This window comes from Gorilla gorilla, chromosome 13 (genome assembly GCF_029281585.2).
Source record: "Gorilla gorilla gorilla isolate KB3781 chromosome 13, NHGRI_mGorGor1-v2.1_pri, whole genome shotgun sequence".
Taxonomy (NCBI): domain Eukaryota; kingdom Metazoa; phylum Chordata; class Mammalia; order Primates; family Hominidae; genus Gorilla; species Gorilla gorilla.
In genome coordinates, this window is record NC_073237.2 from 100,209,985 (window position 1) to 100,282,073 (window position 72,089).

General features: G+C 36.9%; 2 long non-coding RNA genes across 3 annotated transcripts; one reads left to right on the top strand and one right to left on the bottom strand.

The window, feature by feature from the left end:
- Positions 1-19,268: 19,268 nt before the first annotated feature.
- Positions 19,269-58,039, bottom strand: LOC129524540 (uncharacterized). 2 transcript variants are annotated; one of them, XR_008668328.2, is made up of 8 exons: positions 57,919-58,039; positions 56,008-56,188; positions 41,391-41,483; positions 38,076-38,283; positions 37,721-37,818; positions 36,986-37,147; positions 31,746-31,815; positions 19,269-19,422 (listed from the first exon to the last, which is right to left on the bottom strand). It is a non-coding gene; the product is annotated as an uncharacterized lncRNA (long non-coding RNA). The 2 variants fall into 2 exon arrangements; XR_008668327.2 differs by lacking the exon at positions 19,269-19,422 and having other exon boundaries at positions 30,090-31,815.
- On the top strand, positions 58,006-58,988 carry LOC129524541 (uncharacterized). The gene is made up of 2 exons (XR_008668330.2): positions 58,006-58,329; positions 58,657-58,988. It is a non-coding gene; the product is annotated as an uncharacterized lncRNA (long non-coding RNA).
- Positions 58,989-72,089: the final 13,101 nt, after the last annotated feature.

Genomic DNA, 72,089 nt, shown 5'->3' on the forward strand with positions numbered 1-72,089 from the left:
AGATTCTCTTTATCTTCCTTCACAATTTTGAGTGCTATAATACAGGGGTTCCCAACCCCTGGGCCTTGAACCAGTACTGGTCCGTGGCCTGTTAGGCTGTTAGGAACAGGGCCGCACAGCAGGAGGTGAGCAGCTGGCAAGGAAGCATTACTTCCTGAGCTCCGCCTCCTATCAGATCAGCAGCGACTTTCGATTCTCATAGGAGTGCGAACCCTATTGTGAACTGTGCATGCAAGAGATCTAGGTTGCACGCTCTTTATGAGAATCTAATGCCTGATGACGTGAGATGGAACAGTTTCATCCTGAAACCATTTCCTCCATCCATGAAAAAACTGTCTTCCATGAAACCAGACCCTGGTGCGAAAAAGGTTGGGGACTGCTGCTATAATAGATAGATCTTTGAAGCTAGACTTGTGTAAAAAACCAGAGACTCCATATTAACTATTGTATTAATATTATGAAAAGAAGCTTGATTATAAAGCTGGTCTGTTAAATTCAGAGACTATGTGAACTGGTTATTTGACTTCCTTTATGTTTTCTTGACAAAAGTAAGTGAATTATTTATTTACTTGGAACTGAAGGAAACCTTAGGAATGATCTAATCCAAACTAATACTGATTAGGGCAATCCAGCCATCATGCAATTAAGTGTAGTTTATCTGACTAGGTAGCATTTTTTTTCTCTTTCATTGTATAATGCATTTCCTTCATGAATCTGCCTGAAAGAATTAAGGAGGACAATCTTCTCAGATATAACATGACCATTCTTGCATTCTTTGGTGGGTAGGAACTGAATAGCTACAGATCTCTGCCTCTTCCAAACAGCATGAATACTTACCTTTCTCATCTTACAGATGTGAAAACTGAAATCCTGGGTAGCTAGGTGGTTGCTTCAGACAAAAATCATTAATTAGAGATAAAGTTAGGTCAAAGACCATGTTTTTGACATCCAAGTCTATGATATTCTCAGTGAATTAAACCAACTCTTTTTAAAACACTATCAAATTAGCTATTTTAATCAATTATAATAAATATGCATACAAGGCTTTTTTTATTTTTTTCTGAGACAGCCAGGTGTAAATATATAAGCAAACAGACTGGCTTAATGAGAAATCTATCCATCTATGAGGTGAGTCAGTGTGGTTTGTGACCAGGGATGGGAGATATTGCAGCTTCAATAGCTCAAGTGTACTGGAATTTCATTCACAGCTCGCTGTATTCAGAATCTGCAAGAAGCATCAATTCCAGACCTGAGTAAATGGTGAAAAAGAGGCGGTGCCTTGGCTAACTCGACCTCAGATTCTACTAGAGTTTAGAGATGCAGGGATGCCTAAACTGCAAGACTGGGAAAGGCAGATTATAACTACGCACCATTAAGAAGAAAAAGAAGAAAAAAAATAATTTGTTGACCAAAAATGTATTTGCATTCAAGGATTTTTTTCATAGATTCTGTTAATGAGTGAGGAATACTTAAATATTTAAATATAATTTTTTGGTAGTTCTTCGATAATACTGATCACTAGGACTTCTTCAGAATATTTTGATAGGCTACTCACATAGCCTGAATAGTAAAATGTATAAAATGGCATTGCCTATGGGCTTGCTTTATACAGAGGAAAATTAAAAACATAGCCAGCTGCCAGATGGAAGATGTGTTTGCAGAGCTGAGAAAACTGCTGCAGAGCAAACACTGCTTAACAATAGCAACTGGGGCCTGCCTTGGCACTTGTTATCTATTTGCAGTCATTCATAAAACTTTAATGTTTGGGCATTAAACAAAGCACAGAAGTGATATTGCTATGGTCTGCTAAGTGTTAGTGCAGGATGAAGACCTATTGTTAGAGTTATGAAAAACCACAGCAGCACAAGCAGCTATAATGATTTAAGAGAATATGACTGCTGCTTTTCTCTCATCTAAGAGGACAGAGCTAACTGGTAAATATACAACTTACTTCATATAACTTATTTATGATGTACATGGAATCATATAACAGCATCATGCTATCATGTTTTTCAATAATATATTCTGTCATTGGCTAAGTTTATGGAAGTAGTCTCAGAAATTATCTTTCCCCAGAGTATCAATATGTAATAATATATGACCCTTGTTTGAGCTTAATTTGCCTAATTACCATGGATTACTCTATGTTAACAAGGGTTATTTCTCAAGTCAATTTATGATGATGGCTTGTGTGATATGGGAGATATAAAAAGAATGTTTCCAAAACAAAATATGTAGAAGAGGAAGACAGAGCTGGGAATCAAACAGAGGAAAGGTGTTTGTTTGCTTCTCCGTATCTGCTTATTTTTTTCATCTATGAAAACTGCTAATAGTTCACATAGTTGTTAGGATAATTTAATGAAACACTGCAAATGAATGCTCTGATCGTAGTCTGATTTATAATAAGATAAGAACTATTATAAAGAATATTTGATTGTTGCTATCAGATTCCTTAAGACCTGGAATTATAGACTGTAAGGAGGGACTGATGGTCTTTCCGCCAGCATACTCTGGGAGGGTCAGTGGCCACTTTTTTTCACTCTCTACCCTCTACCTTAGATCCTCCAAACCTCTCAATATTAGTTATGGTTTATTTAACCCAATTCCAGAAATGATCTATGCACACCTGCAGGCTAAACCTCAATCAGTATAGGAACTAGCCAAATACATATTAATAGTTATTTTCCTAGCAAGTGGAATTTGGAAGTAGTTCACAGCTGTCATGACTGATGAATGTGAATCTAAAGCTATTCAAAGCCCCAGATGCCTGGGACAGCATCCTGCGGGAACTTCTTGACCTACACTAATGCTGTGCAGTGTCTCTGCTAGGCTATAGACTAAACTCCCTCTGATAGTCTGGGAACACTGAGTTTCTGGCCTGAGCTTCTGGTCATTACTCCTACTCCTTACTAATGTCCCCTCTGTTGCTCTCAAATTTATAATGCCACACAAAATGTCTACCCCATTTAAAACAGAAATCTTTGGAAATAGATGTCCTTTCTATATTGGATTTGAGTTTGAAGAGTGTCCCTAGGGCTTACTGTAGATTTGTGGACAAAATCTATACTTTGCATTCAAGAATTGTTTTTTCTCATATATCTTGTTAATGAGTGAGAAGTATTTAAATATATGCATATATATTCACTCTTCCCCAACTTGGGTTGCACTCTCTGTTCTCATTGCACTATTAAACCCACATATACTGGTTGCACAGTTCACATCTGTCTGGTTATTGGCTTTCCATTCTTGGAAGTGCTCCTAGGGTCAATAATACAGCCTAGGCCTACAGTTTAAGACACTCTTGGTTGCTTTATACAGGTTCATTTAGAATAAATTTCATGCATTGGGGGAAGTTAATTGTGGTATCAGCTTATTATGAAGTTGTTAGAGAAAGTTTGCTTACATTAACAAACTGGTGTTCTACTGAGATCAATCTCTTCACTTCTATCATATGCTCCACATAAGACAAAGAAAACATTTTAAATGAAAATCACCATAGATTTCTCAATAGCTAGTAAAAGAACTCACCCCGGATTCTGCAGTAGGGAATAGTATACTCTACAATACAATGGCTTGGGAAGAATAAGAAAACACATTCTGAGTCAATGAAGAATGAATATCTGACTGTCCTATACAGAAGTAAGATATTGGACTGCATTACGAATACTTACAGCAAAGGCTAAACTCTTCTTTAGGCAAATTTTATTTTCAAAGACGTCTATATATAAACATGTTATTTAGACTTCTTAACAAAACATTATTGGCCACACACCCCTCACCTGCATAAATTTACTTGACAGAAACATCTGAATTATGAATGTTTAGGTAGATTACACTTTTAGCATTTAATACATTTGAAAATGTTATGTAAGATCAGTAAGTTTTAAGATCGCTCCATTATAGAGAAAGATACAGGAAGAACTAAAGAGATTTTTCTGAATTTCCTAAAAAGAAATTTCTAAAAAGGCAATGTACATATCTCAGTAGTATGAACCTAACAGATAAATATTTCATAATAAAACAAAAAGAACCTCAAATTGGCTAAGAAAGGTCATAAAAATGACTCAATTGTTAAGTTAACTGATAAATATTAATTGCAGCCCATTATGTGTCAGATTCTAGGAGTCCCAACCTGGTAAAACCTCAAGTATTGCTCAACAGATTTTGGGTGGGAGGAGCCATCTCTGTAAAGAGACAGCACTCTGCTGAATAAGGAGCAAAGTGGCTAGTCATATCTTTGAATGCATCCTCTATATCTAATTATTCTCATTGTCTTCCTTCTCCTTGCCCATGTTTGTAGCTAAGATGATACTGACTGGGATCAACAAAGAGTTGCAATAGATTCCCATGATTGAAAAAATGAGAAAGAAAAAGGTCAAGTATATTTCTCTCTTTTTCTTACTCCTTTTTATTACATATTTCCCATACTGTTTCTCTCTTTTTTTCGTCTCCTTTTGTCTTCTCTGCTTCCTCCTTCACCTACTACCTTCTCCTTTTCTTCATCTTTCTTCTGTCATCTTCATTATCACTTCTTTTTCCTTTTTCTCCTCTTTTTTCACCTCTTCCTAACTGCAAAAGTACATATCAATCATTAACAAACAAGCTTGGAACAAGTATTTAAGATCTTCAAAGGACTCATAGGTCAGGATATAAAAAGATCACCATCAGGAATATTTTAAAGTTGTTATCATTGACATGATAAACAATGTCAGTTCCATGTAAAGACCACCAGAGAAACCTAGTAATCCAACAAAATTGAATTCATTAAACACTGAAGCAAAGAAGATCACCACCTCAGTAGTCTCAATAGTGTCTCAAAAGGGAGAAATTAAGGAAGATTTTGGGCTTTGGGGTTTGGGATAAAGTGATTTGAAGATAGATCTTTCAAGATGAGGATCTAATTAGGATTTGGGGAAGTTTGTGACATATCATTTAGAATTGTTTCTCCAGCAAGTAAAGGATCTTAAAGTAAGTCGTAATAATCAAACTATTGCTCTAATAAGCAAGCTGTCTGCCCAGGTATATGAACTGTTGTCCAAATCATTCACCTAGACAAATTAGTTTGCAAAAATTTCTTGAAGCAAAAAATAAAATGTATTGGCTTACAGGTTTATCTTCCTGGTTAAAAATTTCCTGATCTAACAGTTAAATTATATTGACACAGTTAGTCTCACTTCTAGTCTCAACAGTTATGTGAAAGAAGTAGCCTCAGTTCTTATATGAGCAGTGGACTTAGTTTAACACAAAGAAACTGCTTTTTTATCAAAATATTGTGTAAATTGCCCCACAATATATTCTAGAAAAACAGTAAAATATAGGCTTTATCAGTTCTCAACCAGGGAAGGTACTATATCCCAGGAGGTATTTGGAAATATATCAGGCACACTGTTTGCATTTAGAGAATAGTTGCCAGAGATGCTGTTTTAATCCATTTGTTTTACTATATAGGAAATACCTGAGACTGGGTAGTTTATAAAGAAAAGAGATTAATTGGCTCATGGTTCTTCAGGGTGTACAAGAAATCTGGTGCTGGCATCTGCTTCTGGTGAGGGCCCCAGGAAGCTCACAGCAATGGTGGAAGGTGAAGCAGGAGCAAGCACATTACATGACAAGAGCTACCACCAGAAAGTGAGGCAGGGAAGGCCCCAGACTTTTAAACCACCAGATTTCAAATGAACTAAGTGAGAGCTCACTTTTCACTAAGGGGATGGTGCCAAAGCATTCAGGAGGAACCTGCCCCTGCGAGGAATCACCTCCCAAAAGGCCCACCTCCAACACTGGGAATCACATTTCAACATGAGATTTGGAGGGTACTAACATGCACACCGTATCACATGCTAAATGAATCGTAACATGCAAGGCACACCACACGACAAAGAATTTTTCTACCTAAAATGCCAACAGACCCTGTTAAAAACAAGGGCTGAATGATCATAATTTAAGGTAGAGTTTCGGTTTAAAGACCACATTCTAAATACAATATACAGATTAGCAGCTTGCTATTTTTAATTTTCATTAACATGACAGGAAGTTCTGTTCCATTAACATGCCAGGAAGTTCTGTATGTTCATTTTCAACATTCCATAAAAAATATGAATGAAGAACTGGGAAGACATAAAGCCGAAAGGGATAGCCAACATATAGGATACACAATCAAAATTCAAACTTTTTCTCAAAAAATAAATGAATAAAATAAATGGGATATTTTACAGCTAATGTATAGAATTTAGTGTACACTTACCCCCCCCCAAAAAAAAATAAGTTGGCTTCCAAAAGACCACCCTTGACAGTAGTTTAAGCATGGAACGTTTAGAAATTTTAGCAGTTCACAATTTCATATAACCTAATAATTGGTGAAAATTGGACCAAATTATTGGAAGAACATTAGAGTTTCAATTTTAAAGCACATTAGGTTAATTGTAGGACATTATGTACATTATATTTTATGAGAGACATTAGCAAATCAAGATTAAGTCAGGAGAAAATAACCAAGATGTTGAAGGGTATGAAGATCATAGCACATCTGTACTGATGAGAAATTACTCAAGTAAGTGAGGTCATTCAGCTTGGAGATCTAGAGATATAGAAGCTAAGTAGAAATTGTCTTTGACAATATTTTAAGGAGCATCATCTTAAAAGAATGACTTGACATCATTCTAGAGTCTTGCTACTCAAAGTATGGCCCACAGACGTGCAGCTATGGAATCACCCAGGAGCTTACTAAAAACACAGAATTATGGGTCCCATCCCCAATCCATTAAGGTAGAATTTGCACTTTAATGAGATCTCCAGGTGACTCCGTGCACATTTATGTCTGAGAAGTAGTTAGAGATGTGTTTCTCAAACTTTTGTAGATGCAATAATCACCTGCTGTATGTGATAAAATGAAGATCTGAAGACCGGAACTCACACTTTCTGGTTTAGAATTTCCAAGGGAAAAGATCAGCTAATCTGTAAGTTTAGCAAGTACAGCAGGGGACACTAATATTATGCAAGTTTAGGGAACTCTACTCCAATTCAAATAACTAAATTTATACACACTATTAAAATGAGCTAGATTTTGACAAGCATTTCTAAAATTTTGTCCTGTTGGAAGAAGGAGCTTTGGGAGGTAATGAGTCCTGGTCATACACCTATTATAAGTAGAGACTGACCATCTGTCAAAAATGACAAAGCAGGAAAGTTTGTTCTCTGTGGGAGGTAGAACGAACTAGATGATTTTATATTGCCTCCCAAATATAAAAATGTAGATTCTCCTATATCCAGCTGTGATTTCTCAAGCCAATTTTTGGAGACACATGTAGCAATAAAAGCCAGAGGCAAATCAAGAATACAAACTTTGACCCCCATTTCTGTGGTCCATTCCCACTGCTGCCTTTCATGAGCATTTGCTGGTAATTCATCTAAACTGTGATCCCAATGGCACCAAGAACTGAAAATAAATCCATGGGTTCCAGGAAGTAATTAAGGGTTTCTCTAGTGAGCTCAGCTTGAATTAACTTCCAGGAGTCTTGTAGCTACCCAGATTTTTCACACCAAGTCATGTCATGGTGCATAATTTAATGCTGTAATTTATTCACAGTAATTCTTGTTAAATGAAGCCCAGTGGCAGTTTTACCATAAAAAGGAAAGGAAGTATTGCTTGTTTTATTGTGAGAAACAATGTTCACTGAGGTAAAAAAAAACCCAGACTCACCTATGATCTGTTAATATATATGTAATTGTTATGTGGAGTTCTCCAACTGAGCAGCTACAAGAGTTCTCAAATTGAACTGCTATGAAATTTCACCCTTATTTCTCTTTTATTACTCTGGTTGTTTGAAGATAAGATTCAATTAAAGTTTTGCCCTTCTGCCTCAAACTCTAGCACCAAGATACGCCACTCACAGGAATTTTCAGCAGATACTGTAACAAAATCGACAGCCATCATTTCATTTAACCATGCTCTCTCTCTTTTTCATGTAGTATTAAGCCTGTTATGAAGTAGAAAACAGTGTTTCTGAATAAGGAGGAAGAGGGAAGCAAAGGGAGGGAGAATCTGACAGATGTGAAAACTGGCTTTTCCAGTTGAAGTATTGGGCCTAAAATGTATATACCCATTTCTTGATGACAGTATGTGTCACTTGTGTGAGTATGAGAGTTGTGTTGGTGGTGTTGCTTGGCCTGAATGGAAGCATACAGAACAGAGAGGGAGTATACTAGACTCTGAGTTGCTGAAAGTCATTTGCTAATAACTATTTTTAAAGAAACAGTCTTTTCCTCCAAGTTGCAACTTAAGAAATAACACTAAACCTGTCTCAATGAGTGGCTTCCCCACCCACCAGCCATTCACGCTAGAAATCTCCAAGTCGCACTCAATGCTTCTTATTTCCCAGTCCCCATAACCAATTGTTTATCAAGTCCTCTTTATTATACCTATGAAAGTTTCCTTTATATAGCACCTCCACTGCAGTCTAATTAGTTCATAATTCATCTATTTTATAACACAGCCATTTAAATAGCACATCATCCTTTAAATAACACATCCTCCAACCTAATGAGTTCATAATTCAGCCTTTCATTTAACGTATTTCTGAGTATCTCTTTTGTATTGGACACTATCTCATGAAGGAATTAGAAAGTGAACCAACCAATGTCTCTGCTAATCAGCTGTCCCCCAAATTATAGAACAAATCTTCCTCTCCTCTCTCTCATTTAAATCTCTTCCCTTTCCTCAACCAATGAATGTGTACCAAGATAATATTTATAGCAGATCTGATCTAATGAGGTTTAAATGACTTCCAATGAGCTAAAAAAAAAAAAAAAAAAAAGTTTTCCAAAATGAGTACTAATGAAAATCATCTGAATTATTTGGGGAAAAAGAGAAAGAGAAAAAAATGGAGAAACAGTAGCATAAAGAAGAAAGGAAGGAATGAAAGAGGGAAGAAGAAAGAAGGGAGGAAGGAAGGAGGGAAAGAAGGAAGGAGGAAGGGAAGAAAGGAAGGGATGGAGGAAGCAAGGAAGGAAAAGAAAGAGAAATGGGTAAAGAGAAAAAGAAGGAAGGAAAGAAACAAGGAAGGGAGGAAGCAGGGGAGGAAGGGAAGAGGAAAAAAGGAAGATTAACTCCAGCCCCACCTCCCTATCAATTTGTGATTTGTAGGTTCGGTGCAGAGCAAAGGAAGTTGGCTTTTTACCAGACTCTCTGGGTGATTCCTATGATCAGGCAAGTCTGGGAAATACTAGGCTAAAGAGTACAGCCCAAAATATATAAACTGGCTTTCAGAATCCTCCATAATCTGCCCTGTATTTTGTATTTTGTCTTCTGGTTCGGTCATTTGCAAATCTTGCTTGCAAACCGTAATTAACTGTCAGGCTTTGTAAACAATCCACTTCTGTTGGCCTCAACCCTGGATCCTTAGAGATCACGAATCTATAGATCTAGGATATGTACTTTAAAGAATCTAGTAGGTGATTCTGAGGTGCAATTGAAGTTTAAATCTGTTGCCCTAACCACATTACATTAGACCAATACTTTTCTCCAACAGCCAACCCCTTTCCTCTCACCATCAAATTGTTAATTATTTTTTTCTCCATGGTATATCCTACTTTTGTTTCTTTTCTAAACCAGGAAAACATTTTTCAAAACCCTCTTTAAATGTCACCTCCTCTGTGAATACTTCTGTTTCCCCCTCAGCCCACAGCCTTTGAGTTTCCATAACCCCCGGCTTATATTGCTAGCCTCTTACCGCATCATCTTGTGCCTATTTGAATAAGTTTGCCTCTTCTGTTAGATTATGATAACCTGCTTTCCAGAGATGCTGGCTTTTTCCCCTTGTATACCTTATATAATCCCAAAGCATTTAAAAAGGAGTGGGAGGTAGAAAGGAGGAAAGGGTTAATTATTGAGAGGGACACAGTGGGGGGTATTTGGCATGCTGGTAATATTCTGTTTCTTAACCTACATGGTAGTTGGCTATTAGTATGTTGTAATTCATTAAATTGTACATTTATAATTGGTATATTTTGTTGACATATGTGTTATCTCAATAAAAAGAAAAAAGAAGAAATAAAATTATCTACCATAATAAAAATACACTCATAGTCCAAACTCAGAAAAGAGACTACTCAACTACTTGTCTCTCTTCTACAATATAATTTTTCCCTGAGTCATCTCTTTTAGAGAAGATGAGATCTAAGATTCCCTGTCATGTAAGCCTACAGGTTGACCTTTTCATCAAATATAATCATGGAATTTCTCAAATAGTTCTTGACAGTCTGCTGTGTCTTTTAAACTAAGGAGAGTCAGATTACTATTAAAAGATTGGAGAAAATAAAAAAATCTGGTTCAGATCAAATTTTGAGTCAAAAATTCTGATGTCTACTCTTTTATGCCTCCATGGCAATTTAGCAGTTGTAGAATTCAAATATGTTATTCCATGATTTTGAGAACCAGGTTCCCACAAGATGGAATAAAGTTTTAATTCATTAAATGTACTATATGGTAGACGAGGGGTTCAACACTGGAAATCAGACAGCTTGCTGCCCTTAAAATGCTTACAGACTATTGAAAGAAAGGATGATTACAGTATAGTGTGAGAAGGACTATAGAAGTCCCCTGAGGAAAATGCACACGTATCAGGAAAGATTACTACCTCCTATCCAATCAACCTCACATTGGAGTCTGTTACAAAGCTCCACTGAGATACATACTTATTGGTCCCACCTGGATGGCAGGGGCAAATTATAAAATGAAAAACACGTTGAAAGAGTTAAGCCTTGGGTAAGGTATGATTTTGCTCTTATAATGTTGACTCTTGGTTGACTTTTGACTGGTGGTTGCCTATTCCAGTGATCATTCATTGATACAACTATTTACTGATTCCCAACAGTATAAAAGGCACTATATTCAAGACTAAAAATAAGGCCAAAAAAAAAAAAAGACAGGGTATATCTCTGCCTTTGGAAAGTCACAGAAAGAACAAACAATCAGGAAATTAAAAAGATGTGACAAGCGTTGCAATGAGAAGGTAGAGATTATGTTTAGATGTTTATGTCTCAGGGGAGACAGAAGTTGAAAACTGACCTTAAGTTGGTAAGTTGGGGAAGTCTTTCCAGGCCTGAAGGGTCAAGAGGGAATAACTAACACAAGAGCGGAGTGAGAAGTCCTGGGACAGTGATTTGGCCAGAGGACACAGCACAGGAAAAGATCCAGAGGAAAAACTATAATCATGGAATTTCTCAAATAGAAATTCTCAGAGGAAAAGCAGATGACAGGTTCAGGGATCTGAGAAACCTTTATGATGAACATGAAGAAAAAGTAAGTGCTGAGATTGAAGAGGTGGACAGAGACCAATGAGTGATAGACCCTCAGAAGCTAGGTAAATTGGGTTTCACAGTTTTGGCTTATATTGTGGCAGTAAACAGAGAGATATCAGAGCCCATTTAAGGTATTTTAAGCAATGAAGTGTTATAAGAGTTACATTCAAGAAAAAAAAAAATCACTTAAATTGCCATTTGAGAAATTCACTGTGGGGAGGACCAGATTAGGGAAGGGAACTAAACCAGTCTTCTCAGCAGGGTTCATACACCGCATGGGGTTGGTGTGCTGGGACATAAGTGAAAGCTAGGGATACACATGGTGCAGTTTCAAGAGGTGAACATTTTACTTACAATTTGGGATAAAATAAGTTTTATGTTCTGTATGCTTCAAAGGTTTCACCCCATACATGTGCAAACAAAGCCAGCAGAACCTTGCTTTTCTCAGGCAACCAAGGTCATGGTTTTATCATGAAAGCCAAAAAAGTAAAAATAATTTATTTGTAGCAACAGATTAGAAAATATGGCACTTGTGTCTAGTCCCTGAGGCTTCGCACACAAAAACTTAAAAGCAAAGATGATAGCCCTTCTCAGCCACAATTAGCAACTCAGTACTAAGCAGCAGTCATCAATGTAAAAAAAAATATATGATATACTTAGATGTTTATTTAAAGTATGGGCTTTTTTATTGGAGAGATGCAAATTAGTCTAAATTTCAGTATCTTTTGTGTGAAAAAAGAAACTGAACAATTACTGCATGAAACTCTTTTTTCAACAACATTTAAAAGCCAATCATGCAAATTTTAAGCAAAAATCATCAGAAGTTTTGGAGCTAAAAAAGAAATGACTAAGAGCAAAACAATGAAAAGAACAATCAAACAAGCAAATGAAAAGTTCTTGGATTCTGCCATCCAGATCCATTTCAAAACCCTCTTGGAAGAAAATCTCATATTTAGAAGTACATTTAGAAAAGTGCTGTGCTATAGATGTGGCCAAATCTGTTTGAGTCAAGAGAGGGCAGTCAAATGGTTCCCTTAGACATCTCACCAGCCAACACATTTTAAAATATTTTAAACTTAAAGACAATTTAAGAGACTGAGGTAAAACTACTTATTTTTACAACTGGTTGCAAGCATATATCATCATGATTTGGCTATATTATTGGCCTGGAAGGCCAAATATATTAAAAGTCTGCAGAAAAAAACAAAACCAATAAGGGATCTGGAGGAGAAGGAGGAGGGTTGGTATGGGTGTGTGTATGCAAATACATATATAATTTATAATAAAGAATTGACTCACACGAAGCTGGCAAGTCCCAAGATTACAGAGTGAGTGGATAAGATAGAAACCCAAGAGAGCCAGCCCGAGTACAAAAGCTTAAGAACCAAGAGAGTTAAGGGTGTAGTCTCAGTTGAAAGGCTGGCAGGCTCAAGACCCAGCAAGAGCCAAGGTTTCAGTTTGAGTCCAAAGGCAAGAAGAAAGCTGGTGTTCCAATTTGAAGGCAATCAGGAAGGAAAAATTATTTCTACTCTGGGGACAGTCAGACTTTTGTTATATCAAAGCCTTCATCTGATTAGAGGAGGCCCACCCATATCATGGAGGCCAATCTGCTTCATTCAGTCTATTGATTTAAATGTTAATCTCATCCAAAAGCATCCCCATAGAAACACCTAGAATAAAGCATGGTCAAATATCTGGGCACCCCATGGCCCAGTCAAATTGACAGATAAAATTAACCATTGCACTGAGTAATTTGATAAGTACTATTCAGTAATTAGTAGTGTAAAGACATTTCTATTTGAAAAATAGAGAAAAAGACATTTCTCTCTATTTGGAAAATAGAGAAAAAGACATTTCTCTCTATTTGAAAAATAGAGAAAAAGACATTTCTCTCTATTTGAAAAATAGAGAAAAAGACATTTCTCTCTATTTGAAAAATAGAGAAAAAGACATTTCTCTCTATTTGAAAAATAGAGAAAAAGACATTTCTCTCTATTTGAAAAATAGAGAAAAAGACATTTCTCTCTATTTGAAAAATAGAGAAAAAGACATTTCTCTCTATTTGAAAAATAGAGAAAAAGACATTTCTCTCTATTTGAAAAATAGAGAAAAAGACATTTCTCTCTATTTGAAAAATAGAGAAAAAGACATTTCTCTCTATTTGAAAAATAGAGAAAAAGACATTTCTCTCTATTTGAGTGAGTTTTCTAATAAGAGTTTTAAATTATATGTAGAAGATTTCTGGATTAATAGAGGGAAATTAGTTTAGATTTTTGATGTTTCTTTAGCTGAAAGTTATCCCAGGACACGGAGTGTCATCAACATGGGTCTCAAAATTAGCTCTTGTTGCTCCTTCACTTTCTTACCTTTAGAATTATAAAGACATCTTAACATTAAATATACAAAACAGATACACACAAACCTTCACAACCAAATCATTTAACAATTCTAAACATAAAGCTAAGTATTTGTTTCCTTTTTACTCATTTGCTTCCCTTAAAAAGCACTCCGAAAATTAGTGTTATGATAGAAGTAACTAAAACAGGGAGCTGGGACTATGATAAAGGTAAGCTACACCCAGGGACCCAGGGTAGGGACTTTTTTTTTTCTTTTTTCTTTTTCTTTCCTTTTTCCTTTTCTTTTTTTTTTTTTTTTTTTTTTTTGAGAAAGTATCTTACTCTGTTGTTCAGGCTGGAGTGAAATGTCACAATCATGGATCACTGAAGCCTCAGCAAACCAGGCTCAAGCAACCCTTCCACCTCAGCCTCCTAAGTAGCTGGGACTACAGGCCTGCACCAACATGATTGGCTAATTTTTTATTTTTTGTAGAGATGAGGTCTCACTTTGTTGCCCAGGCCGATCTCAAACTCCTGGACTCAAGTGATTCTCCCACCTCAGCCTCTCAAAGTGCTGGCATGTGAACCACCACGCCTGGCTGGATGGGGAATATTTTAGTATAAGAAAACTTAATTCTGAAAGGAGAGAATAAGAGACATGATAAAAGTGACAGAATTATCAATGTGTATGACAAAAAGTATTAAATGATTTGGATACATAGAGGATATTTTGGGTATTTTTTTACCTATCTAATTTTTTTGTATTTAGGAGGCTTAAGGAAGAAAGCACTAAAAAGCTCAATGTTGGCATGGCTCTGAGAACCTCCCTACAGAGTTGAATAGACACATATTTTGAAACAGTTGGGACACGGCATTTCTATTAGTTTCTTTTATTCTCAGTATAGGCCTATTTTCTTCTTTTAAGCTGGTGTGTCAAGGGACTCTTGAACAATTGAATCTTGTAGGCCCGGGTGACTTTTGGTCATTTGCCACATGTCACTCCTTTCTCAACCATAAAGCAACACTACAGAATTACAGCTAGAAGAATATGGTACCCAGGGATTTGGACAGTTCCATTCCAATAAATGATTTATATAATTAAAAACAAGGATAGGGAAGAGGGAACAAAACAGTGAAATACTGTACAGTTCTGGATCACAAAAGTTTTGAATACCTTCTACTTTGTAATATTTCCATTAAAGACTAGTGGGAGCCTGCCTTCAGTGCCTCACCTGAGAAAAGAAAAAGCTGTAATTAGTTTGCCTGCAGAAAAACCCTTTTTTATTATATCCTGCTTTACCTAAAACAGAAAGAAGTCTTCTTTGTTCATATGTAATATCTGATTATGAACTGCACTATGCTGTCTTTGTAAAGATATCACTCACAAAAACGTACGTTCCTAAATGGCAGAGAGCATTTCCAGCTGCTCGAAATAGATCTGGCACATAGTATAAACTCAAAAAAAATTTACTAATTTAATGTTGAATGCTTTCTGTGAAAGGGAATTTTAGTTCCATAATTAGCTGCATTTACAGGAATTGAAATAGTAGCAAACAGAAACAGAAATAGAGGGCTAGAACTCTAATAAATGGCAATGGGGGCTAGATTTGGAGTGTCATTTGCACTGAACATCCTGCTTGCACCCTTCCTGATCTACCCTCTACCCTAATATACCCTGATATATCTTCCAGGAGGTTGAGTGTCCCCTTTTCCTCTGTTTCCTATTGGGTTCTGCCAATGGGTGGGCCAGATGAAGATTAGAAGGCAAAAACAAGAAGCTGACACTTTTGTTTCATTGGCTTTTTGCTTTCCAGGCTCAATCTCAGCCATTTAACTAGCAAGGGTTAAATGGCATCTTCAAGGGTGCTGACTCTCCTACAGCTGAAGTTCTCACCCAATCCAAAGATAGAGCCTAAGGCTTTGCCATCACTTGTGAACTTCCTTTTACCCTTCCCACACACATCTTTGTCAACTGTTCTGGGTACGCCATCTTCCTATGACGACCCTAATCCGTACAGCTTTGGATGTTGTGAGGTTTGGACTCAATTCTGTAGGAAAGAAGAATCAGTAGCTTTTCAAATATCGAGACATTCATACACCTCGAAATATTAGCAGCACAAAACAACCTAGTACACTGCAAGGTGCTTAGGAAGAGAGCCCTTATTAGAAGCCATAATCAGTGCTTAAAAGAATGCATGATATACATGGCCCAAGATACATATTAGTTAAATAAAATGATAAGTTAACCTTGAAAATAATTGATTAAATCTGTGAAGCCTACAGCTTAAACTTCAAGCAAGTACAAAGAGAGTACATTTTCTAGAAGAATCTCTAGTTATTTTGGAATGGAGGAGTAACAAAACAGGTAGACCACAGAGGAATTCTGTAAGCTTAAAGCAGGCAGTCTAAATGAGGAATTCCCCGAGAGAGCAGGACCTGAGCAGGGTCTCTTTGGCCATTAGGTGTTGTGCCAGCTTTTATTCCCAGCTGTCTTACTGTGACCACAGATAATTCCTTCTGAGTGATTAAGTAAGTACACTAGTGTAGAGCCGCAGTGAACAATTATTGCTTTACAATCCGTAAGGACAGACCTGGAATCCAACACAGAGCCAAGGCATCACTTGCCTCACCCTGCAGACGCCACTCTGATATTAAAAAATGGTTGACTTCATTAAGCTTTACAAGTATAGAGCCTATGCGGATATTTTTAGAATTAGGAAGCCTGCAAGACAAGATGTCAAGCAGAACTAAGAAGGTGAGGGGGAAAATACAAAGGAGAAATTTAACAAAGAAAGATGCTGTTGGATTTCTTGAGCAAGTTCTTTTACTTCCCCTTTGTGGCCAAATTTCCTAGGATGAGGACTTTTTTTTTTTCCACCTCGAAATGACCTTTATTATTATTTGTGAGAGACTGTATAAATAAAACTTGTCTGTTACAAAAAATATGGGAAATGCAGTTAGAGCAGATAGGTAGAATACTATGTGGGAATATGTAAATTCTGCAAATGAATTTTATAAGTGAATTAATGTTTCTACAAAGGGTTAAACCAGGCTAACCAAGAACAAAGTGATCCATCTAGAAGCTTAATTGGTACAGAGTGATAAATTACATCTGCATAGATACTCATCTAATTCTAATTATTACCTACAAGGTAAGTATCATTATCTCCAAATGAGTAATGTAAGAGTGGATATGAAAGCTCTCATATACTGATGGTGTACTGTGTTCTAGGCATGTGCAAGCATTCTAATACACGAATTCATTTAAACCTCAAAATATCTCTGTAGAATTAGATTTTACTGGCCCTATTATTGTAGGTGAGAAAACTGACATCTATTCCACTTCCCAGGATAACATAACCTATACATGTCAGAGATGGAATTTTAATCTCATCTTTGAACTACAGATTCTCCAGGGTTTCCACTATTCCATACTATCATATGATTTTCTATCGGAAATACTGCCAGGTATTCTTAAAATTGGTGTTGCACACCACCAAGAGACTCCCCGCCTTTATGCTCTTCCACATGTCTTCTACTAGCAAAGATGGGAGAGAAACTCTCCTCTTGAATTTATGCATTAATTGCATGCTCGTATTAATGATTAGTGGAATAGTTCAGAATTATAAAATATCCTTTGTGCTCTTCGACCCACCCTATTCCTAGAGTAGAGGAACACTCTATAGAGATAATAGTGCAGTATTATTTTCTTTAAAATATAGTAGCCACATTTGGATTCAAGGGACCAAAAACAGTGAGTTATCAAGTTTTCTGAGTTGAAAGTGGAAGTGCAGAACTTGTGAACTGTTGTATTTGGAAACATATTTGAAAAAGCTGCAAAATCATGAAGCCATTCAAAACACTATAAACCAGAGGGATAAATGAATGTACCATTATCTGCTGGTTTATCTATTTTATCCACTTCAGAGTATCCTAATTCTCATGTTCCAGGACTGCTGAATATGTTTAATTCTGCCAAATTATTTCATAACATAGAAATGATAACAATAAAACATATATGAATTAGCAGATTTAGAATACGTTAAGTAGGGTGTTGGAGTAGTTATAGACTCGGTGAACAATACTAGGAGCATAAGACACGGGAGAAGTGGTTATCAAATTCTAAATATTTAATATTTCATTTCTTCAGTGAAATCAACCATTTCACAAATGAATGATAGCCTAATTGTTGCTGGAGTTCAATTCTCGGATTTAAAACTCACAAGAGTGTAACTCTCAGCAAGTTATTTATCCTTTCTAATTCTCCGTTCCCACATGTGTAGTGATGAAAACAAAAATCTGTTGTAAGGCTCGACAGACTTAATGCCCTTAAGCACTTAGAGGAAGAGTTCAATTGATGTTTGCTCTTTGTATTAGAGCCTGAAAATTACTGTTCCCAAAATTTGCCTTCAAGAGAGTATCTGCTAACAATAGGCTAAGAGTTGTGATACTGTGGCTAGGATCAAAGCTAGGAACACTCTGAATAGCATTAATTCTTTGATGTCTTTTCTACTAACAAGACTCCTTTACATACCTTCAAACTATGATAATATATTTTGTGTTTATATAACAATTACATGTTTCAAACGCAATTGTATTTATTTCTGCATTTGGTTTGACAATCAACACTTAGCTTCATGGATACTGCACTGTTTCTGTGGCCAGTGCTGCCACTACAATCTTAAGCTTTAAGTCCTTCCAGAAGAGACCAGGAGACCACCCACGTTTACCCAAGGCATGAGATTGAAACATTAAGTTTGAATTTGGAGAATCAATGAAGTATACATGGTGACATCTGCTTTGTGCCCCTCAGCACCTATATAAAATATTTGCAGGACTATGTGGTAACTCCCAAGAGGTTCCTAATTGTATATTTGAAATTAATATTCATATCATTATATAACTTGAAAATAAATTACAGTTATCCTTTGGTTCCTATAAGATATTGGCTCTAGGACCCCTGTGAATACAAAAATCCATGATACTCAAATCCTTTATACAAAATGGTGTAGTATTTTCATACAATCCACACACATCCTCCTGTATACTTTAAATCATCTCTAGATTACTTATAGTACCTAATACAATGTAAATGCTAAGTAAATATTTGTTATATTGTATTTTTTATGTGTATTATATTTTATTGTTGTGTTGTTATTTTTTATTGGGTTTTCTTTTGGAATATTTTTGATCCATGGTTTGGTGAGGGTGTTACTGTGGAGGTTCAGCTTTTCAGCATTTTACATTTATATTGTCAACTTTAGTTTATGTTTTATGAACTTCCTCTTCACTTTCTTTGATCATTTTTTATGGGACTATTCAACATTTCCTTGCCAATTGTGTAATATCTCATTATACAGTTAACTCTTGGACAACACAAGAAATAGAGGTATGAACCCCTGATCAGTCAAAAATTTGTGTATAGCATTTGACTCCTTTATAGCTTAATTACTAACAGCCTACTGTTTGACAGGAAGCATTACCGATGAACAGACAATTCACACATGTTTTGTACGTTATGTGTATTATGTACTATATTCTTACAGTAAAATAAGCTAGACAAAAGAAAATGTTGTTAAGAAAATCATAAGAGAAAATATACTTACTGCTTATTAAGTAAAAATGGATCATTATAAAGTCTTCGTCTTTGTGCCTTCATGTTGAGTAGGAGCAGAAGGAAGAGCAAGGGCTGATCTTGCTGTTTCAGAGGTGGCAGAGGTAGAAAAAAATCAGGTGGACCTTTGCAGTTCAAACTGTTGTTCAACTGTCAGTTAAGAATATTCACATAATACTAGTTTTTTAAATCACTTCTTTGTTGGAAATACTAACATAAGAATTATTACAATAAAGAACAAAAGAAAACACTAAAGCATAAAGCTCTTAAAAAATTAGCCTTTTTATTACTTTTAAATATTATCTCTAAAATGCTAAGTACAAACCAAATTTAGACTTATAAAACTCATGTGTATTAGTCTTTAAATCTTATAGAGTTTTTAGCCTATTTATAAGTATTATCTCATTAGGGAAATGCAAAACTTCAGAGGCATCCACATAAATTTATATGAAGAAGAGCTTTAACATTGTAAAATTGTAAAGTTGTCACATTACTTTAAAATAGCCCGCTTTTGCAGTTAGAAGCTTGAGTGAGTTTTCACTGATTCGAGTTTAGAACCTCTTAAAAAACATAATGAACCAAAACAGTTGTTCTAATATTAAACACCCTCAGTAAATCTTAAAGAAGTTTAGTATTGAATCAGAATTTTTTTTCTAAGTTAAAACAACCATTCATTTTAATACATGCTAAGGGGTTTTGAAACATTTTGGCAAAACAGGATTTATTCTTTTTTTCCTCAGGGTTACCAAAAAAACTCCAAAAACAGAAACAAACAAATGAACAAAAAATTTAACTTATAAAGAGAACACTTGGCTTTTATATTTTAAAACAAATCACTTAGTAATTGTGCTACTACTCTTGAAAGACTTCTGTTAGTGGATTTTTTGTAGCCTTTAGGTCAGTGCTATTAGTGACAGCTGTATACACCTTTATTTCTCCATTACCAGAAACACCTGTGTTTATGTGTTTATTATCCCATGGAGTCCCTTAAAGCTTAGAAGTATTCATCTTTGTATCCCCAGAGCCAGCACAGTGCTTGGTCCATTATAGATGCTAAATAATATTTTATGGAACTAAGTAATGGTGAAAACACACACAAGATCCACAGCATAAATTAACCACCTTCCCTCTGATTAAGGGCAGAAAAAAAATAAAAAATGTTTAGCCTACATTTTCGCAATAGGGATTCTGTAGAATAATATTGATGGAGATTTTTATAGATCTTCACACAGTCAGGGGAATAAACCCACCTACTTGGAGAACATTGCTTCCTTTTGGAGAGGCATAATACACCTATGAAGAAATATTAAGCATAATAAAAGATACTGTTTCATACATGCCTCTTCCAGTTTCTAAAATAAAGAGACAATAAGTTGCCTGATTTGTTAATTTTAAAAACTGCAAGAAAATATAGCCTTATGAAAAAGGAACAGAGTTACAAGTTGGAAGTCAATCAAGAGAAGTATAGGCTAAAAAACAAAATGAGCTCATTATAATAATAAAAGTTTAAAATACAAGGAACCCCAAATTCAAGAACAAAATATCAATTTGTGATGGAGTGTAATCAGTAGGAAAATTGAATTGCAGAAAACAAAATCAGTAACATGATGAACAGACTTGAGAAACCCCAAGAACATAAAGTAAAAAGATAGAGAAAAATGATACAATTTGATAAATATTTTGATTTAATTTAAAAATTAAATGTGCTATTCTTAAAAACACAATAAATTTAATAAAAAAAGCAAATCCAGGATCTAATACAAATATTTCTGGGAAAAAATGGATAAGAAACTGGAGACTATACATTAAATAACTTACCAACTTATGTAAAAAATACATGAAAAAAATACCACAGTTAGATTTATCCTGGGTTTGGGTATTTTTAACTTTTTATTTTGGAAATGTTCAAACATATAAAAGAAAAAAGAAAAGAATATAATGAACCTCTAAGTATACATCACCCAGCTTCAGCAATTATAAACATCATGTTAGCACTTGTTTCATTATAGCTTTTTTTTTTTCAGAGAGGAGGAGGAATTATTATGTCCCTTATGAATGCTGAGGACACAACTTTAACAAATAAAAAGGTATTTTTCATATAACCACCATAAAGCTAGCACACCTAACAACTTAATATTAATAGTAAATTCAACTTCCCTTTGGCAGGATCATAAAACCACAAAGAGGTTAGAGCTAAAAAAGAAAAGTATAACTGACTATAGCTCAAATACCTTATCTTTGTAAAAGCAAACAAAACAAAGCAAACAAAAACAGACTCTTACAGCCCATCTCAAAGTCTTGGAAGGGCCCCTGAATCCCATTTCTTTAGCTTCATGATAAATTTATCTCTGACTGGAATGTGCCACTCTTAGCATCCTGTTAAGAGGCAACAGGATTCCACAGGTTATCAGACTTCACGATATACCAAGAGAGGCTGGACCCTAAGCAGAGAGCATAAAATACATTTGTTTTGTTGCTGCTTGTTCCTCAATATCTAGGATGGTGCTTGATATTGAAAAGGTACTTAATAAATATAAAATGAATGAACGAGGACAGTAGAATCTCCTTAGACTCAACAAAACATGTGCATGCCTCAAACATATTAGAACTACTGAACCTCAAGTAATAACACTAGGAGAAACAAGGGGCTTTTCAGCCAAAACCAATATGGGCCAAGTCCTAAAAAGCAGAGGGGCTTGCTCTAATTCTTTGGCACAGCATAGGACCTAGAATAAAATGTTAATATAATGCTGGAAGGGTTCAGCCTAAATCATGAATCGGACTGAATTTCTGGCTGGCAAGACAAGATGAGGATTTAAATTGTAATTACTTAAATGGAAATGAAATAAATATTTTCCTTGCACAATTGAAGATTCTACGAAAACTTATAATTGCTACATTTATGTTGCGTGTTTAGATATGTTTGGCATCGGTCCCAGCATAATTCCAATTAATCTTATAATGACCTTTTGAGTCTGTAGTACCTAGGGGTTAGAAGCTCAGATTTTGGTTTCAGACAGATGTAATTTCAAATACTAGCTCTTCCATTTGTTAACACACACCCTGAGCATTCATAACATTCAAAGCAGCTATAATCTTCAGTTTCCTCACCTGCAAAATATGAGTATTGTTTCATAGACTTATAAAAAGAAGATAGCACACAGCAAATTTCATTTATTAGCTAAGGTTATCTATATCTACATAAATAAATATTTATAAGTATGATACAGAATGTAACTTACCAAAGAAACAGAGGTAATAAATGTTGAGAAAAGAATTTAAGAATAGGTGTGTTTTGGCCCTACAGCTAGGTCTCTAGCCACTAGAAATGACTCAGTCTTAACAGTTGCCATCTTAAGACATCTAAACACTTGCCATTATATGGTATTTCTAATTCTCTGATTTTCTTTTAAGGTCCTATTATTATATAATTTTTTTCAAATGCAACCACTGAGGTAAATTTTGTTGCAGTCCAAATTTCCAAAGACATGACTCTTTCTTTTTTTTTTTTTCATCCAGATGTTGAGTATTTCATCTCAGTTGTTTCTCTTTCTAATTGCTTTAGGAGATAAAATAACATCATTGTGAATAGATTTTCTGGAAATCAAGATTGGAGAATAGAGCTCTTCAACCATGTTTTTCATGGTCAATATACGCTGTCTTAGTTGATTTTTCCATGAAGCAATCACCACATTGGCTTCTGCCTTACCTTATCCTTCTCAGATCAAGTTTCAAAAAAGATTAAACTGAAATGATCTCTTCTGAGCATTTTATTTCAGCACCTAAGGTAGCTTGGCATTTCTTAATAGATTAGGTACTAGTTTTAATGTATCTCCATAAAAGTGCTGTCTTCCAGTTAAATATACCTTCAGAAATACTCCCTAGGCCTTTTAGCAATCCTCATAGTTTATCTAGTAAAGCAGCTGGCTGAGAGGACAAAACTGTTTTCTAAGAAAATAATCAGACCCACTAAAGTATTTAATAGCAAGCAAATGGTTCCTATAAACCACATTCAAGCATCCTTTGCAGTCCTCAACAATATATTAAAATGTGCATACTTTTCTGAACCAGTTTGATGCCCCTTACACTGTGTATACACAAAAGAACATATTTGGAATCATATCAGGTAATACAGAATCAGAGGTCCCAAATGAAACCTAACATATCAGTATTTAAATAAACGAAGCCCAGGCTCTTTGTAATATTTTGTGCATAAATTATTAAGTCTTTCTCTAAGCCAGACGGAAATTTTCAAATGTTAATTATACGTTTTCTCTTGGATCTTATTTTGCCAATCATGGTGTCTAAGGTTTCTCTCTCATTCTTTACCATATAATCATTCTGCATTCCTTCACTCTCTTTTAACTTTTGTCACGCATCTCGGATCTATTTAATATTTTTCTTGTTTTCTGCTTCCCCCTTAACCAAAAATTAAGCTCTGTGAAAGAGCAGGAAATCTGTCTTGTTGCTGCTTTTTAATCCATATCTAAGACATTAACTCATATTTATATGATACTTAATAAACATTAAATGAACAAGTAAACATAGGTCCTCTAACTCTAAATCCCTGTGAATGAAGGTCAGGTTGTTTCAATAAGACCTTAATAGTCAGTGATCATTACCATTTTAACACCAATTCATTTTATTTTAACTTTTATTTTAGGTTTGGGGGTACATGTGAAGGTTTGTTACATAGGTAAACTTGTGTCATGGAGGTTTGTTGTACACATTATTTCCTCATCCAGGTATTAAGCCCAGTACAGTAGTTATCTTTTCTGCTCCTCTCCCTTCTCCCATCCTCCACCCTTAAGTAGACCCCAGTATCTGCTGTTCCCTTTGTGTTGATAAGTTCTCATCATTTAGCTCCCACATATAAGTGAGAATATGCAGTATTTGGTTTTCTGTTCCTGTGTTAGTTTGCTGAGGATAATAGCCTCCAGCTCCATCCATGTTCCCACAAAAGACATGATCTCATTCTTTTTCACAGACACATAGTATTCCATCATACACATGTACCACATTTTGTTTATCCAATCTGTCATTGATGGGCATTTAGGTTGATTCCATGTCTTTGCTATTGTGAAAAGTGCTGCAATAAACATTCGTGTGAATGTTTCTTATATAATAGAGCAATTTATATTCCTTTGGGTATATACCCAGTAGTAGGATTGCTGGGTCAAATGATAGTTCTGCTTTTAGTTCTTTGAGGAATCATCATACTGCTTTCCAAGTTGGTTGAATTAGTTTACACTCCCACTAAGAGTTCATAAGTGTTCCCTTTTCTCTGCAGCCTGACCAGCATCTGTTGTTTTTTGACTTTTCAATAATAGTCATTCTTACTGATGTGACATGGTATCTCATTGTGGCTTTGATTTGCATTTCTCTAATGATCAGTGATATTGAGCTTTTTTACATATGCTTCTTGGCCACATGTATGTCTTCTTTTGAAAAGTGTCTGTTCATGCCCTTTGCCCACTTTTTAACGGGGTTGGTTTTTTCTTGTAAATTTAAGTTCCTTATAGTTGCTGGGTATTAGATATTTGTTAGATGCATAGTTGGCAAATATTTTTCCCCATTCTGTAGGTTGTCTGTTTATTCTGTTGACAGTTTCTTTTGCTTTGCAGAAGCTCTTAAGTTTAGTTAGATCCCATTTATTAAATTTTGCTTTTGTTGTGATTGCTTTTCATGTGTTTGTCATGAAATCTTTGCCTGTTTCCATTTCCAGGATGGTATTGCCTGGGTTGTTTTCCAGGGCTTTTACAGTTTGGAGTTTTACAGTTAAGTCTCTAATCTATCTTTAGTTGGTTTTTGTATATGGTGCTTGGAAGGGGTCCAGCTTCAACCTTCTGCATATGGCTAGCTAGTTATCCCAGCATCATTTATTGAATAGGGAATCTTTTCCTCATTGCTTGTTTTTGTCAAATGTCAGGTGGTTGCAGGTGCGCAGCCTTATTTCTGGGCTCTCTATTCTGTTCCAATGGTCTATGTGCCTGTTTTTGTACCAGGATCATGCTGTTTTGGTTACTGTGGCCCTGTAGTATAGTTTGAAGTTGGGTAACATGATGCCTCCAGCTTATTTCTTTTTGCTTAGGATTGCCTTGGGCTCTTTTTTGGTTGTATATGAATTTTTAAGTAGATTATTCTAGTTCTGTAAAGAATATCATTGGTAGTTTGATAGGAATAGCAATGAATCTGTAAATTGCTTTCAGCAGTATGGCCATTTTAATGATATTGATGCTTAATATCCATGAGCATGGGATGTTTTTCAACTTGTATGTGTGTTCTCTGATTTCTTTGAGCAGTGTTTTGTAATTCTCACTGGAGAGATCTTTTGCCTCTCAGGTTACTTGTATTCCTAGGCAACTGTGAATGGAATTGCCTTTCTGATTTGGCTCTTGGCTTGGCTGTTGGTGGTGTATAGGAGTGTTAGTGACTTTTGTACATTAACTTTTATCTTGAAACTTTGCTGAAGTTGTTTATTAGCTGAAGGAGCTTTTGGGCTGAGACTGTGGGGTTTTCTAGCTATAGAATTATCTCATCTGCAAACAGAGAGTTTGACTTTCTTTCTTCCTGTGTCCCCGCCCCTTATTTCTTTCACTTGCTTGATTGCTCTGGCTAGAACTTCCAATACTATGTTGAATAGGAGTGGTGAGAGAGGGCATCATTGTCTTGTGCAGGTTTTTAAGGAGAATGCTCCCATCTTTTGCCCATTCAGTATAATGTTGGCTGTCAGTTTGTCATAGATGGCTCTTATTATTATGAGGTATGTTCCTTCAATACTTACTTTATTGAGAGTTTTTAACATGAAAGGGCGTTGAATTTTATTGAAGGCCTTTTCTGCATTTATTGAGATAATCATGGTTTTTGTCTTTAGTTCCCAATTGATTGTTATAAGTTGTTCTGCCAAAAATAAACCTGTATTATTAAAAAGAAATTATGAAAACAATGTTTTCTACAAGGAAAGGGGAAATATGAGCTGAGTAGTTTCAGAGTCACAACAAAAATATCTTTCTGACAGAAATTTTAAAAATCGTGTTTTTATATCTGAAAGTATTGCTGTAAAACGCAGGCATCTCATATTAAATCCTCCCAGGGTAAATGCAGTCATAATATGTGGAGATTTTCAGGCAGTATAAATAGTTTAGGTTTTCTGCCTGCAATGGCAAATAACTGAAGAGTTTTACATGGTGACAAAACTGTGCAGTTTTGCATTTTTGAAAAAAAGATAACTCTGGCTTCATTCTGGGAATGGATTAAGAAGGAGAGAGTATATGTGAGCCTAGATTTAAAGTTTACTGAAAATGTGGAAGCGAGAGACGATGGTGGGTTTGTTCTGCTTCTATGCTTACCAAGCATTCCACAGACTTTGACTTGTCTGCTTGAGAGCACATTCTAGAAATAACAATATAAAAATGCCAATTTACGCAAAAGGTTTTTTTTCCTATTTAAGTTAATATATTAGCATTCTGGTTTCATACATCAGTTTGGTGAATTTAGTTACTGTGATTCTACTTGCATTGAAAAGAAAATTCAGGTTTCTGAGATTGCAAGGCCGAAGATCATACCCCGGACCTTGACAAATGCACCAAGATAAATGATGCCTTGTGAAGCCTTGTGAAAGACAGTCATCTTTTTTCTGGTGACATCCCAAATTCCATGCTGGATGTGCTTCCCTTCATTCTGAATTTAGAATGTGATCTTGATCTTGAAGGAGAGCTGAGAGTCATCACAAAGCCTCAGGTGCATCTTTATTTCACAACTACAGAAAAACTCCTCTTTTTCTCTATTTTATCTATTTTTACTACCATTGTCTGTTTCTTAAAGAGTAATGTCATAGGTCCAACCATGTGAGGGAACTATCTTTATTGGCCCTGCAGACCACAAGTTCCTTCTAAGCAGACATGAAAGAATTAAGCAGCCTAGAGGGAAAATGAAATAGTAAGGAAGGTATAGCTATATGGAAACAGATCTTAGCTCTTTCTTTGGGTTTTCATAATCCTCTTCTGTTTCTCACTTTGATTCCTGACACCATCAGTACCCTTAATAGCTAGCAGTAACAGCTACCTATTCATAGAGCACTTACAAATGTTACTACTAATAACATTTTATTATAAACAATAATTATTTTATTGGGACCATTAGAGTGTTCATTGTATAATACATGCTCTCTTTATCCTGGCCTGTACTTATATAATAGTTACCATATGCCCTTTGGTTCATGCAATTAAAGATATGTGAGCTCTAATCTTATTCTGTTGTATTATAGTAAAGGCCTATCATAATGATGGTGTTCGTTAGAAGTTGATATAACAGTTTCTGGATTTGTGACATTGTTTCATGTTTTTTGCATTACTGTTCCTTACTTCTACATTGTTTTTCCCATGGACACATCCTGGAATTAGCTTTGCTTTTGTTTTCCACATTTGTCATTGCTGTTATGAAATCTTGAGGGCCTACTTCCAAAATGTATCCATAACTGTATGGTTGGCTGTAGCATACAGTCCTACTTTAGTCCTGATCTGAAGAACAAGAAGGAAGATGAAATTACATTTAAACATCTAAGCCACAGGGAGAACCATAGTGCCATTCAAATACTAGAGCAGGACAAGTTAGGAGCTGAATATAGACCTCATCAAAATGAATTGACATGGCTATCTAACCCAAGACCATCATTGGGAGAGATGTGTATGGTAGAAACAAGGGTTTTTCTCCACTTCGGTTTTGAATTAACCAAAAAATAAGTTTAGAAATCAGCAGATAAATATCAAATCACTGATGTTATTACTAGCAAAGCAGAAATTTGAGAATGTAGATTTCTTTATGAGCAAGTAAGCCTCCTTATTTATAACTCCTGAATGAAAGGCTTGCCCACCCATTTACAATTAACAGTAGACTGGAGCAAACCTCACACATAGGTACTTCTATCTAAAAGAGCAGAAATTAATGTGTATTCCCTGAAATTAGCTCACTAACTACAGAAAAAAAAGAGAGGGTGTCTGACCTATCAATGCCTTCATTTTTCTTCAAAACTCATCAGAAAAGTATGTCATTTTTCTCTCTACCCTTCTAATTGCCCAGGGGAAGAATAATGGAGAGTACATATTTAATAGGGTTGGCACACTAATGGATGTCCCTCCACATGGAAGGAAACATCAGAAGAATGAAATAAACATTCCCCTTTAAAAATACCAAAACAGTCCCGTTCTCAAATTTGACTCTCAAATCAAAGCAGTATCATTTCTCACACACACACTGATATGGTTGCCGTATCACACCCAAATCTCATCTTAAATTCTAATCTGAATTGTAATCCTCATGTGTTGAGGGAAGGAGCTGGTGGGAGGGTGACTGGATCATGGGGATGGTCTCCCCCATGCTGTTCTCATGATAGTGAGTGAGTTCTCAGGAGACCTGATGCTTTAAAAGTGTTTGTCAGTCCCCCCCACCTGCCCCTCTCTCACCTCCTGCCATGTAAGATGTGCCTTGCTTTCCCTTCGCCTTCTGCCATGACTGTAAGTTTCCTGAGGCCTCCCCAGCCATGTGGAACTTTGAGTCAATTAAACTTTCTTTCTTTATAAATTACCCAGTCTCAGGCAATATCTTCATAGCAGTGTGAAAACGAACTAATACACACACATAATTTCTTCTTTGTTTGAAGACAATTATCTTCTTTACTCCCTCTATTCCATCTCCCTCTTGTATGTGACTGACATCCAAATATGTCAGTGGCCTACTATGTGGCCTACTATGACCACATAATCTTTTCGCTCTTTTAATTATAATATATAAAGTACATACAGATGAGTAAACACATGTAGAATAAAAATTATTAAGCATACACCTGTCTAATCACCATTCAAATTAAGAATTATAAAACTACTACCTTCCTAGAACACCTTCATGTGCTCATTCCTGATTATAATCCTCAAGCCCTGACTCAAATGTTAGAGGTAATTTCCATTGTGATTTTGTTGATAGCTATAGCCTTGATTTTTCCTTAAAGTTTTACCAACTCTGATTGCAGCTCTAAAAGTGTAAATCTTTTGTCTGTTTTTGAACTACAAATGGATTCATGCTTTTTTTTTTTTTTTTAACAATCTCGCTCTGTCACCCAGGCTGAAATATAGTAACGTGATCATAGTTCATTGCAGCCTCCATCTCCCAGGCTCAAGCAATCCTCCCATCTCAGCTTCCTGAGTAGCTGAGACTACAGGCACACACCACCATGGCTGGCTAATTTTTTTTTCTTTTTAAGTACAGATGAGCTCTCACTATGTTGCCTAGGTTCATCTTAAACTCCTGGACTCAAGCAGTACTCCCATATTGGCCTCCCAAAGTGTTGGGATTACAGGTGTAAGCTACTGTGCACGGCCATGTTTTGCTTTTTGCAACCCAAATGTTTGTGAGACTCATCTGTGTTGCTTTACATAGCTGTAGTTGACTCACTTTCCACTGCTTTAAAGTATTCAATGTATAAATATGTCACAATATACTTGTCTATTCTGTTATAAAGGACATTTGGATATTATGAAGAATAATGCTGTGGACATCCTTGTACATGCACTATAGCTCAGAGGTTCTCCAGTTTCCTGGAGTAGAATCTCTGGGAGGGTGTTTCTATATAAGAGTATGAATATGTTCAATTTGATTAGACAAGTTAAAACCGATTTTTTTTTCTTTATTCTAAAAAAAAAGAAAAACAGGATACATGTGCAGAATGGGCAGGTTTGTTACATAGGTATACATGTGCCATGGTGGTTTGCTGCACCTATTGACCCATCCTCTAAGTTCCCTCCCCTCACCCCCCCATCCCCCACCAGGCCCTGCTGTGTGTTGTTCCCCTCTCTGTGTCCACGTGTTCTCAATATTCAACTCCCACTTATGAGTGAGAACATGCAGTGTTTGGTTTTCTGTTCCCGTGCTTGTTTACTGAGGATGATGGCTTTCAGCTTCATCCCTGTCCCTGCAAAGGACATGCTCTCCTTCCTTTTTATGGCTCTATGGTGTATATGTACCACATTTTCTTTAACCAGTCTATCATTGATGGGCATTTGGGTTGGTTCCATGTCTTTGCTATTGTAAATATTGCTGCAATAAACATATGTGTGCATGTGTAGAATGACTTATATTCCTTTGGGTATATTCCCAGTAATAGGATTGCTGAAACAAATGGTATTTCTGGTTCTAGATCCTTGAGGAATCACTATGCTGTCTTCCACAATGGTTGAACTAATTTACATTCCCACCAACAGTGTAAAAGTATTCCTATTTCTCCACAGCCTTGCCAGCATCTATTGTCTCCTAACTTTTTAATAATCACCATTCTGACTGGTGTGAGATGGTATCTCATTGTGGTTTTGATTTGCATTTCTCTGATGATCAGTGATGTTGAGCTTTTTTCATGTTTGTTGGCTGCATAAATGTCTTCTTTTGAGAAGTGTCTGCTCATATCCTGTGCCCACTTTTCGATGGGGTTGTTTTTTTCTTGTAAATATGTTTAAGTTCCTTGTAAATTCTGGATATTACACTTTCATCAGATGGGTAGATTGCAAAAATTTTCTCCCAATCTGTAGGTTGCCTGTTCACTCTGATGATAGTTTCTTTTGCTGTGCAGAAGGTCTTTAGTTTAATGAGACCCCATTTGTCAATTTGGGCTTTTGTTGCAATTGCTTTTGAAGTTTTTGTCATGAAGTCTTTGCCCATGCCTGTCCTAAATGGTATTGCCTAGGTTTTCTTCTAGAGTTTTTATGCTTTTGGATTTTATATTTAAGTTTGTAATGCATTGTGAGTTAATTTTTGTATAAGGTGTAAGGAAGGGGTCCAGTTTCAGTTTTCTGCATATAAGTAGCCAGTTTTCCCAGCACCATTTACTGAATAGGAGATCCTTTCCCCATTACTTGTTTTTATCAGGTTTGTTGAAGATCAGATGGTTGTAGATGTGTGGTGTTATGTCTGAGGTTTCTGCTCTGCCCCATTGGTCTATATGTCTGTTTTGGTACCAGTACCATGCTGTTTTGGTTACTGTAGCCTTGTAGTATAGTTTGAAAGGACAAGTTAAAACTGTTTTCAAACAGTTTGTATTAATTTACACACCCACTAGTAGTGAATGAGAGTTCCCATTGTGTTCTTGCCAACACATAGTATTGTCAATTTATTTTTGCATTTCCGATTAACGTGTGATAGCATCCCAAACTTGTTTGTTTGCATTTTCATTCCTCTTTTATTCTTTTCATGATGTTCATTAACTTCTGCATTCACAGAGTTCATGAATTCTTCTGCATTCTTATGCAGAAACAGAGATAATATACAGCCCCTCTCTTTTATTTTAATGCTTTCTCTCAGGGTTAGAAGTGCTTTTATAGATATTATACAAATTTCTTTCAGCTTTATTTTTCATGCCTCCTGTGACACTCATCCTTTACAGGATATTGACATAAGCCTTATAGTGTTCTGTCAATATACAAAATGGCAAGAAGCCACACTGTAAACTCAGAGTTTACCCTTCCTTTGAACTCCTCTTCACAGCTTCTCTGGATAGTTATCTCTTCTTTTAGGAGATGCTCTTTCCCACTGGAAAGAAAGAAAGAAAGACCAAGAAACACTCTGCATAAGTGAACACACAGAACGCAAGAAACTAGAACATTATTCAGGAAATATCAACAGCTCTGGTCATTCTTTCACATCTCCAATGGCTCAAGTAGCAACCTGAAAACTTTTCTCCAAGTTTCATGGCCCTTAATGTTTTCTCTTAATGTGAAAGTATCTTTCTCACTCCATCCATCCCAAAATTTAATGTATTACAAATGGAAAATTATTTTAATTTAAACTGTGTGCTTTTAACAATGAATCATCTTTGTCATTGATATTAAATGTATCATACCATCAGCATTTAATCTATTGATAATTGTCTGCAGTACAGTACTGATAAATCCCTCTCAGAAAAGCTGTGACCTAGCATCCCAAATCTAATCTGGAGTTCTGGAATACAGAGCTAGGAATGAGATTGACTGGTATAAGTATAGACTATGTATTACATGTGTCTGGAGGCAAAAAATACCTGAAAGATAGTCTTCAAGGGTAAAGCTTGGGTTAAGAAGTCAAGTGAAGTATAAATCCAAGGATTTATACTTGGCCAGACAAAGGATTAGCTTTGTGGTCTCTTGGATCACTTATTTTGGGAAAAGCCAACTGCTCTGTTGTAAGAACACTCAAAAAACTTCCATAGAGCAGTCCATGTGATGAGAAACTTGGGCATCCTGACAATAGCCACATGAGTGAACCAACTTAGAAGAGGATGCTCCAGCTCCAAACAAGCCTTCAGATGACTGTAGGACTACTCAATATCTTTACTGACATCTCATGAAAGACCGTGAGCCAGAACCAACCAGCTAAGTCATGATTGTATTCCTAACTCACAGAAACTGGGAGATAACAAATATGTTTTATTCTAAGCTACTAAGTTTCAGGATAGTTTTTAAGCAATAATAAATATCTATTTTGCCTCTTTTATTTTTCTTTATTTGTATAGGACTTATTACTACCATAATATATAATTTATTATTTATTTTGATTGTTGTATAACTCCCCATTTCTAAAATATAAATATACAGAGAGATAGACATATGTGAGATAGATTTTATTACTCAGTTTGCAGTAGGAAACCAAGGTCCTTAGCAGCTATGTATTTGCCCTTGGTCACATCACCAAGAAATAATAGAGCTAGATAGAAGTTGATTCCAGATCAGACTAGTATTGTGTTTTCTGTTTCTGAAAATAGTGTTTAACATACATCAGTCCTGAAGATATGGCAGTTGTGTTTTTCTTTGTACAATCAGATTCCTTTTTTTTTCAGGTAATATGATGCAAGCACACATAGAAAAGTACCAAGGCAGCTTATCACTTCTAAGCAGAATGTGAAATGTCACATCTCAAGAAATATCAGGCTGTCTCAGAGGAACACTTTGAAGACAGTAAGCACTCAACTTTCTCACTTACCTTTGCATACTCTGTGAATTTAGCTACATGCTAGAGTACAACTAAGTAAACATTATAAATTTTATTTGGTGAAGGAGAAAGCCCTGGTCATAAGTAATGATTATATCATGCTAAAAGTGTAGTCAAGCATGATGTCTCTTGGATGACTAGCAATGGAAATTATTAATCATTTAATCGAAGAATTCACTGCAGAGAGACTTGTGAACAAAGATCATGCTAATATTGTTCTGAAGGTCTCAATTCATTTTCTCTAATAGAAAAAAGTAAGCCATTATTTATCTTCATAATAAAAACTCATCATATTCCAAGATGTCAATAACAGTGAGATAGAATTTTGCTATAAAATGCTATGAAATCTTCAACCTAGCAGTTTACAACCAAGTATACTTGAAGTGCTCATGGAAAAAATGATTTTCAAGTGGCCAACAGAATGATTACATGTATTAGAAATACTTCTGCAGTGTTCCCAAAATCTATACAGCTGTCCCTGTAGCCATTCTTGAGCCCCCAAAGATATCCTGATCTAGCTTCCCAAGAAATCAGATATGCCTCTGATTTGAAAACAACTCCATATACACACAGTACACATATAGCATGGCAAAAAAAGGGAGCCTCTGCTTTAAAAAATATTATATGCGTAATTCGTTCTCAAATTCTATTTCTGACCTAAACTATACTGTAAGAGGCTCCTAACTGGTTTCTAATCACATTATTCTCAAAATGTACCAAGGGCACGGCTGCCAAAATTTGTTTTCAAAAACTCAAATATGATTATGCACAGTTTCTGCTGATAACCCTTCAACATTTCCTTTTGGCTACAGGATAAAATTCAAGCTCCTAATGTGGCATAAACCATTCATTATAAATCCCCCTCCTTGTGTTCCAACTGCATCTCTCATTACTCCCTACCTTGCACTGCATGCTCCAACAATTTCAAATAACTTACAGTTTGTATTCCTACAACCCTGTGCATTTTCTCATGCTGTCCCTTCTACCTAGAACAACTTCTAATTATCTCCCCCGACAAGCTAACTCTTGCTTATCCTTTAAGACTCAACTTGAGCATCACACTATTCCCAAATTTTTCCTGAGCTTTCCAGTCCTGATTGTAGCTAAATACAGTTTGCATAGCCATATCACTCTACTTTAGTGATGTGATAACTATTTGTTTATGCATTTATCTCCCCTACCACAAGTTGATCTCCAAGAGCACATGAGCAATAGATTTTTTCTTTCCTGCCTAGTGTTAGAAGTTTGGGATGTGGCTTTGGTGCTAGAACATTATTATCATTCTGCCTTCCTTCAGGGGTATTCTGCCAAAAGGGCTAAATATAAAAGCAACTATAGCAAAATAGGTAATGAAAAATAAGCTTATTGACCACTAGGTAATTACTGATTCTTACAAATTCAGGGATTCTTCAGTTAGCTCCGCTGATGGGAAAGGGTTAGGCCTTGAAGAATGTATGGAACTTCCCTTGATCTGTTTCTCTGAATCCAAAATGGCCACCACTGTGGATGCAGAAGGGACTCACTTTACCTACTTTAACTGCTGTCAGAACACATAGAGCCAGATGACTGCTGGGCCTGCTGAGGTAAGCCCTGCCAGGTACACTTACCAAATAGATTTAAGGAGTATGAGAAAAGAAGTGGAATTTGAGACTATGTTTTACATATAGTAACTCGACACCCCAGTAAAATGAGTCCCAATGATTATCTCAGGCTTTGGAGAGTTTAGCAATTTCATATCCTTTAGGAAGGCCCTAGAAAGATGGTTACACAAAGTGACCATGTCTGTTCCCTGCTGCTTCCTCTCCTATAAATTCCTATATCAATTTATACTGTGAAAGTTTCACATACATCATATCATATCATCTTCCACAAAACTCAGTTGTTAAACATTAATGTCTGTATTTATAGGTAAGAAACGTGAGAATGATAAATGGGAAATAATTAGCATGGCCATAAAGCTAATGAGCAGCAAAATCAGGACAAGACCCCAGGTCTTCTAAATGTGAAACTATGGTATTTTCAATGCAGTACTTTGCAACAGAGAATGCTTTAAATGCCCATGCATGAGTGATTCTCCACTGGGGTGACAGAAAGACTAAAGATGTTATAAACACCTCTGCAGTGTTCTCAAAATTTATATGACTGTCCTTGTAACCATTCTTGAACCCACTCAGATATCCTGTTCTGGCTACCTAAGGAACTCTGTTATGCCTCTATTTCGAAAACCCCATGTGCGTATAACAAATAGATAGCATGGAAGGAGAGGAATGTAAGTGCAAACAAATAGTCCCTCTAGGCTCTTTATTTATATATGCATTTATGTCAGGAACCCTAGGTATAGCCTAATTATTTCAACCTATGATTCAGACAAAATCCTGCCTGCCTGCAGGACTAAAAGATTGGGTCTAAAATGGTGTTTACGTGAGGGACTGTGATTTCCAGAAAAATCTCAGAAGTGGAAAATCTCACTTTCCTTGGTACTGAGATTTCCATAGGGAATCTCATCCAGAGAAAAAAAGAAAGTTCAAACAAGGCTGCAGTTCAAGCTCAGGATTCAACCTTAGAAGAAAACAAGAAGTAGGATGTGAGACTTCTTTCATGTTGTTTATCCTAGCACACCAGGGCATGACAGATGCCAGAAATGCAAAGCAGAGGTTTTGCTGGTAAATAAAATATATATTCGAGGCGAGACTCCCCCTCTTTGGCTGTAGAGATTTGAGTACAGTAAAGATAATATATGATAATAAGTCTTTTCCACAGTTGACAACAACCCCAAAGTCGTCTCACAAAAAAGTTTAAAAATTCAAGTGCGATGGACGCAGGGTGGGGAACATCAGACACTGGGGTCTGTCGCAGGGTTGGGATGATGAGGGAGGGATAGCATTAGGAGAAATACCTAATGTAAATGACGAGTTGATGGGTGCAGCAAACCAACATGACACATGTATACCTGTGTATCAAACCTGCACGTTGTGCACACGTACGCTAGAACTTAAAGCATAATTTTTTAAAATTCAAGAGTGAACAGTTTAGAAAATCCGTGAAATGAAATGTTTTGATATATTTTCACCAAAAACGAGTTCCAATTTTTTAACTGTCACTTGAAAGGAATCATTACATTTAATGTAAAATATGTTTTGTAAAACACTTAATTCTGTGATGTACTAGATTAATAGAAAAATAGCAGAAAACTAACTTAATCATCTCCACCTCAGATCTTTGATACTTAGATATATAAGGTCTTCATTCTGACATAAATATATGTTGAAGTACTTCAAAAATGTGTAGACTTGTTAAAAACAATTGTGAACTGACAATCGCTAACCTAACTATAAGACTTTGCCCCTGGAATCTAGGGCTGTCATCAAATATCCAGCCATTTGCTTGCCAGGATGTGCTGTTTGCTTTGTCTCAACCCACTGATAGAAAAGTTTGTTATGTTACAGCAAAAAAAAAAAAAAGTTTAAAATCACAAATTGGTATAAAACAAGTGGAAAACTCTACAAACTAGGGCCATAAGTTATATTAAATTAGCAAATTAAACTAGGAATTAGGGATTACAGAAGAATCAACCAAATAAATTGCCATGGTTCTTTTTTCTTTAGGATCAAATAGCACCTACCTGTCAGGAAATAAACAAGCCAGTGAAAGAACGTATAAAAAGTTGGATAGTCCATGAAGGTAGGGGGTGGAGAGTGAGTTGATGAGTTTGCCAGGGTCATGAAGAAAAGCTTACTTTAAAACTGAGTGTTGTAACTTAGGGCTACTTGTTTCCAGGGCTCCAAAGTTCATTGCTAAAAAGACATGACAGGGTTATACACCGTAGTGTTCATCCTGTGGGCTTTTTCCTCTTTTTTCTTAAAAGAACATGGTATCATTTCCTCTTCTCCAGCCCACTCTAAAACAGAAACAAAGATTCAAATCTGAATGGCCATTTTTAATAAAGTTTTATAGTTTAAAACTTATATATATAAAGTCTTACAGTTATTTTTTTATCCCCTCTCAGAAACTACTTAAGGTTAGGCCTAAAAGAGAAAAGAGGGGAAGGAAGAGTGGCAACTTATACAAGAGAAGAGGGATTCACAGAAATAATGAGTTAGTCCATGAGATGGAGGATAAAGAAGAAACTTTTACAACAGAGTTTCTCAAACAGGGTTTTCTCGAAACCTAGGATTCCACAAGATGCCACTTAGGGTTCCTTGAGAGATTGTGACTGAAAAGGAATTGAAGTTGGTTTGGGGAAACTTTGTGCTCTGTGGAACACTAGCTTTTGTGGAGGTGGACAGTCACCAAGCAACCTGGTTTGTCTTTTAGCTCTAGGTAGCACTGTGTAGCACTGTGTTTACTTGGTTGAGTACGTTCTCGGTTTTTGACTTAGGATAGGGGAAGCCGATGATTGTTGATGAGCGTGTGATTGCATCAGGGAGAGAAGAACAGGCTTGACAACATCAGCCTCTCCCTCCCAAAATACCTTCTTCAGCCTTCCTCAAAACTGTGTTGGTTAGGTCCGGTGTTGGTTCAGGTGCCAAGACACAGTTAGTAGTGAAGGAGATTTATGGAGGGAAATGCCTATGAAAGATAAAGGGAAAAAACAACAGATACAGGCAAGGAAAACTTTTATACTGGAATGCTGATTTGACATCTATAATCAGAGAGGGGAAGAGGCGGAATCGAATAGAAAGACTTTAAGATAATAGTGCAGTTTGGTGAAAGTTTCAGGCAGTCAAACCAGGAGCACTGTCACAAAAATAGCTCATAAAGAACTTTCTTATTGGATGTAAATGAGACCCTATTACCCTGCCATACTGTCATTCATAGGAGGCTACCTGGGAAGAAAATGGCCTTGATTCAAACATTGCAGTGTGGTGTCCTCACAGCAGATCAAGTTTTTTCTTGAGATATTTGGGCAGTCTACCACCGTGGCTGCCACATCCCACACCTTTTGCTACGCGATGAATCCACTTTTCCATAAACATTTGTTTATGGAAAGGCCAACTAGATCCTTCAGGTTCTAGCTGTCTTCTCCTCCTGAAACTTAGAAGAAGAAGATTATGGGACAAGGTTCAGCAGTTGGGCTCCTTCCTCCACTCTCTATTCTAAATATCCATAATCTGCTTGTCTCAGGGGCTTAACTGATGGTGTGACCCAAACCCATCTTCCTGGAGTAACTGCATCTTTCTAGGGCCAGAGTTACTGTATTTGTCTGCCCACAGTCACAATTAGGGAAGGGAATACTAAAAAAGCACCCATGAAGATCATCTGGCTTCTACAGGTATTCCTACCTGCTCCCACTGTTTAAATAATTTGCAAACTTGGTGCTCATTTCCATATGTCCATCCACACATCTCTTTGCCAGACTTCCTTGACTCTGATCTTCCCATCCTTCTCCTTTCAGGATCCTGAACAGTGAGCCAGTCCATTGGCTACTGCTCACATGTCTGTTTATATTCTCATCTAAGGGCACTTCTTCCACAGAGGAGAATAGCTTGAGTCTTTGCCCACTGGGAATATTTTTCCTCATGACTGTATTTCAAGGCTGCTCCTGAATGTGGCTGTATTGCAGCTACTGCCCATTTTAAGACGATACCAACAAATCAAGCTGACCTATCTATAAGGCAAACTTGAGGTTCTGTATGGTCATAGGTAGAAGTAGAGGGAAGAGCATGGATGTAGTTGTGCTGATGGCATGAGGGTCTGGACTAACTGCTCATGCAGCTTACTGGTAGCCTCTGTTCCTGCTTGGTCTTGACCACAAATGTGCCATTTTCATCCTACACTGGCCTGCTGCTGGGCCTCCTTAACTTTATTGGACTTGTAGGTCTTACAGTATCCAACTAATAATGGACAGTTCTGGATGCACAGTCACTTGGTGCCTCACGGTCAAAGGTTCCATGTCTACAGGGGCCTGCTGGAAATTATTTCTTAAAAGGTATATAATTCTCTGTCCTTATTCCAGAACTCTAGGGCCCTGAGTTGTGATTCTCCCACTGAAATTTGTCAAAAATCCAACTCATACTGCTGATACCTTCATTACCATAGGTTCTTCTGGATCATATGGCCCAAATGGCAGAGTTGCTTCTACCACAGCCTAGCCATGCTGCAGAGCCCTTTGCTGCTCCAGCTCCATTCAGCGTGAGAAGCCTTTCACGATAATTCTCATATGGATTGCTACGGTCTGAATGCTTTCCCAAAAAATTCATTTGTTGAAATCCTAACCTTAAGGTGACAGTGTTATGAAGTGAGGACTTTGGGGAGGTAACTGAGTCACAAGGTTGGAGGCCTTATAAATGGTATCAGTGCCTTTATAAAACAGACCCCAGAGAGCTAGCTAGCCAACCTCTACTATGTGACGACACAGTGAGAAGGTGCCATCTGTGAAGTAGGACATGAACCCTCACCAGACACCAAACCTGCAAGTTCCTTGATCCTGGACTACCTTGACTCCAGAGCTGTGAAAAAATAAATTTCTGTAGTTTAAAGCCAACCAGTTTATAACATTTTGTTAGAGCAGCCCAAATGAGCTAAGACATGAACTGAAGCATTACTCCTCAGTGTGAATTGTGATTCCACCAGAATTCAAAGAGGCCTGCTAGGAACTGTGCTTCTTTTTAGCAGTAAGGAATGAAAGAGGTAAAAATGTCTTTTAACTTTGGAGAGGATGTTCTATAAAAAGCCAGGCCACTGGACCCTTAAACATTTCCAAAGCGACAGGTCTCTGAATCATTGTAGGGTAATATTATCTCCCTCTATCTAAAGTACATAAGTCTTACCAAGGCCTCCAGTATACTAGCCACTTCTTGCTAAGCTTGAATGTGGCTATATTGTATCATGGTCAACATAATGTCATCAATAGAATGAATTAATGTGATATTTTGCAGTATGTCCAGACAGTCCAAATCTCTTCTAAGTATATTATGACAGACAGCAGAAGAGTAAATATAGTTGTGTAGCAAATCTGTGAATACATTTTCTTGTTCATTGCACATGAATACAAACTTCTTATGATAGAAAATAATTTATTTGCCAAATGAGTGGCTGCATACCATGTTCCTGAGGCCATGATAATCTATTCCAGCAAAAATATTGCATATGTCACAGTAGCCACATCAGGACTAAGACTTGAATAAGCTTGCAGTAGTATAAAGTCATTCTCTAGAATATATACATTATCTACAGGGACAAGACCTTTTAATTTAATGGTAATTGTGATGGTTAATACTGAGTGTCAACTTGACTGGACTGAAGGATGCAAAGTACTGATCCTGGGTATGTCTGTGAGGGTGTTGCCAAAGGAGATTAACATTTGAGTCAGTGGGCTGGGAAAGGCAGACCCACCCTTACTCTGGGTGGGCCCCACCTATCATAATCAGTTGCCAGCTGTGGGGCCAGGATATAAAGCAGGCAGAAAAAACCCGAAAAGGCTAGACTGGCTTAGCCTCTCAGCCTATATCTTTCTCCCATGCTGAATGTTTCCTGCCCATGAACACTGGACTCCAAGTTCTTCAGCTTTGGGACTGGGACTGGCTTCCTTGCTCCTCAGTTTGCAGATGGACTATTATGGGACTTTGTGATCATGTGAGTTAATACTCATTAATAAATTCCTATATATATATATATATATATCTTATTAGTTCTGTCCCTCTAGAGAACCCTGACTAATACAGTAATATAATAGGGCCCACCACTCCTACATCCTTAAGGTCTTTAAGAGTAGAGCTAATTCCACCCCTGGAATCCCATATTGTTCTTCATTCACTATATTTTTGGTGAGGAACGGGAGCACTCTGTTTTTACAGGCCAAGAATCTATGGTGAGGGTTACTTTAACTGCCAAGTGTGTCAATTCTAATTATGAATCGAAGAACCTGGGAAGTGATCACTGGGTGGACTCACAGAACCAGTAGTCCTTCTATAAGCCCAACTTTGACCAGGACTCCATTTATAACCTTATCCCTATAGGCTTCTACTCTAACAGGGGCCATGGTAATATTTTGAGACTCCAAGTATCAATGTCAACTCAGGCCCTGCATCCAATAACCTTCAAAGTGTCTGGACATTACTCTGTCCCTGAAACTCAGTCAAGTGAATAAATGGCTACAGGCATAGTTAAGGAAAGACTGAGGAAACCATTACAAACTATACCTTCCATGGTGTTACATGGTCCTTCCTCCAAGGGATTTGACTATGTCTTTAGTCAAAAGGTTCTGGGTCTGAAACTGACTCAAGTGGAGAATCCTGGCAAAAGAACAAGACTTAAAATTAAGGTGTCCATCCACAGTCTCTTGCATACGCACACTTACCTTCTTTTGATTGTATATATTAAGCAACACTATTGTTGTCTCCTAATGTATATTACCATTAGGGCTATTATATTCTATTAATCATCTCCAAGCCTCCTTACTGCCCCTCTGAACTTGTGAATCATTATATTAATTGAAATATCCTTGCTGTGTCACATATGTCATCCTCATTATTATTAATAAGCAAAGGTTTTGATCACCTCTCCTACAATTAGCACTTCCACATGCAGAGGAGAGCTACCATTGTACTCCTTAGGGATGATCATGCCCATCTCTCTAGTGCATTCTTGAAGGCATCGTTGAATGGTGTTTTTCCTGAAAGTTCCCATTAATTCCTAATGAATTTTCTGGCTTCGTATAATACATCTGTTTCAGCATGTCCATTTCCTTGAGTCTTTTAATTCCTTCCTGCATTCTTGGCTTTGCATGCCTCCTACTGACTTACTGGGGAGAAGAACTCCTCTGATATAATAGGCAGTAAGACAGAATTTTTCATTATAAAAAAGGGCATCTCTATGTACTGTAACTCAGCTGTCCTATTGTTGCTTTGCTGTTGTTATAAATATTGCAAAACATGGATTGTTGCCTTGCATGGATTATATGAGTTAGAAGTAAATTGCCTTATGATTATCAAGTTCTATTTTTGCAATATTCTCAGTTATTTATTATAACCTTTTGTTTTACACTTTATTCATGTTTATATTTTGCAAGTAACTCTGATGGTCTGATGTAGCAATTTTTGAAGACAAAATGTGCTGAGAAAAAAAAAGATTTTAGACTTAGGTTTATGAACAATTATGAACAATTCTCGTAATGTTAATGATGAAGAATTAGAATCTTCTGGATTATTTATCTGCACTAGCATATCAAGAGAGCAAAAAATTACGTGTTTACAAGGAAAGCTACTTATCCTTGGGTTTCACATGGTCGGGTAATCCAACTTGCCTCACCCATTCCATGTTGTCTGTGGCAGACAAGTTAGAATGTTGCAATTCCATGAGAAATCTTGAAAAGACACTTAACTGCAAATTACATCCATTTGACAAGGAAGAGTAGTGAGTATTTTAAACGGCTATTGGAATTTCAAAACAGAGTGAAGACTTCGTCAAGAAAAGTCACATACAGTCAAAAATCTCAAAAATCAAGTTTCTGAATAACAAAACATATTGCTTAGAAGAAAAAAGTTACAAAGTTGGTGAGAAACTAAAATACCAGCTTTTAGTGACTAAAACAAGATGCAATAGGAGAAATTGAAAATATTTCAGTCTTAAAAAATTGAGTAAGTTAATGTAGTGATGACATATCACATAATATTGAAGAGGCTTTATGTAATGAACTGAAAAGGAAGAGCTTGTCTATGTAGATTGATTAGTAAACATATTTTACCAATAAATGTCATGCTATCATATTTCTAAAATTTGTAAAGGATGGAGAAATTCAAGAATAATTTTGCTACTGCAATAAGTTGCTGAAAGCAACATAAGTCAAGACATATTTAATGTTTTGTCTTCATACTTTGAAAAAAATAAAGGTGTATCTTGAAGAAATTGCATTGGCATCTGTCCTAATGGTATCCCATCGATGGTTGGCTCTATCAGAAGGTCTAGCTCTCTAATTGTTAAAAAAAAAAAAATCCTCACATTTTTCTCAATACACTGCTTTCTTTGCAGGAAGGTGAAGACAAAATGAATTACATTCTAGTTGATGCTACAAAAGTGATTAGCTTTCTTAAACAAACACAAGGCCACTTAAAAATGTTGAAAAGACAGTAAAAACCTGGGAAAAGAATGTACACTTTTTCCCTCGATGCAGAAATCTGGCAGTTGACCAAAAGAGAATTCTGAATATGATGTCGGAGCTAAAAGAGCACTTTCCAAACAAAAAAAAATTGTCAGCCAAAAACTTTCACAATAATACTTTCAAAAAAGTACTTTCTATCTGAAACCACTATGAACACCTAAATGTACATAAACTAGAAAATCTAGAGGAAATGTATAAATCCCTGGAAACATGCAACCCCCCTACCTTCAATCAGGATGAAATAGAAATCCTGAACAGACCATTAAGAGGCATGAGATAGAATCAGTAATAAAAAATCTCCCAACATAAACAAAAAAATCCCAGGGCCAGATGGATTTACATCAAAATTCTACCAGATATTGAAAGACGAACTGATACCAATAATACTGAAACTATTCCAAATGATTGAGAAGGAGGGAATCCTCCCTGTCTCATTCTATGATGTGAGTATTACGCTGACATGAAAGCCAGGACAGAACACAACAACAAAAGAGAAAACAACAGACCAATATCCCTTATGAATATACATGCAAAAATCTTCAACATAATACTAGCAAACCAAATACAACAGAATATCATAGAGATAATTCACCATGATCAAGTGGGTTTTATCCTAGGGATGCAAGAATAGTTCAACATACACAAGTCAGTAAATGATTCACCACATAAACAGAATAAAAAACAAAAATTATCTGATCATTTCAATAAATGCAAGAGAAAAAGGATTTTGTAAAATTCTGCATCCCTTCACGAAAAAAACCCTCAACAAACTGGGCATAGAAAGAACATACCTCACAATAATAAAAGCCATATATGACAAACCCACAGCCAACATCATACTAAATGGGTAAAAGTTAAAAGCATGCCCCTTCAGAACTGGAATAAGACAAGGATACCCGCATTCGCCACTTCTATTCTACGTAGTACTAGAAGTCCTAGCCAGAGCAATCAAGCAAGAGAAAAAAATAAAGGGCATCCAAATTAGAAAAGAGGGAGTCAAACTATCTCTGGTTGCCACTGATATGATCTTATACCTGGAAAACCCTAAAGACTCCTCCGAAAGACTCCACTTTGACAAAGATTTGAATTCAGTAAAGTCTCAGGTTACAAAATCAACATACTCAAATCAGTAGCACCAATTCACTAATAACAACCAAGCTGCAAATCAAATCAAGAAGCCAATCTCATTTAGCAAAAGAAAAAAATACATAGGAATATATTTGTAGTAGTCCATCTTGTGTCGCTATAAAGAAATACTTGAGACTGGGTAATTTATAAAGAAAGGAGGTTTGATTAGCTCACGGTTCTGCAGGCTGTACAAGCATGACACCAACATCTGCTCACCTTCTGATGAGAGCCTCAGGAAACTAACAGTCATGGCAGAAGGTGAAAAGGAAGCAAATGTATCACATGGTGGGAGCAGGACCAAGAGAGAGAGTGGGAGGGGATATGCCACACACTTAAACAACCAGATCTCTCAAAAACTCATTCATTATCTCCAGATCAGCACCAAGCCAAGAGGGATCCACCCCATGACCCAAACACCTCCCACCATGCCCCACGTCCAGCAGTGGGAATATCAATTCAACATGAGATTTGGTGGGGACATATATTCAAACCGTATCAGTACTTAATTAAGGAGGGGAAAGATCTCTACAAGGAGGACTAGAAAACACTAATGAAATAAATCATAGATGACACAGACAAATGGAAAAACATCCCCTGCTCATGAATTGGAAGAATCAATGTCTTTAAAATGACCATACTGCCCAAAGCAATCTACAGATTCAGTGGAGTTTCTATCAAAAAATACCAATGTCATTTTCACAGATTTAAGAAAAAATAATCCTAAAATGTATATGGAACCAAAAAGAGTATGAATAGCCAAAGCGACTATAACCAAAAAGAACAAATATGAAGATGTTACTTTAGAAGACTTCAAATTATACTATAGAGCTATAGTAACCAAAGAAGCATGGTGCTGATATACAAGCAGACACATAGACCAATGAAACAGAATAGAGAACCCAGAAATAAAACCACATACCTACAACAAACTGATCTTCAATAAAGGCAGACAAAAACATTAACTGGGAAAAGGATACCCTATTCAGTAAATGATGCTGGGAAAATTGGATAGCCACAGGCAGAAGAATGAAACTGGATCCCTAGAATAAAGACTCAAATGTAAGACCAAACTCCATAAAAATTATCAAAGAAAATCTAGGAAAAACTCTTCTGGACATTGGTATAAGCAAAGAATTTATAACTAAGACCCCAAAGCAAATGCAGGAAAACCAAAAGTCAATAAATGGGGCTTAATTAAACTAAAAACTTCTACACAGCAAAGAAATAACCAACAGAGTAAACAGACAGCATACAGAATGGAAGAAAATATTCACAAACTGTACGTTTGACAAAGGACAATATCCAGAATCCAAAAAGGAATTCAAACGAACTAGCAAGGAAAAAAAAAAACCTATTAGAAAGTGGACAAGTGACACTTTTCAAAAGAAGATATACAAATGGCAAAAATATATATATATTAAAAAATGCCCAACATCACTAATCATCAGGGAAATGCAAATTAAAATTACAGTGAGCTACCACCTTACCCTAGATAGAATAGTCATTATTAAAAAGTCAAAAACAATAAATGGCTTGGCTATGGTAAGAAGGGAATGCCTAGACACTGTTAGTAGGAATGTGAATAAGTAAGACTTCTATGGCAAACAGTATGGAGATTTCTCAAAGATCTAAAAGTAGATCTACCGTTCACTCTAGCAATCCCACTACTGGATATCTACCCAAAGAAAAAGACACCTGCACTTACATCAAAAAGACACCCGCACTTGTATATCTATCACAGCACAATTCACAATTGCAAAGATGTAAAATCAATCTAAATGCCCATCAGATAATGAATGGATTTAAAAAATGGTGTGTGTATACACACACATAGAATACCATGGAAGTAGTATACCATGGAACACTATTCAGCCATAAAAAAGGACAAAATAATGTATTTTGCAGCAACTTGAATGGAACTAGAGGCCATTATCCTAAGTGAAGTAATTCAGGAATAGAAAACCAAATACTGCATGTTCTCAGTTATAAGTAGAGGCTAAGCTATGGGTATGCAGGGGCATACAAAATGGTATAATGGGCATTGGAGACTCAGAAGTAGGTAGGATGGCAGGGGATAGGGATGAAAAATTATATATTCTATATAATGCACACTATTTGGGTGACAGTTACACTAAAAGCTCAGACTTCGCCACTATAGAATTCATCCATATAACCAAAACCACTTGTACTGCTAAATCTATTGAAATAAAAATAATTTTTTTTAGAAAAAGGTACTTTCAAAACAAATAAAACTACTTTGAAAGAAATAGCTGGATTCTGCTGAGCACTTTGAAAAAGAATACTACAGAAACTAGACTACTTAACAATTATTTTTCTTCACATGAACTAGTTGAACACAACTGAAAGATTCTTAGAGTTAAAAGGAAACAAAAGTTTTTGGGAAAATATCATTTTCCAAAAGCCTACTTTTTACCTTCTTGAGTCAAGTGTGAGAGGAAACACAGAGGCGAAGTACAAGAGAGAGCTGGGAAGATGTGCAAAGGTAGAATGAGGTGGGAGGGTTCCAGAGCTTTCCCTTGCAATATTCTCTTACTGAGTACTGGCCACACAGGTGGGCTATTTTAATTATATCCCTATTTTTTTAAGAAGGAAACAAGAGACCCTGCTCAGTAATTGGGTCTTAATGTCTTCTCATCACTAATACCAGGTAGGTCATAGTCCAACGAATACAAATTAGATATTTATGTTGCAATATTCATTCAGTTGTTTCCAAACCACTCACTCACCAAAGACAATTCATTTGCTTTACAGGCTAACTTTGTCTTGAGACATATTTGCTTGCTCTATTCCATCTGGGGCTCTGAACAAGTTTCTTTAGAAAAAGAGAAAATAATAGAGAGTGAGAACTGATAAATTTTGGAAATAGATCCCAGATTTTTAATGATGCCAAGAAAAAAGGAAGGCATATAATTTGTAAAGTACCCACAGGGCCCTAAAACATGATTAGTCAAACACATAGAAAACATTTTCAAATCTTTTCTTAATTGTAACAGATGGTTGAGCAATAAATTTCTATTTCAGGCTAAAGGATGTTCTGTAAATATATCTGGCTGGAGCCCAGGCTGGCCAGGATAGTATTTCATCGTTCAGAGAAGATCGTTTCTGTATGAATGAACTGTTAGAATTGCTCCCACTAGCTGCCTGGGCGTAACTATTATTATTGAAATTGAAACCCTTAGTATAACAAAATTTCAAACCTAAAAGGAACAAGTCTTCCATAGTCCTCTCATTTTATAGATAAAATAAACAAAGAAACAAAACTAAGGCCTACACAGATAAAGCGGTTTTCCCCAAACCACACAGCTAACTCATTACAGAGCTGGAACCCAAACTTGAAACACCTTACCAGTACATGTGTGATGCCACTAGTAATAATGAGACTCAAAAAGATGAGAAAATAACTTGTCCAAAGTCACACATCTAGTTCATAACAAAATTCTGCATACATTCAGATCTTCTCAGTTGAAATTCTATAATTTCTGCACTATCCTCCAAATGACATCTTATAAAAGAATTCCCAGAATGTATTAGTTCCTACAGTAGAGATTAGGGGGCAGAGAAATACGCATTGACTCTGGAATTAAATAGACCTTAAATTCTAATATCAATACTGTCCGTTGCTAGCTGTGTGGACGTTGGCAACACACAAGTCTCATTAAGCAACAGAAGATACGTTAATCATCTGCAAAACTGAGACATTAACACCAACATCTTAAATTTGATATGAGTTTTAAATTAGAATAGATACAAAATACATAGTACAGTGCCTGGCACATTCCAAGCACTCAACAGATGTTAGTTGGGCTGATTTTCCTCTATGTCAATATCAAAATACTCAGATTCTTTAGGATATATGTTGTTGGCATGTCATTAATTTGAAATGGGGAGAAAAGATTCTTCTACTCTGTGTAAACCACATTAGTCATCTACTTACATCTTCAAGTCAGTGGTTGGGGCTGGAATAGGAAGAAGTAGTAAAAAGGAAAGTAAAAAGAGTATATATAAAAAAAGTTGAACCCACCCAAAAGTGAATTGAAACACCAGAAAATATTAATATGTAGGCTTTGAATTCTAATGACGTCTGTTTCAACCCATGTTGTCATTTATGACATGACGTGCCCCTATGAAGTCTTCCAGACATCAACTATATCCAGAGTCTTCTAGCAGAAACTCTCACTTCACCCCCTCACTCTCCTCCCACCCATACATCCAGAAGAAACAGGAGTCTCATCCTCAAGACAAACATGAAGCCCTGTGGGCAAGGAAAAGAGGAATTTAAAAAAGCCAAGTAGACTGAGTCCCCCTGGCAGGAAGGGTAGGTGAAGTTGGCCCTTAATATGGGTAACCCCAGGTTGGGGTGCCTTAAACTTGTCACTGCCGTGCATCAAGAAGCCAAATGGCCAAAAATCCTGACCCAGGGAGGTTGGCTTTGTTGTTCCCATTTTACGGATGAGTAACAGACCCTCTGATAAAGAGATGTATGTACTGACAAAGTTAACACAGCTTCGTAAGTGACAGAATCAGTATTGATAGAGCATTGCAAGAGAAGAGTCCAGGATGGATCATCACGGCAAGGGTTACAGAGAAAGGCACAGGAACCAGAGGCACAGCCCAGAGGGTCAAATGATCCAGAAACATTTACCCTCTAAGCTCAAATGACCCATTGCCAGGAGTAGGGCTTTCACTTCTACCAAGCTGATAGAGCTGGTGAACAGGCGTGATGAAAGTCAAAGGCACTGGCGCAGAGCAAGCAAAGGGAGTTCCAAGCAGATGTTCCCTGTTGGGCATTTAGATTGTGGGCTTCTGCAGAAGCTATTTACTCCACCTGGAACACTCCCATCTCTTCTTAAAGTTATCTGAAACATAAATAAAAATAGTTACCGTATGGAGAGTATTATCTTTGTTCCACTCAGGAAAAAGTACTGATATTCTCCCAGTTAACATGCACAGAGATCATCTGGGGATAACAGGTTGTGTTACCAGAAACTCAGTGCCTTAAAATAACCCAAATTTATTACCTTACAACTCTGGAAAATTCAGAAGTTCAAAATGGGTCTTATGGGCTAAAATCAACATAGCTGCCAAGCTGTATTCCTGGCTCTGGGGAAAAAAACCTATTTCCTTAACCTTTTCTGGTTTCTAGGGGCTGCCTGCATTCCTTGCCTCCATCTTCAAGGCACGTCACTCTAACCCTGCTTCTGTCATCACATCGCCTCTCTCTGCCTTTGACTCTCTTGCCTCTCTCTTACAAGGACCTTTGTGATTACAATGAACCCAGCTGGGTAATTCAGAGTAATCTCTCCATCTCAAATTCCTTAATTTAATGACAATTGCGAAAACTTTTCTACCATGTAAAGAAACATAGATTCACAGGTTCTAGGGAGTAGGACATGGACATATTTGAGGGGACATTATTCTTCCTACAAAACAGGTACACTGTTTATTTGAAGTTTTAAAAACTGAGTAAAACCTATCCCTCTGTATTGACCTATCACAGGCTCTTTCACTAATATCCTATGTTGGAAATGTTAAAAACCACAGTGATTCCTCTTTCAATCCTTTCCACACTCAAACTCTAAAACATCTCCAAATTTTCCCCTCTATCCCATTTACATCCTTAATTCAGGCCCTTCTTACCTATTGCCTGGATTATTTCAAAGGCATCCAAACTCATCCTCATGCCAACATTTTCTCCCTGTTCAAGTGCATTTTGCAAAACGCTCCCAGAGTTATGTCTTAACACACAATTGTTAAAAGAAGAACTTCTGACAAAAGAAATTTAACAAAGTTTACTTGAACAATCCGTGAATCAGAAAGCACCAACATGAAAGGATGTTATGGGCTCTGCTCCAGTAGTAACATGAGCAGCAAGCTTTATAGGCTGATCACCAAACAAAGAAATTACCTGATTGGCTCCAGCTAGGCATTTCCTTTATTTTGGTATGATTCTATGGAAGGTCCCTAGTTACAGAATCAGTCAGCTAGTTGGCTGTTTATGACTGTCAGAAGTTCAGTTGTTTTCGTTTGGTTTGCTTTTGTTTTTAAGTCAATTACAAGAAATGCCTTCAAGTTAAGTTTCAGCTTGCTTACTTAAGAGCTCCCAGTACAGAGATAATCTCGGGCCAGTGGCCTGGCCTCCTCATTTGCTTTGACACAATTATGTGTCAGATTCTTGTTTAAAGCCTCTAATGGCTGCTCATCATCTAACAGGATAAAGTCCACATAGCTCAGTTTGACAATCAAAATCCCTTAACAATCCTACCCCCAAACTACTTTTAAAATCCTCTTTCATGTATGTAACATCCCAGCCACATAGGACTTCTATTTTCAGAGGTCTGTGAGCACTTGAGAATGCCTTGACTTTACTCATTGTAAAGCAATACTCATTGTATTGCTGGATGCCCTTAATCTCTTTCTCTGCCTCCTGAGATTCAAGTCAGCCTTTTCATACCCCTCCAAAATACCAACCAAATTTTACCTGCCTCTTCCTCCAAAATATTTTCTCAAAATGCTGTACCCAGCCAAATTAGTCATCCCCATGTATATTTACAATTCCTCATTCTTTTTATTATAATATCTATACTTTTAATTACTAGTTATTTTTATCCTTGAATGCCTTTTCTCAAACCAAGAGTTTATTGAAGGCAGGGGCTGAGAATTTTTTTTTAAATTTCTGACCCAGCATTGAATATAAGCCTAGCTCATGGTAGCTATTCAATAACGTTTTTTGTTCTGAGCAAAACTGAGACTCAGATTGGTTCTTTACAGAATAGTAGATCAGTGACAGCCTGGGGAATCAATTTATTAATAAACATTTTTAATTTTACTTAGGATGGAAAAAAGAAAGAAGGAACACTTTCGTTTACCATTTTTTTCTTTCTTTTTTTTTTTTTTTTTTTGCACTGATATCTGGAAAGACAGAGAAATGGAAGATAAGATTTGCCTGTCCTGACCCCGTCTAAAAAGTAGAAGTAACATAGACAGAAAGAGCAACAACAGGGGGAAGCTAAAGGGATCATGATAAGAATCTTGTAAGACTTGGGGAAAGAAGTACTAATTCAGAGGTCCTCATGGCAGAATTTTACAGAGGTAAGTACAAAGTAACCATCCTATGCTACCATAGTCTTAGAGGGTTGAGAGTGGTGACCCACGGAGAATCTCTGTTCTCGTCAAGTACAGGGGAGATAAAGGCACCCAGCAGTCTCCTTCTTACAGAAAGTCTGGTAGTCATAGCAGGTGCAGAGTTTCTCCCCGAAGCGTATTTTGGGCATCAAATACACTTTAGCAAAGTGTTCCTAGCACTTTAGCAAAATATTGGAGCAGAGAAACATAAAGGAATTTATGCGAACTCATAAACCTTCTCTTGGGGATTCCCAGAAATATTTGTGGATACTCCAGAAGCGTTAAGCAAGCTGAGGTTCTGCAATCATGCAAATTAGAAACAAGAGTCATGGGAAGCTGAGTGATAAAGTTCATATGACCTCATATTTATTCAAAGCTGGTGAGGCCTGAGATCATTCAGGTTAAATAAAAGACTGAATAAATGAATGAATGATATGCATGATGGAATTTTTACCAAAATCCAGGTTTTATTTTCAGTGTTGAGGTCTATGCTTAGTAGGAAACTGTAAATTCATTTTATTGAAGGTGTGTTTCAGATAGGAGTTAATTATTTTAAAAGCTTAATTCAGTGGCTGGCACATGTCCTAGTTTCACTGCTAAGTCTGTCATCCTAAACCTATAATGAACTGCAAGCTTTTTAACACTATACAGTTGTCCCCACTCAGATCTGTAGTTTTGCTCCTCTGCTTCAGTTTCCTGTGGTCGGCCAAGATCCAAAAATAGGTGCATGCAGTACAATATTTTGAGAGAAAAAGAGAGTACACATTCATATAGCCTTTATTACAGTATTATAATGGAGTTCTATTTTATTATTAGTTGTTACTCTCTTATGATGTATAATTTATAAATTAAGCTTTATCATAGGTATGTATGTAGAAGAAAAAACATAGTCCATACAGACATACCTTGGAGATATTCTGCATTTTGTTCCAGACTACCCCAATAAAGTAAATATTACAGTAAGGCAAGTCACACAAATTTTTTGGTGTCCTAGTGTATATAAAAGTATACACTTTGTCCTAGTCTATATAAAAGTAATGTTTACACTTATAAACATTATATATATATGACTATAAACTATAAATGTTTATTGTCAATCAAGCGAAACGCAAATCAAAACCACAACGTGATACCACCTTACTCCTGCAAGAATGGTCATAATCAAAAAATAATAGATGTTGGCATGGATGTGGTGAAAAGGGAACACTTTTACACCACAGATGGGAATGTAAACTAGTACAACCACTATGGAGAACAGTATGGCGATTCCTTAAAGAACTAAAAGTAGATCTAGCATTTGATCCAGCAATCCCACTACTGTGTATCTACCCAGAGGAAAATAAGTCATTACATGAAAAAGACACTTACACATGGTTGCTCATAGCGGCACAATTCACAATTGCAAAAATATGAAACCAGCCCAGATGCCCATCAAACAACGGGTGGATAAAGGAAATGTGGTATATATATACATACACCATGGAATAACAGCCACGAAAAGAAATGAAATAATGACATTCACAGCAACCTGGAGGGAATTGGAGACCATTATTCTAAGAGGTAATTCAGGAATGGAAAACCAAACATCATATGTTCTCACTTATAAGTGGAAGCTAAGCTATGAAGATGCAGAGGCATAAGAATGATACAATGGACTTTCGCGACTCAGGGAAAGGGTGTGGGGTGGGTGAGGGATAAAAAGCTACACATTGGGCATAGTGTACACTGCTTGGGTGATAGGTGCACCAAAATCTCAGAAATCACCACTAAAGAACTTATCCATGTAACCAAACATCTCCTGTACCCCCAAAATTACTGAAATAAAAATAAATTTTTTTAAGCGTGCAATAGCATTATGTCTAAATACGATGCACATATCTTAATATTAAAATACTACATTGCTAGAAAATGCTAATGATCATCTGAGCCTTCAGTGAATCCTAATCTTCTGTTGGTGGAGAGTCTTGCCCCAACATTAATGATTTCTGACTGATAAGGACAGAAATTGCAGAAGACTGGGGTGGCTGTGGCAATTTCTTTTTCTTTTTTTTGGCAGAATCCAGAAGTCATTACAAATTGTATTTCTTTTTTGTTTTGTTTTGTTTTGGGGCTGTAGCAATTTCTTAAAATAAGACCACAATGAAGTTTGCCACATGGATTGACTTTTCCTTTCACAAGAGTTATCTGTCATATACGATGCTGTTTGATAATATTTTACCCAACAGCAGAACTTCTTTCAAAATTGGAGACAATCCTCTCAATGTCTGCTGCTGCTTTATCAACTAAGTTTATAAAATATTCTAAATTCTTTGTTGTCATTTCAACAATATTCACAGCATCTTCACCCAGAGTAGATCCCTTCTCAAGGAACCACTTTCTTTGCTCATCCATAAGGAACAATTCCCCATCCATTCAAGTTGTATTATAAGATTGCAGCAATTCAGTCACCTCTTCAGACTCCACTTCTAGCTCTAGTTCTTTTGTTATTTATTTCTACCATATCTGTAGTTACTTCCTCCACTGAAGTGTTGAACTGCTCAAAGCGATCCATAAGGGTTGGAATTAACTTCTTCCAAACTCCTGTTAGTGTTGATATTTTGACCTCTTTCCATGAATCACAGATGTTCTTAATGACATCTAGAATGCTATAATTCTTTCCAGAAGGTTTTCAGCTTACTTTACCCAGATCCATCAGAAGAATCATAACCTGTGGCAGGTATTGCCTTACCAAATGTATTTCTTATATAAGATTTGAAAGTGAGAATTGATCCTTGATCCATAGGCCACAGAATGGATGTTGTTAGCAGGCATAAAAACAACATTAATCTCCATGTACATCTCCATCAGAGCTCTTGGGTGACCGGATACATTGCCAATGAACAGTAATATTTGGAAAGGAATTTTTTTGAGCAGTAAGTCTCAACAGTGGGCTTAAAATATCCATGCTGTAAACAGATGTGCTATCGTTCATTCTTTGTTGTTCCATTTATAGAGCACAGGCAGAGTAGACTTAGCATTATTCTTGAGCCCTTTGATTTTCAGAATGGTCAATGAACATTAGCTTCCATTTAAAATCACCATCTTCATTAGCCCTAACAAGAAAATCAGCCTGCCCTTTGTCCTTTGAAGGCAGGCATTGGCTTCTTTCTAGTCTAGATGGCATCGTCTTCCGATATAAGGCTGTTTCATATACATTGAAAATCTATTGTTTAGCACAGCCACCTTTATCAATTATATTAGCTAGAGCTTCTGGATAGCTTGCTGCAGCTTCTGCATTAGCACTTGTTGCTTCACCTTGCACTTTTATGTTATGAGACAGCTTCTTTCTTCAAACCTCATAAACCAACCCTTGTTAGCTTCAGACTTTTCTATGCAGCTTTCTCACTTCATTCAGTCTTCGTAGAGTTGAAGAGAGTTAGGGCCTTTCTCTAGATTAGGCTTTGATTTAAGGGAATATTGTGGCTGGTTTGATCTTCTATCCAGACCATTAAAACTGGAGTAGCACTTTTAAGTTCCTTCAAGAAGTTTTCTATTGCATTCACAACTTGGCTGTTTGTTTCAAGAGGCTTAGCTTTTGGCCAATCTCAGCTTTCAACATGCCATCCTCACTAAGCTTAATCATTTCTAGCTTTTGATTTAAAGTGAGAGAGATACAGCTCTTCCTTCCATTTGAACACTTAGAGGTCACTGTAGGGCTATTAATTGTCCTAATTTCAATATTGTCATATCTCATGAAACAGAGATGCCTAAGGGGAGGGAGGGAGACAGGACAATAGGTGGTTGGTGGAGTAGTCAGAACACACACAACATTTATGGATTAAGTTCACCATGTTATATGCGTGTAGTTTGTGGTACCCCAAATAATTACAATAGTAACATCAACAAATCAGCAAATATCACCATAACAGATATAATAATGATGAAAAAGTTTGAAATGCTGTGAGAATTACCAAAATGTGACACAGAGACATGAAGTAAGCACATGCTGTTGGAAAAATAACCCTGATAGACTTGATTGATGCAGGGTTGTCACAAATCTTTCATTGTTAAAAATAAATTGCAAAATCTGTGAAGTGTTATAAAATGAGGTATGCCTATATAAGGTTTGGTACTATCTGTGATTGTAGGCATCCACTATGGGTCTTGGAAAAAGTCCCCTGTGATAAGGGGGGAATACTGTACATCAGTTTCTTTGTCCATGGAACAGAACTCCAATTTATCCACTACACAGTATAAAGGAAAGCCAGATATGTAAAATATTTTTTCTAAGGAATGAAACACGCTGAATCAAATAAAGCATAATGATCTATTTAACCTTGCTCTTAACTGAGGGGAAAAAAACAAAACAGTATACAGAGTTAAAAAAATGGAACTTTAATATAGTTTACCTTGTCTGTTGTTTAACTGCCTATGAGATGCTAAGTTGAAATATTGTCTAATGTTTCGCCAGTAGGAGAAAAAAAATAACAGCAGATGGGCCAAACAGAAGGCAGTGCCAAATCACTTTGAATTCTTTTCCGTGTAGTTTTTTTTCCAGTTTCATTATAGATATGACTGTGATTGATAATCCTACATCAGAAAACATATATCAGATATTCTTATAATTGTATTACACATGTGTTTCTTTTAGGGCTACTTCTATAAGCAAGATACTATAATTAAAGTCTTTTCTAGAAGGCATAGAGATGATTAGGAATCCTTGAGGAGTGAAAGAATTATCTAAGAATAGTGAAAATGAAGAAACTACCACCAGGAAACTGCATACACTAATGCCACTGGCCTGTTTTTGATGTTAACTGATTTTACCCATGAAGATGCTTATTAGTTATCATGCACTCACTCTGATCTTGTTCAATTTGTCATCAGGAGCTAAGTGGTGTAACGGCAAAGGCAACAGATGTTGGGGATGACAAGCCAAATTACTGCAAACTCCACCAATAATTTCCCCTCAAAAGTAAATGGTATGACTTTCTAATCCCCTGAATTCATTTCTTTCATAAGCAGTCTATGGGTTTCCATCTGTTTCCTGGACACAGATAACCTTACTTCCTGCCACACATGATAAGTCTACTCATCAGAGTTCAACCAGTATTCCTTTGTCATTGCAAATCACTTCTTCCAACTGCAGCATTCTCAATCAGGACTGCAATTGAAAGACTGCTAACAGTCCCACAGGAAATATCCATCATTTGGCAGGCCCACTTTGAATCCAAAGCTTTTGAATTGTGCATTGTCCAGTGTATTTTAAAAGTGTTTTCATAATTATATAAAAGTATGTTTATAAAATGTCTTCCTTCAACTTTTATACTGAGATACACTAGTTTATTAGTAATGAAAACTGGTTTGTTCAAATAATACACTGGATTACTATTTCTAAAATATATATTAACTTATATTGATTGCAACAACACTCTGATTGTTATTCACTATTTACAGAGGAGGAAATCAAGATCTGGAGAGTTTATTTTTAAAATCTTATTGAGAATTTTCTGGGCGTTAGACAAGAAAGGCATGAAAGATATAGCTATGATAAAATCAACATGGATTCTGTGCTCATGGGTCTTAAATCCAGTAAAGGAAACAGGATTTAAATATGTTATACTACTAACTATAACAAATGCTATGAAGAAAAGGGTGCAATCCTAAATTATAACAGTATGGTATAATTTAGATTGTAAGGTGAGGAAAGCCTTCTCTGAGGAAGGGATTTTGAAGCTGAAATCACAAGGATGATTGGGAGTTACCCGGGCAAAAAGTAAAACAAGGCTAGGCATCACTTTAGAAAGGTTTTAGGTGGGAGAGAGGCTAACCCATTCCAACAATGGATAAAGAGGGGAAAGTGACATGCGGCAAAGCTAGGCAGGAAAACAGGGAACATATACGGGGTCATGTTAAAGTACTACCTGACTTGTCCAATGTCACACAAATAGAAAGTGGCCTTGCTGAGACTAAGTTTCTTAATTTCTATTCTGCTGGTTTTTCCACTTTGCTACTACACTGTCTTTTTACAAATGAGTGAACAAAGATACTCTCCTATTTTGAATTCATATTTTCAGATGATGGCCTTTAAAAAGCAACAATACGGTAGTGATTTATCAAAATTGATTGTTGGCTAAATCAATATCTTAATAGTGGGTTGTTTATATTCATTACATTAATTAGAATTTTAGCTATACTAAGATTTATTAGAGAGACACAGTGTGGCCCGCTCCCCCAGGGCCCTCCAGGCCCTTCGGCCGCGGGCCGGCGGGTGAGCTGGTGGTCCCCAGGACAGGCCGCGCCCTCTGCCCTGCAGACACCTGAGTCCTCCGCTGTGGCTGCCCACTGGCCGGACCCAGGTCTTGAAGCCGTGGCGAACCTCTCTTCCCCACCCCACCTCAGTGACCGATGGCGGCAGCGGCTTGTCCCTGCCGGGACCCCACCCAACGCCGGGTCTCCCAGCCCAAGCCTGCCGGGACGCAGCGTCTTTGGGTGGCGGCGGGAGTGGCGGGCCCGGAAGCATGGCGGTCACCCAAACGCCAGGCGATGGAAGCCGTTAGGGCGTGGCGGAACCGGAAGGCGGCCTAGGGACGCACGCAGGCTCGGCTGTCTCTTTAGGCCACGGAGCCGCGTAGATCCGGAACCCCGGGCGACTAATCTGTCCCCATTTGGCGAGACCTACCTAGACAAAGGCCTTAACGTACCGACAAAGGCCTTAGGGGGCCTGGGAGGTGAGCGAAGTCCCGAAAAACGGGTGGAAGGTTAGGGGCCATGGGGCGGCTGGTCTTCCTTCTACCAGATCTTGCTGTTGGGAGAAATGGTAGAATGACAGGCCACTTTTGGCCCGTTGGAAATGCTCACCACCCTTTGGGAAGATTTACTGGCCATTTATGGAAGGCCTGTGTATATAATATGAAAAACCTGCCCTCAACTCCACCCCAGCCTGTTAATAGAAAACATTTGTCACATCTAGCCCTTCTAGATGGAAAGAGGTTCCTGACGTACGATAAAGTAGAGTTAGAAAGTCACACATCTTGTAAATTCTCATTTGTTTAAAGGAAGTCGTACAAAATAAATGTCTTCTGGAGATGACTTTTGGAAATGGAGTTATTAGACAGCCTCTGGAAGCGATACATCCATGTTTGTTCAGTGGGTTAGATGACATGGAGCTGGAAGACCTGAGAAGGAAGAGAAGAAGGTTCTATGACAGACTGGTCATATTTAGAAGACACTTTCATATTCTATCCATAGTTTTGTATGCATTTTATTCCTCACTACTGTATATATAGTTGACAATGCTAAGCTTTTTTGAAATGTCTGTTTTTTTAGATGTTCTGAAGTGCCTGATATATGTTAAAATTAAAGGTAATAAAAACACATTTTGTAAGTATCTTTTTGTTACAATTCATAGAAAATGTTGCTTTGGTGGGGAATGGCCAAATCACCTGTTGAGTAATACTCATTGTGTTTGTGCACTGGTTCAGGGGAGGAGGGAAGAGGGGGAAGTGCAGAGAGCTCTATGCCACCCTGCCTACAGCGGGGCAAGATGAATCATCTATTTCTGTGCATTTTGTTTTACTTATCTGTGTATGTAGTGTACATAAAGGACAAATGAGCCCTAATTTACAACATCTAGTCTTTCTAGATGCTAAGGAGGTTGCCAGTGTCTGACAAAAGTAGAGTTAGTAAACTAATATATTTTGTACATTTTGTTTTACAAGTCCTAGGAAAGATTGTCCTCTGAAAATTTGAGCATTCTTGCCCACTGGGTTGTTGGAGATAGGAAGGGTTCTAGGCCAGAACGTTCATATTTGGAAGATTCTTTCAAATTATAACTGTTGTTACATGTTTGCAGTTTATTCAAGACTGCTTTGTACAAAGTGGACAAATTAACTCCTTACTTGAAACATCTAGTCTATCTAGATGTTTAGAAGTGCCTGATGAATGTTAAATGTAGACGTAGTAAAATACCATTTTGTAAATATCTTTTTGCTAAAATTCATAGGAAATACTGTCTTTTGGAAATTGAATTGTGAAGCCACCTTTGTGAGAAGTATAGTGCTGTCTATACTTGTTCAATGGTTTAGAGGAGGTAGGAGGGAAGAAATTGCAAAAAGTAATACACTAGTATGTTCATAGTTGGACGTTTTCAGACACCATTTTTCTGTATCTTTTGTGCATTTTGTTTTGCTCTGTATATAGTGTATGTAATGGACAGGTGAGTCCTAATTTTGCAGCATCTAGTCTAGTCTCTAGATGTTAAAGAGGTTGCCAGTGTATGACAAAGTATTTAGTAAAATTAGTATATTTTGTATGCTTTTGTGTTGAAATTCATAGGAAAACTTGTCTTCTGTGAAGACTTTTGCATAGGAATTTGTTCAACCATCCCTAAGCATTACACATGCCTGTACTCGTCCACTGTGTTAAAGTCAGAGAGAGAAGGAAGTGAGGAGGGAATGATTGAAGGCCAAAATGTTCACATTTAGAAGATACCTCAGTTGATAACCATTGTTTCATGTGTGCAATTTTATTTAACAGTGCTGTGTACATGGTGGACAAGTTATATGAAATATCTAGTTTTTCTAGATATTTGGAAGTGCTTGATGTATTTAAAAGCAGTAGTAGAATAACACTTTTTGTAAACAGCTTTTAAAAACTGATAGGAAATGCTGTTTGGAAGTGGAATTGTTGAGCTACCTGGGAGATGAGAGTGAAGAAATAGCAAAAGGTGTTTTGCCATTGTTTATTAGAAAATTTCAGCTTAATCCATTGCCTATATGTTACATGCATTTCATTTAACTTTGCTATACTGTATATATTGTGTATATGCTGGACAAATGAGTCCCGATTTTATAATATCTAGTCTCTAGATATTAAAGAGGTTGCCAATGTGTGACAGAAGTAGAGTTAGTAAACTAACACATTTTGTACACTTTGTTAAAATTCATAGAAAGGCTGTCTTCTGAAAAGGACTTTTGGAAGTGAAATGATAACATCAGCTCTAAGTGACACATGTACCTATATCCACCAGGTTGGTGGTGGAGAGGAGTTGGAAGGAATGAAGGATTCTAGACCAGAATGCTCCTATTTAGAAGACACTTTCAGATGTAACCACTGTTACATGTGTGTAGTTTATTCAACACTACTGTGTACATAGTGGACAAACTGAAGTCCTTATTTGAAACATACGTCTTTCTAGATGTTTAGAGGTGCCCAAAATATGTTAAAAGCAGAGGCAGTAAATATAGTAGAGGTGGAAACATAGTCTTTCTAGATGTTTAGAAGTGCACAAAGTATGTTAAAAGTAGAGGTAGTAAATAACACATTTTGTAGCTATTCTTTTGATATGAAATATTGTCTTTTGGAAATTGATCAGTTCTCTGAGCAGTACACATTATTGTATTTGTGCTGGTTCATAGGAAAGGAGGAGCACAAAGTGCAAAGGGCTTTCTACCAGTGTGTTTATGATGATGCCCATTGACCATTGTCCCTTATGTCTGCATTTTCATTTACTGTGCTGTGTATATAGTGTATATAAGTGGACAAAGGAGTCCTAATTTACATCTAGTCGATGTTAAAGGGTTGCCAGTGTATGACAAAAGTAGAGTTAGTAAACTAATACATTGAGTACACTTTGTGTTAAAATTCATAGGGAAGACGTCTTAAAAACACAGAAGTGAAATTGTTAAAATCCCCCTTAAGCATTACAGATGGCTTAAAGCTGTCTATGGGGTTGGTAGAGGTCGGAAAGGGAAGGGTTCTGGGCCAGAATGTTCCTATTTAGAAGACACTCAAATTAGAGTCTGTGTTATGTATATGCACCATTTATTCAGTGCTATTGTGTATATAAAGGAAAACTTTAGTCCAATTTGAAACATCTAGTCTTTTTAGGTCTTTGAAAGTGCACAACATAGATTAAAAGTAAAGGGCTAAAGTAACACCCCTCTCAGTATTTGTTTTCATTACTTCCTAGGAGTGGTTGCATTTGGGAATGGAATTTTTAAACTTGATGCTTAGGAGCATATGCTGACTATTCATTGGGTGGCGATGGGTTAGGGAGGAGGAAGTATGCAGGGAGAAGGGTTCTGGGTCCATGAGTTAGATTAGTTCAGATGGTCTGACCATTGTTCTATATGTGTATTTTAATTAATATTGTATATTAAAGGATAAACAACTAATGCTCAAAGTATGTTAAAACTAGATGTAGTAAAACAATCCCTTTATAAATGTCCTTTTGTTAGTTTTTAGGAAGGTCTGTCTTCTGGGAGTGACCTTTATTAGGTCCCTAGGAGCTAGAAGTCCTATACTTAGCCACTGGGGATGGTGGAAAAGGGAGAAGAGGAAGGGTGAAGGGAAGGGCTCTTTGCTAGTATCTCCATATCTAGAAGATGGTTTTAGATGATAACCACAGGTCTATATGAGCATTTTTAGTAAATTCCCTGTGTTTATTGTCGACAAAGTTCATTATTTTGCAATATCTAAACTTTATGGATGTCTGGAGTGACAATATATGATAAAAACTAGAGCTAGTGAATTAGCCAATTTGTAAATACCTTTGTTATAATTGATAGAAAAGATGCATCTTGGACATGGAATTATTTAACCACCTCTGAGCAGTATATATCAGGACTTGTTCGTTAGGTTGGCAGCAGAGGGGCAGAAGGAATTATATAGGAGAGATGTATGCAGATGTGTCCATATTTACATTTTGACGATAGCCATTGATGTATGTGCATCTGTTTTGGCTGTACTATAGGAATACATTAAGTAATTTAATGGAAATATACCTTGCTAATATTTCAGTGCTATAGATCTGCTAATGAATTATCTTAGAAACATTATACTTAGTGTATTCTGTTGCTGTATGTTTCATTTTAAGTTGAGCATTAAGGGAATGCAGTATTTAAATCGGAACTCTGCCAATGCTTTTATCTAGAGGCGTGTTGCCATTTTCATCTTCTATGAAATTTTTGTCCCAAGAAAGGCAGGATTACATTTTTTTTAACAGATTGAGTTGGTATAGTGTATTCTTAGTTATCAAAATACTCATATAGCTTTGGGATTTTGAATTGGTAAATATTCATGATGTGTGAAAAAGCAGGATACATACTCTACGATCTCAGTCCCATAAAATTGGATGTTGTGCCTACACACCCACAGGACCTAGAAGAACATGTCAAACTATAAACTGCTTGTGATTGTGAATGACTTTGTTCTTTGCTTCTTGTGTTTTTCAGTTTCCTATGTTGCACATATTAACTTTTTAAAAATAAAGATTATTTTTAAAACCCGTAAAAAAATTATTGAATGCCTCCAATGTCCCAAGCTTTCAGCTGTTTTATTTTCCTATATATTAATTGCAACTAATCATACTTCCCACCAATTTCTACTTTCTAAATCAAGAAATTGAAGTTCTGAAAGCTTCAGTACCTTTCCCAAAAATCACACAAATAGAAAATACTGGAGCCACAATTTGAAAATAGTACCATCTAACTCCAAAGTCAATTCTTACTGTATTTTATCACGCCATCTTTTCAGCAACATAAAAAATTAACTCAGCCTTAGTTTAGTAATATTTCTTTGTAGTACTTTCTTCATCAGAGAGAAAAATGAGGTGCCAACAGATAATTATACATGTGTGGAGATGACTAGATGTTGCTCTGAAATCAAATGAAACAATCAACAAAGAGGCTCATTACACCTTTATCATATTTGTTAACTGAAAACATGTTTGTTGTTTCTGTTTTGGTTTGGTTTGGTTTGGAGGAGGACTTAGGTAGATAGGGATGATACACTGGCAACTAAGCTTATTTTTACTGTCAAATTAATCATCCTGGGTAGAATGGTTACTTGAATAGCTTGTGTCATTATTACTCTAAAGAAAAGTTGCCACTGGGCTAGAATGGCTCATAAATTTATTGTATCAACTGGTGTGAAATATTGAGGCATTAATTTAACTGTGGCTAAAGTAATAGCTATAATTTTAAGTGAGTTGATATAAAGTTTTGCAACTTAAAACTTGTTCAAACAGGCCCAATAATATTGATATCAGTTAAAATATTTTCTTAAAATCATTGTGCATTTTATAAAGAACTTATTTTATACCAGACTATTAAAAGCCATCCTAAACCATTTTTACACACCACAAATTTGATTTATCAGCAGCACTGGTTGCATTTACTAAAATGTAATCCCTACAAGGGTAAGAAGTTTTGTCTATTTAATTTCATCATTCCATCCCCGGCACTCAGAACAATATATTACACATATTAGCATTAAATAAATATTTTTAAATTAATGAATTAATGTGTCTCCGAACCAAATAGTTAATTTCTTTGGGGACTATTTCCTTTACCTGTTAAAAGGAAAGGCTGAGAGGGGTTCTAAGAGGTCATTATCAACTGCTTCTGGCAATTTTCTGACAACCACAAGGGGAATCAGTCTTAAAATGCAGATTTTCTATAGATTACAGAGTGGAGAGAAGAAAGAGTCTTTCTACCAGTCAGTTGCAAAGCTTCTTATATCTCTCTGCTTTTGGTAATGGAGATTTTAAAATAATAGTAAAAGCACTTATGATTAAGTTTATTTGAGATAAAATTCGTCTACTTGCTGTTAAAATCATTCAGATTTCCATCTTTTCTATTTTAGCGTAGATTTGAGGCTGTATTGCACTTGTTCTAGTATTGCACTTGTTAGCACTATTACTGTATTACATTTGTTAATACAAATTTCAAAGACATAGCTTTTGGGCACTTGAAGAATACAAAAATTTTTAATGGGCAAAGAGGAATGAGGCATGGTTTTTTCCCTAGAGAGGCATACAAACATGAGAGGGAACAAAATAAATATCTAAATACAAATTATCTAAAGGGGAATACATATTTACTATGAACATATGTATAGATGTGATGCCTAGTAATTCCATTTGTGTTCTACTCCTCCTCTTTGGTTTATTTTACTGTTGTTGACAATATTTAATAAGTCAAATCCACATCTTAATTGAGCCTGTAGATATTTTAGAGAGAAAAATATTTTATTAGCATCATACATAACAGTATGCATTTGACTCTGCTGTGTTTAGTTTTTTGGTTTTGTTTTGTTTTGTTTTGTTTTGTTTTGTTTTGTTTTTTGAGACAGAGTCTCGCTCTGTCACCCAGGCTGGAGTACAGTGGCGTGATCTCAGTTCACTACAAGCTCTACCTCCTGGGTTCACGTCATTCTCCTGCCTCAGCCTCCTGAGTAGCTGGGACTATAGGTGCCCACCATCATGCCCGACACCCAGCTAATTTCTTTGTATTTTTAGTAGAGACGGGGTTTCACAGTGTTAGCCAGGATGGTCTCGATCTCCTGACCTTGTGATCCACCTGCCTCTGCCTCCCAAAGTGCTGGGATTACAGGCGTGAGCCACTGCACCCGGCCTGTGTTTAGTTTTTTTCCCCTTTCTTCTATCCATCATAATTTTCTTCTGCTCATACCAGTTATGGTGGGTTGAATAGTGTCTTCCAAAACTTGATGTCTACCCAGAATCTCAGAACACAACCTTGTTTGGAAATAGGGTCTTTCCAGGTGTGATCAAGGTGTGGATCTGGATAAGAGCATACTACATTTAGGTGGGCTGTATATCTAATTGGAGTATTCTTATTCGAGACAAAAAGGGATACACAGAGAGGAAAAGGCAGAGGAAATCTCTGGAGGCAGAGATTGGAGCAGTGCATCTACAAGCAAAGGAATGCCAGGCGCTGGTAGAGGCAAGAAAAAATTCTCCTTCCTCTAGATCCTTTGGAGAGAGTGTGACCCTGCTGGCACCTTGGTTTTGTACTTTTGGCCTCCAGAACTATAGAGAATATATTTCTGTGGTTTTAAGCCACCAAGTTTGCAGTAATTTGTTACAGCAGCCCTAGAAAAATCAACACGACCACGAGTCTGTTTTGTTATATGTTACAATTTGGTTTTAGCTGTGCTTTGGAAGAGGGGCTGTGTAAAATAGCAACTACTAGTGAGAAATGATGATCTATAGAAAGTGTAACAGTTGTCAGAAACAAGGGGATTGGCTAAGGTGACCAACAAACAGCCGGTTGGACTGTAGTATATCTAAACCTGGAGACATACCTTCATTCCTTCCTTCCCATCATCAATGTCTGAAAATGAGAACCCCCCAAAAGATGCAAATCTCTGCTCATCAAGTGGAGGGGGATTCAAACTATCATAGGCTGTTTTTTTAAGTGACAGTCCCTGAAAACCTGGGAAGTTAAAGGCCTATGAGTTACCTAAGAGCATAGAGAAAAATAATATGATGAAGTTGACTCAGAAGAAGAATAGTGAACACGCTACCCTCAAAAAGAGAATATACTTCATTAGATACCTTATATCTTATTGCCAAACTTCCACAGAAAATTTAGAATAATTGGTATATATTGTCTCTACTAAAATTTTAATAAATAATATAAATTAAATAGACCACACTTTGTCATCATAATTAAATAAAAATAGTAATAGTTTTTTAAATCCAATTTTTTAAAATAAATAATGAGAACTAATGGAAAAAAGAAAATTAGAATCAGAGGAATAATAAAAATTAGAATAGTACAAAGCAAAAATTCAGTATTCCTGAAGCTCTAAATATTTTCAATGTTAAAAAAGAAAGCATAAACATATATAACTAAAAATATAAAAAAGGAAAACAAATCAAATTGTTTAAAAAAGCAGAATATAGTTCTTTAAAAGATAACAGTGGTCATTAAAATGTTTGAATAAAAATGAAACCATCGATCAAGACCTCATTTGGGAAAAAAATTAAGATAACTTTTAGCTTGCCTAATCAACAACAGCAATACAACAGTATAAAATACAAATACCTAAATTTAGAAAATAGAGCAACCTAAAACCACAAACATATATATACATCAAAGCCCTTAAATATTTTTTCTAATTTTTTACCTAACAAAGTTATTGTTAATATTTTCTTTAATGAAAATTATCATCAGTGAGCCTTCCAATTCATGTGCCTCTGCAGTCTCTAATAAGCCATAGTGTTCAACCAAAAGAGACACTAGTGAGGAGAAAGGAGAGAGAAGAAGAGTGGGGAGGAGAGAAGTGGGAAGAGAGAAGGCAGCAACTGTCTGATTACTCAGAACCTGGATGCTAGGGCAGAATTTTACCTCTGCCTTCAGACATCTTCCCTTGGAATGAATGTGGTTGGTGTTGTGCATCAGAATAGACAAGATGCCACTGGACAAACCCATGTACCAGAGTTCAGGCCTCAGAGCATTTAGGGTATTCCCTCACCCTGGTCTATCACTCTCACCAATTATAGCATGGCCGACTTCTCCCCGTCCCTTCTGTTCCAAGGTTGTAACATCAGAAGTTGGAGTATGGGAAATGGGACAAATTAGAAGTGAGATTTTAGGAGGTATCTATCTGTCATTGGCTTCTTTCCACTTATGGTTTATTCAGAAAAATGTAGACCTAATTAAGACAGATTCAACTTTTTAACTTACTTAAGTATACCAGATTTAACTAAAATATACCAAGAAAAAAATTTCATTTGGTTAAATGATACTATGAGTTGTGAACCAATGTTTATTCACACATATGCTTCCTCTTTCCCTGACTCCACATTTAGGCTTTTGGTGTAACAGGTGACTTCCTATTGTACACTGAATATTTTTTCTATTATCTTAGGAGATTCTGGGTCCTCTTTAGGCCTTTTGTTTTATCAGCAGTCATACTATTTAAATTGAGCACACAGGTCTCGGCCTACATTTTTGGGCTATGACTTCAATGGCAATGTAATTTTCAGTGTCTTTGCAGTGCGATGGTGGTTGGCTCAGTTAATTTGGTACCTCTGGGGCTTCCACTGGTCCTTTCTGGTACTGTCCAGTAAGGAGGAGATTCTCGTGTTGCCACAGATTTGGGGAAGAGAATCTCAAGGCCACAGGAGTAAGGAGTACCCCAGAGGCCAGCCTCTATTGTGGCAGAGTCTCTATGGCCAGTGTGCTATGGCTTCCCCCATCTCCCTCAGTTGGGGAGGGAGTCTTGGCCCTGGGATGAAGAAACTAAAAGATAAGTCTGCTTTCCTGTCTGCTTATTGTGGAAAAACCCCCTGGCCAGTGCCACTAGGCTGCTGGGTGTCTTTGGGTGACAGAAGGGTCTTAGGCCCAGCAGGGAAGGAGAGAACTTTCCCTGGACAATTATTTTCAGCAGAGCTTCCAATGGATTTACCCTTGAAGGCACTGCCTGTTCTACTGGTGTTGTCTGCGGCATACAGTCAGTCTGGGTGAGGAATGAGCCAGCTAGACCATCCTCTGTTGCTAGGTTGGGGGTTGGAAACACCAGACCTGAGTTGTCTTATTTTGTTGGGTGGGAGTTGCCCTGTGGCTATGTTGTCCCTCCAATCCTGGGTTCCCTAACAAGTTCTCCTTCCTCTCTGTGCCTTTCAGAGTTCTATTTCAATCACCCCTTGCATAATTTCCAGCTTTGTAGCTATACTTGGAGGGAAAGAGCAGGAAGGAATTCTCTGTCCATTTAGGCTTTTGAAACCAATACCTCCAGATCCCTCAAGAGAAAAGATCCACAAAGGGTGTGACATTCCTAGTTTAATTTAAAAAACAACTAAACTAAACTAAGGATCAAATTGTAAACACAGAAAAATATGAGAGGATGGTTGTTGAGCTACTGGTTTTTTTTACCTAAGAAGTTTTTAACAATGAGAATCTTTCTGGGTTGTGAGTGGAAGACAAGGAGATGGCACTGCTGGAAGTCTCCAAGACGGAGTCTTAAACCTGCTGCAAGTTGGCATTTAAGGTGGTTGATAGGGTTTGGCTGTGTTCCCACTCAAATCTCATTGCAAATTGTAATCCCCATGTGTCAAGAGAGGAACTTGGTGGGAGGTTATTTGATCATGGGGGGATTTCCCCTCGCTCTTCTCATGATAGCAAGTGAGTTCTCATGAGATCTGATGGTTTTATAAGTGGCAATTTCCCCTGGTTTCTCTCTCTCTCCTGGCACCATGTAAGATATGCCTTGCTTCCCCTTGGCCTTCTGCCATAATTGTGGTTCCCGAGGCCTCTCTGGCCATGTGGAATTGTGAGTCAATTAGACTTCTTTTGTTTATAAATTACCCATCCTCAAGTAGTATCTTTATAGCAGTGTGAAAACAGACTAATACGGTGGTGGGGTGGGAATTCTCTAAGACAGAGTCCTGAACCTGCTCCAACTAAGCATTAAGAAGGAAGGTGGCAGGAGACTCACAAGATGCTAGACCCAATAATAGAAGAGATCTATTAAATCCCTCTTAAAAATAGCAATAAGGACAATACATGTGGGACCCCCAGAAGCCATAACAGGAGTTTCAGATGCCACCATATTACAGGCACAGTAGAGATGATTGCCTGAGACTTCACATGCCTGAAGTGCCTGAAGCAACACTACTAATTTCTCATGACCCCAGGGAAGACCCACACCTTCCCTAGGTCTCTAAGAGAGATGAAGAAGTTAACTGGGGATAAAGAGCCATAGGCTCTAAAGTGGTTTCCCAGATGCAGAGTGGACAACCCAGCTGCAGGCAGATGTAAAGATGGACACCAGCAAATGCTATATGAAGGGATGATAATGGCCAAAGGCCAGTCAGGATGCTTTTCAGTGGATGCCAGCATATGTTCATTATTACCTTCTCTTGATATCCTGATGCCATGTATATCCACCTCTCCCTTCCTCTGATAGTCCCTGAATATTAAGATGCAATTATAAGAAGAAGTAAAGAGGAAGAAAAATCAATTTGCTTAAATAACACCAAAGACTCTAAAAACAAACCCAGATTTACTAATTTTACCTAGAATTGTCCAAATTAAGTTTATCTACCATCAGGTGAAATCTTAGATTAAAATACAGACTACATTTAAATTTAGTTATAGGCATGACACCTAATCCTCTTCTTTTGATATCTAAAGTCTATGAGCTTCCTAGCTGAGGGTGGTGGCTCACATCTAGATCGGGAGACTGAGGCAACAGCAGTGAGCTTTGAACGTGCCACTGCAGTCTGGCCTGGATGATAAAGCAAGACCCCTTCCCTAACAAAACAAAACAAAAAATGCACAAATTTATGGACTTTCTAATTTTATTACAACAAAATTTATACAGAGTAAAAATAAATTAGCTGGACAAAAACACATATATTTGTATATGTTATAGTCTTTCCCAGCTATAAATTGTGTGATATATAGAAAGTAAATCAGAGTCACTATATATTCTCTAACAACACATATTCGTATGATTTTACCCCTTTTCCCATGTGTGATGGTAACACATAACATTCTATAAGCACTTTCTCTTGCACAGAATAACACCTCTTCTCTTTTCCTCACTTTCCAAGGTGAGATACAAACAAAACTTTAAGAAATCTGTAAACAGTAGTTTTCTTAAATTGAAAAACAAAATGGAAATACCCTAAACATTTAAATATAGAGGAATAATCCAGTAAATTATAATATATTGTGAATTATTTTCAGTTACCAAAAGTCAGAAGGGGAAAGAAGAGCATTAGAAAAAATAACTAATGCATGTTGGACTTAATACCTAGGTGATGGGTTGATAGGTGCAGCAAACCACCATGGCACACATTTACCTATGTAACAAATCTGCACATCCCCACATGTACCCCGGAACTTAAAATTAAAGTTAATTTTAACAAAGTCAGAATTTTTAAAAAACATTTTACAAAGTGAGTAAAATCTTTAGGATTCATATGTTACTGAATGTGAAAGATATAATATGCTCCTGAACAGATACTGTTCAGTCTGAGGATGTTTATACCTTGATCATCTGGGTCCAGTACATTTATTTTTTGTTTGTTTTTTTTTATTTTTTTTATTATTATACTTTAAGTTCTAGGGTACATGTGCACATTGTGCAGGTTAGTTACATACGTATACATGTGCCATTCTGGTGCGCTGCACCCACTAACTCGTCATCTAGCATTAGGTATATCTCCCAATGCTATCCGTCCCCCCTCCCCCCACCCCACAACAGTCCCCAGAGTGTGATGTTCCCCTTCCTGTGTCCATGTGATCTCATTGTTCAATTCCCATCTATGAGTGAGAATATGTGGTGTTTGGTGTTTTGTTCTTGTGATAGTTTACTGAGAATGATGATTTCCAATTTCATCCATGTCCCTACAAAGGACATGAACTCATCCTTTTTTATGGCTGCATAGTATTCCATGGTGTATATGTGCCACATTTTCTTAATCCAGTCTATCATTGTTGGACATTTGGGTTGGTTCCAAGTCTTTTTTATTGTGAATAATGCCACAATAAACATACTTGTGCATGTGTCTTTATAGCAGCATGATTTAGAGTCCTTTGGGTATATACCCGGTAATGGGATGGCTGGGTCAAATGGTATTTCTAGTTCTAGATCCCTGAGGAATGGCCACACTGACTTCCACAATGGTTGAACTAGTTTACAGTCCCACCAACAGTGTAAAAGTGTTCCTATTTCACCACATCCTCTCCAGCACCTGTTGTTTCCTGACTTTTTAATGACTGCCATTCTAACTGGTGTGAGATGGTATCTCATTGTGGTTTTGATTTGCATTTCTCTGATGGCCAGTGATGATGAGCATTTTTTCATGTGTTTTTCGGCTGCATAAATGTCTTCTCAATTCAAGGTGGAGTAAAGACTTAAACGTTAGACCTAAAACCGTAAAAACCCTAGAAGAAAACCTAGGCATTACCATTCAGGACATAGGCATGGGCAAGGACTTCATGTCTAAAACACCAAAAGCAATGGCAACAAAAGCCAAAATTGACAAATGGGATCTAATTAAACTAAAGAGCTTCTGCACAGCAAAAGAGACTACCATCAGAGTGAACAGGCAACCTACAAAATGGGAGAGAATTTTCGCAACCTACTCATCTGACAAAGGGCTAATATCCAGAATCTACAATGAACTCAAACAAATTCACAAGAAAAAAACAAAAAACCCCATCAAAAAGTGGGCAAAGGATATGAACAGGCACTTCTCAAAGGAAGACATTTATGCAGCCAAAAACACATTTGTTTTTCATCTGTACATAAGTTGGCTGTTCTCTGAAGGCTTCCCTGAAATTATAAGTCAGAATGAATCAAACCATCCCCCTTCGTGCTTCATCTATATTCTGCACTTAAATTTCATTAGCACATATGGCATTGTCTTATTTCTAATTGTGCCATGTCTTACTTATCTTTGTGTTACTAACCACTAGCATTGAGATGATCACACATTAGTACTCAGTCCATGTTTGTGGAATACATAAAAAAGGGACAGAGCCCTGACTTTGGATGACATACTCAAAACAAGTTCCTTGGTTAACTGAAAAGCTTACACCTTAACTGGGAATTGTCAAGACTGATAAACACTAAAAAAGAAGAGACTAAGGAAAAGGAAAAGCAACATTGATTTCATAAATCACACACAAATTTACTGAACATTCATATAATGAAAGCCTCAGAA